The 51,633-nt window shown below is 42.4% G+C and overlaps 1 protein-coding gene across 1 annotated transcript; it reads left to right on the top strand.

The window, feature by feature from the left end:
* Nucleotides 1–8,878: 8,878 nt before the first annotated feature.
* On the top strand, nt 8,879–39,155 carry LOC308308501 (RAC-gamma serine/threonine-protein kinase-like; the record flags this gene model as incomplete). The annotated part of the gene is made up of 13 exons (XM_080753914.1): nt 8,879–8,924; nt 11,580–11,708; nt 13,567–13,678; nt 15,041–15,212; nt 16,703–16,834; nt 19,125–19,190; nt 21,304–21,372; nt 22,271–22,393; nt 23,771–23,899; nt 28,371–28,585; nt 32,711–32,798; nt 33,733–33,835; nt 39,073–39,155. The coding sequence occupies 13 exons, from the start codon at nt 8,879–8,881 to the stop codon at nt 39,153–39,155; spliced, it is 1,467 nt and encodes a 488-aa protein (XP_080610040.1).
* Nucleotides 39,156–51,633: the final 12,478 nt, after the last annotated feature.

Raw genomic sequence — 51,633 nt, 5'->3', positions numbered from 1 at the left:
CACAACCATAACATGATGCAAGCGGACACACAAACCGCAAAGCTACTATAGGTCTCAAAACAACGTGAAAGCAGGAGAAACCATTTTAGCTTTATAAGGGGTGAGTATATAATATAGGTAACCTCAATTATTTAAATTGTATCGCTCATTGGTTTTATTCCAGCAGTAATTTTAAGTTTTTAGACACAATAAACATAATAATAATAATTATTATTATTGGGGGAAAAAGAGTTTTAATCCAGACTTTTTGACTGGGGGGATATCCCCTCCACCCAAAAAAAGTGGAGGTGTTAATCCCCCCCGTCCCCTCCTATCTCCTGCGTGCATGCCTAGATGACTAAAGGCCCTTTCCCACTCGGCGTGACAACAGTAAAGATAACAATAAAAAAACATGGTTTTCAATTGAAGTGGATGGCAGCGTCCACACCACAACCATAAAGTTGATGTGAACACCGACATATCGTTATAGTTATGGTTATCGTTATCTTTATCGCGTCCAGTGGGAATTAAGCTTTTTTGTCTTTAATTCTTTCCAGAAAACCTAATGACGCTGTATGCAGTTATGTTTAATTAATTACACCTAATGATGTAGGCCAGGGTTCCCCAATTAGTTTTCCCCAAGGGCCGAATTATGTCTAGGGTACCAAGCCGAGGGCCACAACATTGAATCATGTCTAGGGTACCAAGCCGAGGGCCACAACATTGAATTATGTCTAGGGTACCAAGCCGAGGGCCACAACATTGAATTATGTCTAGGGTACCAAGCCGAGGGCCACAACATTGAATTATGTCTAGGGTACCAAGCCGAGGGCCACAACATTGAATTATGTCTAGGGTACCAAGCCGAGGGCCACAACATTGCAGGGGGCGACGGTGGCGTTCCTGCTACTCCAGCGACAGTTCAGATATCGTCGTTGTGGGGTGAAAATCTTGTATGTCCAAAACCGTTCGTTTTGAATTTCTCATTTTAAAAATTATTTTAACTAATGAAAACAGCCGATCTACAAGCACACAACGCCTCGCCGTGCGAGGCGTTGTGTGCTTGTAGATCTGCTGTTTTCACCACTTTTGTGCGACGGCCTTGTATGATTTGCGAAAGAACGTACATATTTGGAGATACGAGATTTCCACCCGACAACGACGATATACTAGTGTTAATGCTGCTCTTATACCAACATTATTACTGGGGTTGGTGTGGGCCAGACATTAGCCCCCCGCGGGCCGCCTATTGGGGAACCCTGACGTAGGCAATTGATGCAGTGAGGCTAACAATGAGGGTACAGTAATAATATGATACATGTACAGTAGGCCTATAGCTACTACTGGTATAGACACAGATATGATATTGATGTAGGCCAATGTTGCCTACGGTATGATACTGATGAATGTACACTTACAATAGAGGGAATGCATGTGACATCATCATCATACCTAGAAGTAATGCAGGAACGCATACTGAGTGGCAACAAACTACTTTCTGGTCTTGACAGCCCATACATCCAAACAGAAAAGTCCTGTCTGATAAACAACGTTAAATGACATTAAAGTAGTAGTTCACCCCCAAAATGACTTTTTTTCTATCGATTCCTCACGACATGGAGACTTGAGTTCAATAATATATATTTTTTTGTATTTGTCGCATTCCTAAGACAAACATGTCATGATGGTAAATTTACCCCCATTGATTCCGGAAGGGGACGCAAAACCATTCGGGTCCCCATCCGGAATCAATGGGGGCACATTTATTGTAATAATGTTAAAAATATAAACTAAAAATATCATTGAACTCAAGTCTCCATGGTGAGTAGTCAATAGAAAAAAAAGTCATTTTGGCAAACTCACTTTGCCACTCGATTGGCAATTCACTTTATGAATGTGCACTCTGTAGCGGAATAGCCCATATACGTGCCTGTAATGGATGACTCACCTTTTCATGAATAATAATTCTAATGTTTTCAGACCATGGACCCTGTTAAATAAATTATTAATAAGTTAAATATATATGGATAAATCCATAACCAAATTAAGACAGAGGAGCCAAAGGACTATCAATAAATTGCTGTATTTGAAGAGAGTCAGACAAGGAAGACAATACAGTGAGCATACCATCCTAGTGGCAGCCTGCTAATTCTCTCTCTTCCTAGATGGAAGTTAACATACAGTATGGAATACAGTATATGACATGTAAGATCGTGGGACTCACTGATTCGTTCTCAGATCATAACAAGAAGACAGACACGTAGAGTGTTGGTAATTTTCCACTAGTGACATACAGTATAACCAAAACCAAAACATGGTCTCCTATACTGTAAGTTCAGATAGGAGTTCATAATATAACCGTATATGGTCATATGAGCCTCATACACAAATCATACAATTATGTATCATAATTCATATCTATCAGACCCCTTAGTTGAGAGAGAGATGAAGCAGGGACCCCGCAACCTGTTCATAGATTCCATATAGTTTCATTGTTTGACAGCCTCAGTATATTTTGGATTCATGTCAGTTTGTGTTATCAGATTAAACACCATCAATACTTAATAATAATAAAGTTTATCTTTCACTATGTAGCCTTCTCTTTTTCCCCTCTACACCAAACCTCTTTGCCAAAAATAGCAGATCTACAAGCTCACAACACCTCGCATTGCAAGGCGCTGTGAGCTTGTAGATCGGCTATGTTTGGCTAAAGTTCTCAGAATAAGGACATAGGGTTCAAAAGGAGAAAGACGTTTCTATGATTTGGAGGACCCCCTATAGTAACTCTGAGGACCCCCCGTTGAAGACGCCTGTTCTAATGTTTATGAGACTTCAGAGCAGCCTGGAGCTTCAGAGCCAGTGGTGGAAAAAGTACTCGTATCGATACTGCAATATAGAAATACAAGTACAAGTCCAGAATTCTACTTTTACTTGATTAAAATTACAAACAATATCAAAATGTACTTAAAGTACCAAAAGTAAAAGTATTCATTAGGCAGAATGTCTGATCAAGTTTTCAAATGTATAAAGATCTTTTGAAAGTAGCAGATCTACAAGCTCACAGTCACAATGCGATCAGCTATTTTCAAATGGCCGAAATGATATAGGGCTTAAGTAGTTAAAGGGATATTTCACTTTAAAAAAAAAAATATTGGTCATTTTATCATCTAATCAGGCTTTTATGAACACCCTGAACAGTTTTAAATTTGCTTCATTCAATATTTAGATATTTAATGTAAATGTTACCAGGCCCTCTTCCTCCAGGGCTTCTCCCCCCACACACCCATTGTAACTTCAAACTAAACTTTAACCATGATAGATTCATTAACACCCATTATTTTCTCTGGTGACTCATAATACCATCCTAATGAGCAGGCCGTGTTTTTTTTTCCTCCCAATTATCTTTAATGTATATATATACTGTATATATATATATATATATATATATATATATATATATATACAGTATATATATATGTAACCTGACTTGCGTCAGATGGTGGCAGTAGTGCGTAGGCTACCGCTCTACTTTACCATCTGAGATCTCTCGGGCAGACTCGATGTAAGGGGCGGGCCATTTTTTGAAATTCTTTAGCAGGTGATTGGATGTGGCCGTCTCTCTGTCAGTCTGGGAGTGCCAACTCCAACCACTCATATTGGCCTGTCTGCATCCACGTGGTCTGCAATCAGACTCTATTGGCTCAGAGCCGCTCAGAGCCCGCCCGTAGCTGCCGCTGATTGGTCCGGCATACATATATATATATATATTTTTTTTTTATTATTATTATTTTATTATTGTAGCCTATTACATTTTTTCCATTTCCCCAAAAAAGTATTAAAAAAAAAAAAAAAAAAAAAAAAACGTTACTGAAAAAACACGGCATGCTCACATATTAGGAGGGTAGTATGAGTCACCAGAAAAAAAATATTGTGTGTTTTTAATGAATCTATCATGATTAAAATGGAGTTTGAAGTTACAATGGGTGTGTATGGGGAGGGGCCCTGAGCCTGTAGGGCCTGATAACATTTACATCAAATATCTAAATATTGAATCAAGCAAATTAAAAAGTGTTCAGGGTGTTCATAAAAGCCTGATTAGACGATAAAATGACCAAAAGTTTTTTTGAAAGTGGTTTTGTAATAATAATCAAGTAACTATACAGTGACTAAAGTTTTGATATAGGCTAATTGTAGTGAAGTAAATAAAAGTACAATATTATTTGGATCCGAGATGTAGTGGAGTAGATTAGAATTACTCCAGTAAAGTAAATAAAGTACTTAGAGTTAATGTACTTAATTACTTTACCCTTTACAGTACCCCACTGGTTCACAGGCCTGAGTGAGTGACGTCATGACGCTAATGACCGGGACCCGTTGGGAAAAGACAGACAGAGCGCAGAGAAAGCCAGGTAAATAAAGAGCATGTTTCTTGTTTTATCGTCACAATTAGTTGAATTAACGTCTGGAATTAACGTCATTCAAGTTGAATTAAGGTTTCTCACCGAAGACGGACGGTTTATCCGTCGAGCTGGACATGTTTAGTTGGTTTAATGTGATGTTTAGTGCGTAAAATGTGATGCTATCAATCAGAGCGAGGAGACGTTCCAGAGCGCACTGACGCTCTGACAGGCTGCTGTCTAAGCAGGATTTCTCTGCTTCTACGAGGGCTCTTCTTCAGTCAAAATAAACTAAACTACTTCACTATTCAACAAACCAAAGGTAGTTTTGTGTTGTTGAAAGTCTATTCTCCGCGGTGGCAAACCTGTCAGCACCAAACCCACTCTGTAAAATACTTTATTTTTGTCATGAAATAAAAACGCACGCAACTCGAGCCACCGCACACACAACGGTTCACAACCCGGAAAATAAGCGGCGGTCGAGGTGGACGCGTTTTTATTTTAAAAAAAAATAGTTTATTTTACACAGTGGGTTTGGTGCTGAGAGGTTTGCCACCGCGGAGAATAGACTTTCAACAACAAAAAACTACCTTTGGTTTGGTGAGTAGTGAAGTAGTTTAGTTTATTTGGACTGAAGTTGAGCCGTCGTAGAGGCAGAAAAATCCTGCTCTAGTCTTTTAGACAGCCGCCTGGCAGAGCGTCAGTGCGCTCTGAACCAGCGCTAACGTTTCCAGTATTTAGCATTGTTCATGTCGCAGCAGGTGGATATATAGCGTGCACGTGCACTTAATGGAGCTAATAAATAATACATGTAAGTTAATGTCAACTTACTGTTAATAATAATTAGTGTTGTTGTTGTCTGCCATGTCAGAGTTGTTGGGTCAGCAACGAGTCCATGCTGTCTCCAGCTGTCACGATTTAGCTTAATTAGTACAGTGGTTCTGGGGGTCCCCACATTATTTTGAGGGGTCCCCAGATTATTAACTTAATGTACAATCATTGTTTTCTCCCTAAACAGTAAACAAACCAACATAAAGTTTGAGTGTATAGACTATAGAGGGTATCTGCACATTTCTAAAGTGACAATAGGCTATAAGGACGTTTTAATACCTCTAAAATGACAAATTAAACATTGGACAAATTGTCAAATATTAGAGGCAGAAATTGTAAAAATAGTTGTTCTACGATCTTCTATTTTCACAACAGAACAGTGTTATACAAAATGTAATGCCAACTCTTAGTGCTCGTCAGGGTGGGAGGGTCCCCAGTTAAAATATGATTATTTTGGTGGTCCCTAGTTAAAATAAATATAGGTTGAGAACCACTGAATTAGTCAACATACTCTCCCTTCCATAGCTCCCATCATATGCTGTTGCCAAAAAGAAACAAGTGGTGGAAAAAGTACTCTAATTTTGTACTTAAATAAAAGTATCAATACTGCACTGTCAGGAAGTCAGTATAAGTACAAAAGTATTGATATAAACAGTTACTTAAAGTGTCAAAAGTAAAAGTACTATTTCACATTTATAAGTTTTCATCAAAGGTACAAAATGTTACAAAAATATTCCATTTCCTTGAGGAGGTTTATTACAGCCAGAGCTAAATGCCAACAGGGAATCAAGCTGACCGACTTAATGAATTGTAAAATAATAATAATAATAATAATCGATGTCGATGTGTTGCCGCGCGATGTGAGCTTGTAGATCGGCTATTTTTTTGGCAAAGAGATTTGGTAGAGAGTGAAAAAAAGACTGTATCAAGTACGTATATTATAAGTACATTTTACCAATAGAGGGTTTAAGTGGTACCGGATATGCAGCTCGGCAAATAAATGGTGAATTGATCCCAGTGCATGACGGAGGACGATATCACGATAAATTAAATCTCCACGATACGATTATCATGAGTGTTTTTTATCACGATCACGTCCCATCCCTAATTCGAGTCTAGAACCTCTGTGTCCTGAGGTCACAGTTTGTTCACAGTAACATTACCAGTAAGTACGTAAGTCCACCTGTTCTAACGTTTGTTGATGTAGGGCAGGGTTCCCCAATAGGCGGCCCACGGGCCATTTGCGGCACGCGGGGGGCTACTGTCTGGCCCACACCAACCCCAGTAATAATGGTGGTATAAGAGCAGCAACAACACAAGTAAATCGTCGTTGTCGGGTGGAAATCTCGTATCTCCAAATTTGTACGTTCTTTAGCAAATCATACAAGGCGTCGCAAAGTAGTGAAAACAGCAGATCTACAAGCACAAAACGCCTCGCACCGCAGATCGGCTGTTTTCACTAGTTTAAATCATTTTTAATATGATAAATTGAAAAACGAACGGTTTTGGACATACAAGATTTTCACCCGACAACAACGATATCTGAACTGTCGCTGGAGTAGTGGGAACGCCACCGTCGCCCCCTGCAATGTCGTGGCCCTCAGCTTGGTACCCTAGACAGAATTCAATGTTGTGGCCCTCGGCTTGGTACCCTAGACATAATTCAATGTTGTGGCCCTCGGCTTGGTACCCTAGACATAATTCAATGTTGTGGCCCTCGGCTTGGTACCCTAGACATAATTCAATGTTGTGGCCCTCGGCTTGGTACCCTAGACATAATTCAATGTCGTGGCCCTTGGCTTGGTACCCTAGACATAATTCAATGTCGTGGCCCTCGGCTTGGTACCCTAGACATAATTCAATGTCGTGGCCCTTGGCTTGGTACCCTAGACATAATTCAATGTCGTGGCCCTCGGCTTGGTACCCTAGACATAATTCAATGTCGTGGCCCTCGGCTTGGTACCCTAGACATAATTCAATGTCGTGGCCCTTGGCTTGGTACCCTAGACATAATTCAATGTCGTGGCCCTTGGCTTGGTACCCTAGACATAATTCAATGTCGTGGCCCTCGGCTTGGTACCCTAGACATAATTCAATGTCGTGGCCCTTGGCTTGGTACCCTAGACATAATTCAATGTCGTGGCCCTCGGCTTGGTACCCTAGACATAATTCGGCCCTTGGGGAAAACTAATCGGGGAACCCTGGTGTAGGGGAACACCAGAGAAGGGAGGGAGCAAAAAGAACGGTCCTTTGACTTTTTCTTCGTTTTTCTTTCTAACCCTGTCCCTCTTATTTCCTTCCAGAGACACTGCAGGACAACCCTGGACAGAGAAGAGAGAGAGAGAGAGAGAGAGAGAGAGAGAGAGGGAGGGAGAGAGGGGAAAAGTGGTTGTGAGAAAGAGAGTGAGTGAATGTGTAACATTCAGGTGTGTGCCCCGGGCGACGTGAGGTTAGGGTGGAACGCCGGACAGGGAGAGAGACAGAGTGGATTAGAGAGGAGAGCACAGCGAGGGTGACAGTGGGCGGGTGTCTAGGAGTTAGACGGAGGGACCCGCTGATCCCCCACCACCACTCCCCCTCCTCTTCCTCATCCGGGGTCACGGCATCAAGAGAGGTGATAATCAAGTCGCTTGTGTAATTTAGTTAAACTTTTCGGGGGATTATGAAAACTATATATTTTTGGAAACTTCAGAGTATAACAAATCAGAAAAGACATGATTCCATTTGTGAAATCCGTAGGGGAATCTTTGGCAGCTGCTGAGAGTTTGTCTCATTCACTTACTATATGTACTATATTCACTATGATCTATGTACTATAAAGGAAAAAAATACCCCCCAAAAAATCTGCTTTAAGTAGCATGTGAGGGGTCAAACTAGGGGTTTTTAATGATTCTGAATCCATTGCAAGCATTTGTTTTGCATGAAAAACATTCCTTGGGCTAAAAACAGCCCCCACGAAACAATGAAAAGTGATGACTAATCATCCGCTTTTAGACCAAGGAATGTTTTTCATGCATTGGATTCAGAATCATTAAAAACCCCTAGTTTCACCCCTCACATGCTACTTAAAGCAGATTTTCTTGGGGTATTTTTTTCCTTCATAGTATAGTGTATAGAAAGTGAATGAGACAAACTTTCAGCAGCTGTCAAAAATTCCCCTACGGATTTTGCAAATGGAATCATGAATCTTCTGATTTGTTATACTCTGAAGTTTTCATTATCCCCCGAAAATTTTATCCTTCATGTTTGAACATACCAGACTATGAGTTAAGCAAAAGCTATAAGGTATGGTAAAGATGGGTTTTGTCTCTTTTTCTACGGTTTATTTGGCTGGATATAGCAGCCACTGGGAACGGTTGTTCAAGTGCAGCTAAACTTGGCATGTTAGTAAACGCACCACAATTAACAATAATGCATTGCACCTGTACCATTTTGTCAAGATGGGGAGAATACAAGTGTGGAGAATATAATTATAATACCTTGTTAAAGTGACCATTTTGTTAAATTTGTAGTTATTTTACTGTAATTTAACAACATAATAACCAGCACAGATAGACAAAGATACATTCATGGATTTATATTTAAAAGTAACTTTTATTCCCCCCCCCCCCCTCTGGACCCAGGGTATGGCAGCTGCATACCCCTTGACGCCCCTGCGGGGAAAAGGCACCATGAGCGACCACAACGTTGTCAAGGAAGGATGGCTCCTGAAAAGAGGTGGGTGCATTTTGTGTGTCTCGTGTGTGAAGTATTGACGGTTCAAGTGGTTAAATATCTGCAAACACAAATTGACATGAATCCAAAATACACTGTTGATTGTGCTGTCAAACTATGAAACTATATGGAATCTATGAACAGGTTGTGGGGGTCCCTGCCTCATCTCTCTCTCAACTAAGGGGTCCTTGGCCTGAAAACGTTGAAGACGCCTGGTATACAGTATAAGCCTTTTCATTCTTTTGAACCGGCGACTGTAACCGTACTGTCTGTGTGCTTCGCTTATTAACCCATTTAGGCCTAGAATTATTGAATGCTTTAACTATTGAAAAATAGCAGATATACAAGCTCACAGCGCGGCACCGAGTGCCGCGCTGCGAGCTTGTAGATCTGCTATTTTTGAAAAAGTCGTGAAAATGTGTGCAAATCTTTGAATATATGTATTTTTAAAGCAAACGTTTGTAACTCAAATTTTGCTTCTGGGTGGTCCCTGGAACTAATATTTTGAGATGGGGGCCCGTGGACAGATTCATATCATTTTGGGGGTCCTTCACATGAAAACCACTGACATAGTAGTCTCTCAAGAACAGACTAACTGAGCTCCAGTTAAGTGAAAAGGGCCTTTTCTTTGATGATGGCTGGCCAGATTGCTGACATAGAAACATAGGTTTTTCAAAAAACCTTAGAAGGATTCAAAAGACACTTGTAGAATCGGGTCAAAATTAAAATTTTCACGATTTTTCTAAAATGGCAGATCAACAAGCTTGTATATCTGCTATTTTTCAGTATTAAAGCATAAAATAAAATAAATAAAATACACAATAATGTGTACCCGTTCAAAATGGGTTTTAAATGCCCTCAATGTTCAGGTGCTGTCTGTGTATCACTGTATGTAGGGCTGTCACCATTATAACGTTTTACATGACCATTAATTGTCACTCAAATAATTGCGATTAAGGATTTAATTGAGTTTTTGTCGTTGACAATTACATTTCTGTTTGGCTTTTAGGCTTTGAACTGAAGTTGCACATGGTAGATAATATGACACATAACTTATTATACTAAGACATTACTGACATATTTGACTTGACAACTTTATACTTAAAAAATAACATTGATAGTGGAAACGATCTACACGCTTGTAGATCTAATATTTCCACTATTTTTGCCTTTAAAAAAAATAAAATACATGAACATTTTTCAACATGGGAACGATTGACCGAATTCACGTTACGCAACTTCCTGGTGCTGACGTCACGGTTGAAGGGGAAAACCCTACTAAAAGCCCATGGAGTTAACACAGAAATCGCAAATGTAATGCAATTTCCGAATAGTGAAGTATAAAATACTGCTAGCATGATCAAGAACACAAGATAGTAAAAGGCACAAAGTGTTATAATTTACTTTACCGTTCAAAATAATGATTTGTTGGCTTTAAGTCCAGCAATTTCTGTGCTAGTCTACCCTTCAAAGCTGACGTCAGCACCAGGAAGTTGCTGAGAAATTGGCTGAGTGCGCCTGCGTGGGCAGGCCGTGAATAGGGTCTATTAAGGGTTCCCCAATAGGGGTGATACTGTCTGGCCCCCACCAACCCCAGTAATAATGGGGGTATTAAAGCAGCAACAACACTAGTATATCGTTGTTGTCGTGTGGAAACCTTGTATCTCCAAATTTGTATGTTCTTTCGCAAAGTAAAGCCCTGCTTCATCATACAAGGCCGTCACACAAAAGTAGTGAAAACAGGAGATCTACAAGCACACAACGCCTCGCATCGCGAGGTGTTGTGTGCTTGTAGATCGCAAGTTACTATGAAAACCTCCACCGGCTGGCTGTCTGTCCTGTCTGTCTGTCTCTCTGTCTGTCCATCACGTCACGTCACACTTTTGGCCTTACTCTTATCTCCGGCACCAAACTTTGCACACACACTCCTTTGGCTGGCAAACCACAACCTCCGCCCCCTGATTTCTCACATGCCCCTCTTCTAGCGCAGGGGTTTTCAAAGTGGGTGACGGGGCACCCTGGGGTGCCATGACGGCAGTCCAGGGGTGCCGCGAGATAAATTGATAATATTTGGAATTTATTTGGACACTTGAAAAAATATTTAGTATCATTTTAAACTTGAAGTACAAAGTTATTTTCAGTCAGTTCTAACAAATGTCTCAATGTTTTCCTCACAACATAATCACTAAAATGTTGTCACTGTCGGGCAGAAACCTCGTATCTCCAAGTTTCAAATGTGTACGTCTTTTGGTAAAGCAAAGCCGTGCTTCATCATGAACTGTCGCACAAAACTAGTGAAAACAGCCGATCTACAAGCAAACAACGTCTCGCATCGCGAGGCATTGTGTGCTTGTAGATCGTTTAGTACATTATCGAACGGTTTTGGACATCCAAGATTTCCACCCGACAAGACGATATGCTATAAATAAAAGGTGCTGGGAGTAAAAATTATAATGTAGGGTGCCTCGGATTAAAAATAATATTTATGGGGTGCCCTGAGACAAAAAAGTTTGGGAACCCCTGTTCTAGCGCCACCATGAGGTTGTTTTTTGCAGACAACATACATGTGACCTGATGGTCGCTTATCTCCCGCTTAGGGAGTGTTACTGTTTTTTTTTTGCTGAAGGAAATCTGTTTGTTTTTACTTCCTGTCGGCAGGCGAGTACATCAGGTACAACTGGCGCCGCCGCTACTTCCTGTTGAGGACGGACGGTTCGTTCGTGGGCTTCAAGGACAAGCCTCAGCACGCTGACCTGACCGCTCCGCTCACCAACCTCTGTGTAGCAAGTAAGGACACCCCGTGTATCTGGCCAGTGTTGTTTTTGACAGCAACATTTGATTTAGTTTTAGTCATAAGTGGCGTTTCCAAAAAGCCTCTTAATGCGCATTTGCGGCTTATTCGCAAAATCTTTTTATGGAAACACTTCAAAATGCGAATAAACTTTCATTATCCGCAAAAAAATGTATCCGCTCGGAGGAGGTGGATTTTGAGGCTTTATCGAATAAACTAAATGGGCATTTGTGAATGGAAACGGGTCAGACAATAAATGCGAATACATTATGACGTTCTGGGTCCATATCGTCCGCCAACTTAACACTTTCCCCTGCCACTTAACGTCCATTGTATAGCGTTTATAGCCCACAAAACAAACCGGTTGTTTGTTACACACGGAGTGACACGGACCGTGTGTAAATTCCTCCCGTTTTCAACTCCCGGAGTCAAGCTATCCGTGGCTAACCCTCCTCATCACGCAGTGATGCGTGCCAAACGTGGCCGATCTACAAGCTCACAGCAGCTCGCATCCGCGTCTCCGCGCCGCGTTGTGAGCTTGCAGATCGGCCACCTTCCAGAGGACGCTGAAACTTGCAGGATGAGCAGCACTCTGTCAACCATGCGACCGTTGCTAATTCGAATGACACCCGCAAATGGAAACGGGCTAAATTTGCTTTGTCTTAATACACATTTCTGATAATTCGCTTCCCTAATTCGAATACGTTTATGGAAACATGGCTACAGTCTTTTGAATAAAATGTCATTTAGTTTTAGTCATAATTTAATCACCTGAAAAGTTTTAGTTTTAGTCTAATTTTAGTCGACTAGATATCGTAGGTTTTTAGGCGACTACATTGACAGTTGATTTAGTCAACTGTAAGGCATCGTAATGACTGATTTTACACTTGGTTGCGTGCTGTGAGCTTGTACCGGTAGATCTGCTATTTTCAGCATGCAACACCTGAGAGCAACCAAACATAACATGACTCTCTTCTCCACTAGTCCCTCCCTCGCTAACGGTTTAGTCTAGTTTTTATTTTGTTGACGAAATTGTCAATATATTTAGTCTTAGTTTTAGTCATCACAGCTTAGTTTTTATTTAGATTTTAATGTAGTTTTCGTCAGTGAAAAAAACACAGACAAACATTTTTCGTCATAGTTTTAGTCGACGTAATCAACACTGTATCTAGCTGAGCTCAAGAGTGTCACACCAAATTCTGGGCCCTAGTAATTCAGTCCCACCCCCACCCCGGGCTGATGGTGGGCCTGATGGTGGCGCTATATGGGACAGATCCATGTTGATGACATGAGTGTGTAGACATACTGTGTACCGATTTGCGTGATTTTAGGGCAACATCTTTAGGAGCAGTGTCCAAAAAATGTGTTTTGCAAGATCCGATCGCTTTCTGTTTTCCCATGTATTTCCTGGCGTTCTCCATGTGCAACAACCCCATTGAGATAAACAGGCAGTGATCGGATAAAAAGGCTTCTTACTAAAGAACACGGAGGATACGGGTAATTATAGAATGCCGTACCGTATTTAGACAGGAGTGAGACTTTATTAAGCACTTTGTTTGTGAAATCTGAATGTTGGTGTAGTTGTAGGGGGATATATAAGTCGCTCTGCCCAAGCCCATGTAAACACGGGAACATGACGCTCGGGGCTCGGTCTCTACCACCATGCGTGAGCTACAATGGGCTAAAATCGTTTTGCGAAATGTCTGTTTAACCCTCACACAGTCTCTCTCTCTCTCTCTCTCTCGTTCTCTCTCGTTCTCTCTCTCTCTCTCTCTCTCTCTCTCGTTCTCTCTCGTTCTCTCTCGTTCTCTCTCTCTCTCTCTCTCTCTCTCTCTCTCTCTCTCTCTCTCTCAGAATGCCAACTGATGAAGACAGAGCGACCCAGGCCCAACACCTTCATCATTCGCTGTCGTCAATGGACCTCCGTCATAGAGAGGACCTTTCACCTAGACTCCGCACAGGAGAGGTACGCCTGCCCCCCAACCTGTGGGCCATGCGTACAAATCAAAATAGTTAAAATCACTAAAACGATAGAAAGAAGTAAATGAAAACATTTCAACGCTCATCTTTTCTTTCCTCCAATGCCTGGCTCAGCAACCTTTTTGAAATGAAGTGCCATGTTTTTATTTTCTAGAATCATACATGGGCAACTGGCGGCCCGTGGGCCACATGCGGCCCCCACCTTCACTTAATGCGGCCCTCAGGTTAATACCGGAATACTGATATATTATTGATTTCGGCTGTTACAATTCCAAACATGACCTGCTTTAATTCCGTCTGTCTATATTAGTAGCTTAATGACTAGTATTGTAGTATTAAAATTCATTTTTTGTAAGTTATCATGAGTATATATAACTAAATGCGTTTGAAATTAAATCAAAATGTTACATTTCAGGATTCCAATTAAAAAATAACAAAACAATAATTCAGGATTCCAATTCAAAAGAAGCAAAAATAGCTGATCTACAAGCTGCGATGCGTTTTGAGCTTGTAGATCTGCTATTATTGCTTCTTTTGTATGAGATACAGTACTAGAATGACAAAGTAGGACGTAGCAATATGCAATGTGGCCCTCTGGAGTGAAGGTGGAAATATAGTGGAATATATGTTGCCCACCCCTGTTCTAGATAGTCAGTGTGCCAGTGTTCATTGTAATGACACCCCATCAAAATGATTGGCAGGATCATTAGACGCACCTATCTCCCTGACTCCCTCCCCAGTCAGAGTTCAGAGTTTGAATGAATGTAGAATTATGTGCAGGATGTAATATGCTGCAAACTGGGTGACTTAAAGTTATACCATGTAACTTTTTTTATAAAACAAATCTTAAAATTGTCCTAACTGTTAAATCGCTAAAGTTTTAGAACCCCCACTCTGTTATTTTCAGCTTCTGAAGCCTTCTCTTTATATGTTTTCTATGAGTTGTGAGGGGGGGAGAATTTCCCGGCAAAATGATGTCATCTCCCACATGATACACTACCGGCCAATCACAGCGCCGATCATACACCACCGGCCAATCACAGCGAGTCTTGCTGTCTCTAAAGGAAGTAGCTTCCCTCAGCAACTGTGTTTACATTGGTGAAGGAATCTTGCCTGCTACTCCCTCAATCCTGGTCTAAAAATGATGGGAGACGGCTCTACGGAATCGTATCGGCGAGGCGGAGGTGCTCGCGACGGCCGCGGGGGTCCGCGGACCCTCGTTCCGGTGGTCCGCGGCGACTACGGCCGAAAAAATCTAAAGTCTAAAATATGAACCCTTGTTGTAAAAAAAAAACAAAGTTGTCCTTTTTTAATATTAAGAGGCTAACGGTGGTGTAATGGTCTGTAGGGATGAGTGGGCCGAGGCCATCCAGATGGTGTGTGACTCTCTGGCCAAGCAGGAGGAGGAGGACGGCGCCGCCCGCCGCCCCGCCGCCTCGCAGATCCAGAACGCCAACCAGGAGGAGATGGACGCGGCAAGCAGCCAACAAGACGGTGGCGCCAGTGCAGAAAAGGCTATGGTATGGCAGTGTTGATTGTGTCGACTAAAAAACTATGACGAAAAACGTTTGTCGACTGTGTTTTTTTCCACTGACGAAAACTAAACTAAAACAAAACAAAAACTAAGCTGTGCATATAGCGCCACCTTCAGGCCGATTTTTTAAAACACATTTTTGGACACTGCTCCTACAAATTTTGTCCTAAAATCACGCAAATCGCTACACAGTATGTCTACACTCATGTCATCAACATGGATCTGTCCCATATAGCGCCACCTTCAGGCCGATTTTTTAAAACACATTTTTGGACACTGCTCCTACAGATTTAGCCCTAAAATCACGCAAATCGGTACACAGTATGTCTACACTCATCTCATCAATATGGATGTCCCATATAGCGCCACCATCAGGCCGATTTTTTGAACCACATTTTTGGACACTGCTCCTACACATTTTGCCCTAAAATCACGCTGCGACCTGACGGTCGCTTATCTCCCGATTAGGGAGTCTTACTGGTGACTAAAACTAAGACTAAATATATTTACAATTTCGTCAAGAAAATTAAAAACTAGACTAAAACGTTACAGGAGGGACTAGTGGAGAAGAGAGTCATTTTATGTTTAGTTGCTCTCAGGTGTTGCGTGCTGAAAATAGCCGATCTACAAGCTCACAAAGCGTTGTGAGCTTGTAGATCTGCTATTTTCAGCACGCAACCAAGCGTTAAATCAGTCATTACGATGCCATCAAGGCCTGCCAAAATACATTTCAGTTGACTAAATCAACTGTAGATTTAGTCACCTAAAATCTTCTGATATTTAGTCGACTAAAATTAGACTAAAACTAAAACGTTTCAGGTGACTAAATTATGACTAAAACTAAATTAACATTTTATTGTCAAAAACCACACTGGGGTATGGCAAAGATGGGAGTCCTCATAAAAAAAAGAAAAAACAAGTTTTGTCAGTTTTCCCCCCCCGTTTCTACGGTTTCTTGGGCTGGATATGGCAGCCTGGAACGGTTGTTCAAGTGCAGCTAAACTTGGCATGTTATGTCTCACTTCTCTCTCAATTCAATTCAATTCAATTCAAAGGGCTTTATTGGCATGAGAAAACATACGTTCACATTGCCAAAGCAGAAGTGTACACAATACAATACAATCAGAACAAAATATGTACAGGTGAAAACAGTTTTCATGCATCACGGTTACGTGCAGGCAGAGCAGGGATATAGGCTACAATGGTTTTTAAGGTGGTTGGGTTCCATTTGATATCCTTCTCCTATCGCAGCAGCTCACAAATCTTGCTGCTGTGTTTGCACATTGTTTTACTTCACCCAGCAGGTATGGGAGTTTTTCATCATTGGTCATATTTTCAAACTCTCCTTTGGTGGCTATGATCTGTGGGAAGTATGTGTCTCTGATGTCTTGGTACATGTCTCTCTCTCTCTCTCTCTCTCTCTCTCTCTCTCTCTCTCTCTCTCTCTCTCTCTCTCTCTCTCTCTCTCTCTCCCAGACCATGGATGACTTTGACTACCTGACACTGCTGGGGAAGGGAACCTTTGGGAAGGTGATTCTGGTGAAAGAGAAGGCGAGTGGCCTCCATTACGCCATGAAGATCCTCAAGAAGGAAGTCATCGTTGACAAGGTTGTCCACTTCTTCATTGGTTTGGGTTTTCTGCAACCGTCAAGTCGCAGTTAGTATCAAACCCAGGTCTCATGCATGGGAGGCACATTTTGAACCACTGAGCCAAGGGGAGTTGTTGCACTTTAAGCTTCAGGTGTCAACCAGTCAGTGGTGAAAAAAAGTACTTAAATGTTTTACTTAAAGAGGCTATGTCACCTAAAGGGGTACTGTCACCTTAAGAAATCATTTTAAAAACAAGTTAATGTGTTTGTTGATGTCATTGTGGGGATGTGTGATAAGCCAATCAAATTAATGAATTGACTGTTACTTACTGTATGTCTGTACAATGTACATTTTCTTCCCATGGCCCGCAGGGACGCTCTCGCAGCCCTCAGAAAGCAATTAGCCCAGCTGCGGGCGATGGGAAATTTTGATTCAAAGTCTTTTATATCATACTATTATAATTTCGGGGCTGACAGCGGACCTTTAAGTAAAAGTATCGATACTGGAATGTAATGTAACGTTTCAAGTAAAAGTCGGGAAATCTAAATTTACTTGAGTAAAAGTACAAAAGTATTGGCATTAAATCCAGTAGAGAGAGCATGCATAGTGGTCAGAATAACGTTATTCACAAAGCTTCCAGGTTGCAGCTTAAAGAAATCTTTTAAAAAAACAACAGTACCAATGATTGTAGTTTACTCCAGTTTACAGTTTACAGTTTAGGCATTTAGCAGACGCTTTTAATCCAAAGCGACTTACAATCAGCAGATAACATCACAATAATAAACAAGATAATATGTCAGTACATCATCAACAATATAACAAATGCAAAAGGATATCTATCTAGAAAAACACCATATAATCAAAGTTCTAAAAAACATAAAAAACAAAACAAATGCTAACTAGCTTCATGTATTCATTGATTTTTCTGTAGTGCTAAGGGTTTAGGTGGAGTCTGAAAAGGTGAGTCTTCAGTCCAAACTTTTTTTTTGTCTCAGGGCACCCCATAAATATTGTTTGAATCCAAGGTACCCCTACATTATAATTTTCACTCCCAGCACCTTATATTTAGCATATTGTCGATGTCGGGTGGAAACCTTGTATGTCCAAAACTGTTTGTTTTCTATTTATCATCTATAAAATGTACTAAACCAGTGAAAACAGCAGATCTACAAGCTTGTAGATCGGCTGTTTTCACTAGTTTTGTGCGACAGTCTTGTATGATGAAGCAGGGCTTTGCTTTTCCAAAAGACGTTACACTTTGTTAATGTTAATCTCAGTGTCAGGGAAACCCAAAACGAGAGTAAATGCCAGCAGAACAGAATTGCAAGCCATTTTGGCAAGATTTGGGTCGGCGCTACCCACACGGTTGGCTGTGTACAGTAGCTCATGCCTCGAATGCCCGATGTTTACAAGCCGTACCTCGTTGTAAAGGTGACAAATCAACGATAACAATGATAAAAAACACAATACAAATTGATATTATTAAAGGGGAGATATAATGGGCTGAAGTCAAATTTCCTTTCTTTTTGTGCGTATTTAGACAGGTGTGCCCACAGTGTGGCATTGAGGATTGTGCAGTGCACTGGTGCAGTCTAGACTCATGTGCATTTGCGTGTACACACACACACACACACACACACACACACACACACACACACACACACACACACACACACACACACACACACACACACGCATATACAGTATGTGTAGTGTAATAATATTAATAATAATATTTGGCCTATGATACATGCAACAGTACTTGGTAAACTACAGACACATATTCATTCTTCTAAATCAGTCGGACCAAACTTAAGCTTACTGTTTGAAAAAAGAACACATTGCTCTGATTTCTGACACATGAAAGATGCTCTGACACAAACATCACATTCTAGGAGAGTTCTGTCCCACTTTTAGTGGGAGAAATATGTAACAACAATAGGCTAATGTGTTCACAAATTTGTACCTAGGGGTATTTTTGTGCTCTGATTTCAAGAATTTACGGAACCAAGCACTTTTCCCATGGGATCTGGTGGCTCTAATTCACTTACCATACAGGGAAAAAAAAAACCAAAAAATCTTCTTTAAGTAGCATGTGAGGGGTCTATCTAGGGTTTTTTAATTTTTCACGCTTTCTGCCGGAAGTGAACACCCTTTTCACATATTTCTCCACTATTTCTAAAACAACAGGATCTCTGCAAATGTTTGAAAAATGCAAGGCATAGCCTGTAGCAATATTGTTTTTGTGTACTGACCTGTCTCCCATCTTTGATTATCTTTGATGATCTACTGTCTCTTTGTATCACAGGGTGAAGTCGCTCACACGATCACAGAAAGCAGGGTTTTCAAAAACACCCGACATCCATTCTTAACTGTGAGTATGGCCCACCCAACACTCTAGCTGGATCTGTGACGTGTTAACAGAGAAGCCTTGTCATTAAATGTATCCACACGCAATTCACCCTTTGTCAAGTCCTGCCCATTGTCCTGCCCCTCTCCACACCCATTGGTTGCTGTGTCTTGGTGGGACATTCAGTGGGACATTCCATCCACTGCCATGTTAATTCAGTTGCTTCATATTGTTATTCTGTGGGCTCAATTCTAATTTCAAACTTTGTTTCAGTCAATTGGAGCTGCTCAGTGGCAGCATAGTGAATCAGCATGTTTTTAAATATTTGTATTTCTCCAAAAATTATGTTTTAGCTAATTCAACATTAAAAAAGGCGGAACCAGGGCGAGACAAGGCAGATAGAGCCTGCTGGTTGGTCAGTCAGGGACCAACCAGGAGGCTAACAAAGGGTGAATTCGCCTGAAAGCCTGTCATTAGCGTGTCCACCGTTGTGCGGATCGCGCGCATGCTCGGGTATGGAATAAATGAAGCGTCAGTTTATGCAGGACATGGGAGTCAAGTCGCTGCTCAGCTGTAGTCAGATGTCAGTCAGCTCTGTTCTCATACCTCATTATCATACCTGCTGGCCATTACGTCACATGACTGCCATACTCCAATCAAAGCTCTCAATCAGTAGGGAAGGCTCCTTTAAATAGGGCTTGCTTTCTCTTCCTATGCTTGGTTTCCGAAGCTTTGGAATCATTTGCTGCTTGCTGCCTCTTCCACCCCAGCCTCCACCTTTGCACCAGCAGCCTGGCTAAGCTCAAATACTTGTGATTGTCTGATTAAGTTACATGTCAATGTTGTTAAGTTCAATACTGTGATTTTGACTAAGTTATGTGTCAATGTTATGCTCAGATACTGTGATTTGACTAAGTTACATGTCAATGTATTGCTATTATTCTGCTATTGTATCCCTATGGGGGGCATTGCTTGCGTTCCCTGATTTTGCTTAGCATGCTCTGAAAATCTTGCACAAAATGTCAGGGAGCATCTCCTTTCGCGGAGCCCTTTAAACGCCAAGATTAACTGTATTCCATTTATGCAAATAAATGGTTAAATCTGCTTATCGTATATTCCATTTTGCAATAAATGGTAAATTACTTGATGTGAATGTTTCTGACTAAACTATGCAGAAGCAAGCACAGTTGCCAACCTCCTGCAAATCAATGAGGAGTTCAACTCCAAACGAACGCACCCAATGAGCACCCGTTACACAAATAGGCCTACAGTACATATTAACACCTACATAATCCCCATACTTCTATTCACATCATTTTGATGTAAAATTATTTTCATTCATCATAAATATACTATTGGTAGTGATGCTACTTTCATTTCAAAGTATGATGTATATCTATTGTTATTACTGATCGACTATATTCACAATCATAGCAAAGCAATCCTTCTACACCAGGGTTCCCCAATTAGTTTTGCCCAAGGGCCGAATTATGTCTAGGGTACCAAGCCGAGGGCCACAGCATTGCAGGGGGCGACGGTGGCGTTCCCGCTACTCCAGCGACAGTTTTCGTCGTTGTCAGGTGAAAATCGTGTATGTCCAAAACCGTTCGTTTTGAATTTATCATATTAAAAATGATTTAAACTAGTGAAAAGAGCCGATCAACGCCTCGCGGTGCGAGGCGTTGTGTGCTTCACTGCTTGTAGATCTGCTGTTTTCACTACTTTTGTGCGACGGCCTTGTGTGATTTGCGAAAGAACATACAAATTTGGAGATACGAGATTTCCACCCGACAACGACGATATACTAGTGTTGTTGCTGCTCTTATACCACCATTATTACTGGGGTTGGTATGGGCCAGACAGTAGGGGCCCGCGGGCCGCCTATTGGGGAACCCTGTTCTACACATTCATCAGCACTGTCTGTCTCAATACAATGCACTCCTCCATGGGCTGCTCTTTACATTATGATGCTCCTACATATATTCTCATGCACGCAACAGTTACAGTTACTTTCCCCATAACCCTCACTCTGCACATGTTTCAGAGCACATATCTTTGAACGGGTAAGGTCTAGTTTAAGCCTAAACTAATAACCTAAATACCTTCTGCAAGTCTTATGCCACTTTTTCTCTTCCAGTCTCTGAAGTATTCCTTCCAGAATAAGGATCGACTCTGCTTTGTCATGGAATACGTTAACGGGGGAGAGGTAAGAGTCTTGTCATTCAGGGACGTGCTGGCCATTGGGAAAAGCGGGACAACTCCCGAACGGCCGGTTCATTCCCGGCCGGTCCAGGCCGGCCATTAGGAAAAAAATAAAAATAAAATGTCGGCCTTCGTTCCATTTTGGGGGCTGGGTGGCCAACAAAGTAAATCGTCACTGTCAGTCAGAAACCTCGTATCTCCAAGTTTCAAATGTGTAAATTCTTTCGCAAAGCAAAGCCCTGTTTCATCACACAAGGCCGTCGCACAAATGTAGTGAAAACAGCAGATCTACAAGCACACAACGCCTCGCAGCGCCTCGCAGTGCGAGGCGTTGTGTGCTTGTAGATCGGCTGTTTTCACTAGTTTAATTCATTTTTTAAATGATAAATACAAAACAAACGGTTTTGGACATACAAGGTTTCCACCCGACAACGACAAAATATATCTCATGTAATTGGCCCACTGGCTTGTCACTTGTCATGATCTGAAATGGCAAATCTTTGAGTAGCAGCAGCAGCGCTATAGAGAGAGAGAGATCTCTCTCTATAGCGCGCAATGAGGGCCTCTCCAACTCTTTTTCCTGGGCTGAATCAGGGGCCCAGCACGTCCCTGTTGTCATTATTACCTTCATGGACATTAAACCTATGATTTAATCTCAGCAGGTGTAATGCCATCCCTGCCATAGGATTCTAGACCAGTTAAGCCCGTATCAGAGTCGGGTCTGCGGTGGAAGGCTATCCACCGCGGTGTAGTGCGGTGTAGTCTTTTTGAGTCATAAAACTACAACGTTAACGCTCAAAAAGACTACACCGCACTACACCGCGGTGGATAGCCTTCCACCGCAGACCCGACTCTGATACGGGCTTTAGTGTACTACTGATGTGCTTTTCTCTGTTCGCCAGCTGTTTTTCCACATCTCCAGAGATCGAGTGTTCTCTGAGGACCGGACCCGCTTCTACGCTGCTGAGATCGTCTCCGCTTTAGACTACCTGCACTCTGCGAAGATCGTCTACCGCGATCTGAAGGTAGATTATACACCGTCAACCACGTCTGTACGAGATAGGGCTGGCGCACAGCAGGGGTCTTCAACGTTTTCAGGCCAAGGACCTCTTAGTTGGGAGAGAGATGAAGCAGGGACCCCTCACAACCTGTTCATAGATTTCATGTAGTTTCATCGTTTGACAGCACAATCATCAGTGTATTTTGGATTCATGTCAATTTGTGTTTTCATATATTTAACCACTTGAACCGTCAATACTTAATAAACTTGACCTTTCACTCTGTACTTAGTCTGCTCTTTTCCGCCTCTACGCTAAACCTCTTTGCCGAAAATGCCGATCTACAAGCTCACAGCAGCGCGAGGCGTTGTGAGCTTGTAGATCTGCTATTGTTGGCTACAGTTCTCAGAATATGGATGCTAGGGTTCAAGTGGTTAATATAATAAAGGAGAAAAACAAGTTTCTATCACTCAAAGATTTGAAGGACCCCCTGTAGTAACTCTGGGGACCCCCTACTGTAGGTGTCCCGGACCCCCTGTTGAAGACCCTTGGCGTACAGTATTTGCTGATATCATGTCTATAACGTTACATGAAGAAACCCACACAAATCCTATTTCTTTTTGTTCTCTTTTTGCCATTAAACCTCTCTGTACTTTAGTGGGGAAATGATCCTAATGAAGAACTGGTTCAAAGGAATGCAGACATGAAATTATTATCTCGCCACTATTTCAAATTAGCCTTTGTCTAATTGTCAATCTTTTGGTATAATTTATTTTTTTTAATTCAATCCTCACATGCAGGACAGGCACGAACACAACTGTAACGTAATCTGCATAACATTCAATCTATTTGTAGATCTGCTATTTTTGAAAAAGTTGTGAAAATGTGTGCAAATCTTTGAATATATGTATTTTCAAAGCGAACGTTTGTAACTCAAATTTTGCTTCTGGGTGGTCCCTGGAACTAAATATTTTGAGATGGGGGTCTGTGGCCAAATACATATCATTTTGGGGGTCCTTCACATGAAAAGGTTTGAGAACCACTGACACTAGTAGTCTCTCAAGAACAGACTAACTGAGCTCCAGTTAAGTGAAAAGGACCTTTTCTTTGACGATGGCTGGCCAGATTGCTGACATAGAAACATTGGTTTTTAAAAAAAAACGTTAGAAGGATTCAAAAGACACTTATAGAATCGGGTCAAAATTCAAATTTTCACAATTTTTCAAAAATAGCAGATCTACAAGCTCGCAGCGCGGCACTCGGTGCCGCGCTGTGAGCTTGTATATCTGCTATTTTTCAATAGTTAAAGCATAAAATATTGCGTCATAATGTGTTCAGGCCTAAATGGGTTAAAGGTCTATGATAAGTCTTGATTGGTTCTGTCGTCATGTTCACCTCAACCAGCTGGAGAACCTGATGTTGGACAGAGACGGCCACATCAAGATCACAGACTTCGGCCTGTGCAAGGAGGGAATCAGCGACGCTGCTACCATGAAGACCTTCTGTGGAACTCCAGAGTACATCGCTCCTGAGGTCAGATGCCTTATCATGATCAGAGCCCCAGGCTCCAATGCCTGTCCTGATTTTGGAGAGACCTACTCTCAAACGTTCACATTTCAAGGTCTTCCCTTAACTCTGACAGTTTACACATGGAACCAAATGAACCCGTTATCATTTTTTTTTTTTTTATATATATTTTTTATCCCACGGTTTTTGTAACCCATTTTTCTCACCCAGTGACTACCTAACCTGTAGTCCTGGTTTCCGCTCTCCCCCTGCCGCGCCAGGGGACATTGGGGAGCACCCGGCTGGCTAGGGGGAGGTAGTATAGAAACCAGGACTACTGCATGTTTTTGTGTGAGGGCCTATGCCCAAGGAGACACAGGGAGAACATGCAAACTCACCACAGAGAGGCCCTATCGCCAACCCCACCTAGGGTGTGGGTGCTGATGACGCGGGTGGAGGAACACGCCCCCAGCACCCACAGCTTCCCCCGGCGGGAATCGAACCCAGGACCTTCTAACTGTGAGGCGAAGTGCTAACCACTGCACCACCGTGCCCCTAAACCCGTTATCATTTGGTTACATGTGTAAACTGTCAGAGTCCCCGGAACCACTGTCCTAGACCAATGTTTGACGATATATTTTGTAAAGTAGAAAGGGAAATTGCAAGTGTGGTTGCTGTTTTTTTTTTGTTTTTTTTGCGTAGAACTAAATATTCTACGCCAATTTAAACGCCAAGCAGAACACCTGTGTTGGTCCTCAACATGGCTGGTGTAGGACTACAAATGCAACCCATGAATAGACAAAATAAGACTTTATTTTATTCAACAACTTGCCGATACTGAAGTCATAAAGACAGTCAAACATATTGGTCATGTCGGTCGGACTCTGCTATAAGTGCTACGAGCTCACAACGGTTGCGTCTGCGACGCAATGTGATATATGTGTATGTCTGCTGTTCTCCCGAAGTGTCCCGCACATAATTCTACAGTAAACTCTCGCGGAAACAGGTGGATATGAACTAGTTTAAAGTTCTGTTCACACATTTTAAAATTAACTAGTTCAGTTCATAATTCAAAATGTTTATTTATGTTTTGGTCATAGTTATTGACACAGCCCATATATATACATTTCTGGTCCACGTCAAACTGATAAGAACCTAGAGGCGCACGCAGGTAGGTAGCAAATGAACCTCGCTGCCTATAGGATTTGAAAATGCATTCCATCAAAGGAGTGCAAATAATTCAGTTATTCCACACCCTCGAGTGTAATATTGCAATTATACAACCACCAACAAACAAAACGCATCAAAGTATAGGCTATTCACACTGTGGGGCAATTCACAATTTAAACAATCGCTAATCTGATTCCTTGGAAGAGTTTGACTGACTTTAAATAGTCCCTGTTGTTGATTAAAAAGAGCTGAGCTCTGAGCGCACTGCAGTCAACGAGGCAGCAATCACCACAGCTGAGCTGTCAGTTCCAATAGGCTATGCTCCGCCGTACGACTGTATCGCGCAGCGAAAATAGCCGATCTACAACAACGCGCCGTGTCGCGCCGCGTTGTTACTTGTAGATTGGCTATTTTCGCTGCACGATACCATTGTATGACAACAACAAGTCCCGGAAACATTTCACAGCCCAAGTAGTTGTCCTGGCTGTACTCTAACTTGTCAAGCTCTTCCTTTGACAAAGCACAATGTCTGGTTGGTTTCGTGTTCTCCTTATCATAACCATTCATCTAAAGTAAGTCCACCAAATATATCGAAATTAACAGTGAAATCCATTTCCAACGGGATAGTAGTGTAACAAGTTGTTATCTGGTCCGAGTGGCTAGTTGCACTGCAAGCTGCTACTGTGTGTTTCCCTCCAGAGGGCGCAGCTGTGCCATATGGGATAATCAGGTGCAGTGGCGGAGTGATACATTCTTCATGTGATTAGGCCCAGGTCTAGCAATGCATCTGTGCTCGTTTGATGCACGGTTGGAGAGCCTGTTTTCCATTGAGAGCCGGACTACTTGTATAATAATGCATTGTCAATGGAAGGTTGTTTGGTTTTTTGCCGTTGCCTTGTCTCAAGCTCAACCGCAGCCTGTCTTTTGGCCAAGAGACACGCCCATGACAAAACACCAAACAACCTTCCATTGACAATGCATTAGTATGGCGCTCCCAGTGGCCATTCTCAGCCGATACGGAGAAGATGTTTCACGCAGCTGTGTGTTGGACGCCTAAGTTTCTGTTGATTGTAAACAATAATAGCGATTCAAAACAGTTGCCCTTCAAACCCCGCCTCCATTCACCATCATCAGAACAGAGGGAGCTCCTCATGATCACCAGAGCGTCTACTGCTCGCTCAGCTGCAGTCCATGAAGCCTAATTGCGACCGTAGGTCGCATTTACTACCAAAACCTCCACGGGCTGTCTGTCTGTCTGTCTGTCTGTCTGTCTGTCAGTGAGTGAGTGAGTCCGTCACACTTTTGCCCTGCTCATATCTCCACAACCGTTGCCCCCATCCATGCCAAATTTTGCACACACACTCCTTGACTGCCAAACTACAACCTCCAAGGACCCCCAGATGAAAAAAATGACCAAATGTGCTCACACGTCACACTTTTTCCCTGCTTATATCTCCGCACCCGTTGACCCGATACATGCCACATTTTACACACACACTCCTTGCCTGCCAAACTACAACCTCCAAGGACCCCCGGAGCCCCAGGGACCCCCAGGTCCCTGGGGGACCCCCAGATGTAAAAAATGACCAAATGTGCAAAAATGCCCAAATGACCACCCCAACGGGGCTGCTCGTGGGGAATTCCCGGGGACCACCGACTCCTGGTGCTCCAGAACGTATGCAAAAGTGGTGGCGCCCCCAGTGGAGGACCCCCTGCCACTGCAGCGCACATAAAATGCTGTAACTCGGGCTAGGAGCGTCCGGGAGAGCCGGGGCCGGTACCTATTCGTCCGCCAAGGCAACGCGGAGACCCCACCCCTCATTTCTCACATGGCCCTATTCTAGCGCCACCTTCAGGCCGATTTTTACAACACATTTTTGGACACTGCTCCTACAGTTTTTGCCCTAAAATCACGAATATCACTACACAGCATGTCTACACTCATGTCATCAACATGGATGAGGAAGATTTGGGAAAAACATATTTTTGCCCTATTTGTGGAGATAAGCCACCTACGGTCGCTTATCTCCCGATTAGGGAGTCTTACTGATGTATGTTCTGTCCTGCGACGGTGTCACGCGCAGACCTCCAAGCTCAGAACGTTTGCATTGGTGACGCCATGTGAGCTTATATATCAGCTACTCTCGACGCACAATACCGTTGCGCAATGAAGTACCGTATATATGTCTCGTTATGGGCGGCGCACCCATGGGTGCACCTTACTAGCCAACACACGAGGAGCTTGAATAAACTGAAAGCAGCGCTCCACAAAAACAACAGGTTTGGGGATCTGTTGGGAATTGATTACATTCGCATTGTGCATTTAGTCTCAATGTTTGTAAACAAAAAATGGTCTATAGAACCACGCACAGAAATTATTTCATCCAATTTAACATTGAGGCACCCACTCCTGCACGCCTTTGCAATGTGAAATAGCACCGAAGCCGTAATCCTTTTCCCACGTTGCTTCTGTCTTGTCATAAAGCTCATAAGCTTTTATCTCGAAGGCAAACGTTTTCTAAACGTCCCACACATCCTGCAAGTCACTTGAATGACAGTGGTGGTCCTCCCTCCTAGGGCTGTCACGATATGACATTTTACATGACGATTACAGTATTTTCTGGACTATAAGGCGCACCTGACTATAAGGCGCACTGTCAATGAATGGTCTATTTTCAAACTGTTTTCATATATAAGGCGCACCTGACTATAAGGCGCACATGATAGACGCTACCGTTGCGTTATGCATCAAACAGATGGAGCTGTGCTAAAGGGAATGTCAATGTCAATGAATGATCCATATATAAGGCGCACTGGACTATAAGGCGCACTGTAGTTTTTTGAGAAAATTAAAGGCTTTTAAGTGCGCCTTATAGTCCGGAAAATACGGTACTTGTCACTCAAATAATTGGCAATTAACAATTTAATTGTGTTTTTGTCGTTGATAATTACATTTCTGTTTGGCTTTTAGGCTTTGAAGTTGTACATGGTAGATATGGCACATAAAATAAACAAAGAAATTACTGACATATTTGACAACTTACTACTTAAAAAATAACTTTGATAGTGGAAATAGCCGATCTACAAGCTCACAACGCATCGCGATGCGACGCGTTGTGAGCTTGTAGATCTGCTATTTCCACTATTTCTGACATTTTTCAACATTCACGATTATGACGATTATGGCAAAATAATTGAGATCATGTCAAATAATAACGATTAGACGATTATGTAATAATTGTGACAGCCCTAATCCCACACATCCTGCAAGTCACCTGAATGACAGTGGCGGTCCCTCCCTCCCCCCCCCCTCCCCCCCTGCGCACAGGTCCTGGAGGACAGCGACTACGGCCGTGCGGTGGACTGGTGGGGTCTGGGCGTGGTCTCCTACGAGATGATGTGCGGCCGCCTGCCCTTCTATAGCCTGGACCACCAGAAGATGTTTGAGCTGATCCTGGTGGAGGAGGTCCAGTTCCCTCTGAGGCTGTCGTCCGAAGCCCGGTCCCTGCTGTCTGGTCTGCTCGTCAAGGACCCCACCAAGCGGTACGAGGACACGCACGCGCACACACGCACGCACACACACACACTAGGGCAGGGGTCTTCAACAGGGGGTCCGGGACCCCTAGGGGGTCCTCGGAGTTACTACAGGGGGTCCTCCAAAATTTTTAGTGATAGAAAGTTTTTTTTTCTCCTTTTTTATATTAACCACTTGAACCCTAGTGTTCATATTCTGAGAACTTTAGCCAGAAATATATTTTTTGGCAAAGAGCTTTGGTGTAGAGGGGGAAAAGAGCAGAATAAGTACAGAGTGAAAGTTCAAGTTTATTAAGTATTGACGGTTCAAGTGGTTAAATATCTGAAAACACACATTGACATGAATCCAAAATACACTGATGATTGTGCTGTCAAACAATGAAACTATATGTAGTCTATGAACAGGTTGTGGGGGTCCCTGCTTCATCTCTCTCTCAACTAAGGGGTCCCTGGCCTGAAAACGTTGAAGACCCCTGCACTAGGGTATTCACCAAATATTTGAATATTCGAATATTACAGTCACTATTCAACGTTGTTCACCGAAGTTGAATATTTGTTTCTTTTTCTTTTTAATTCTTTTCTCTTTAAAAAAGATATAGTTTATAAAACTTGGCTAGTTAGGAAGTCATAAGAATGAGTTGTCAATGCCCCTGGTGGATGAATTTGTTAATGCTCTATACCAGGGCTTCTCAAACCTTTTTAGGTTGTGACCCCCAAACTAAACATAATTTGAACTGGGGACCCCCACCCTGACAAGCACTTGGAATTGTAGGTATTACATTTAATGTGACTCGGTTCCGCAGATAAATATTGTGAAAATAGCCGATCTACATGCTCACAACGAGCATGTAGATCGGCTATTTTCACAATGTTCGCCTCTTGCTTACTTAATATTTGACAGTTTGGCCAGTCCTGTTGAATATTCGACTATTCGAATACTTTGAGGTTGAATAATTCGAATACTAAAAATCACTATTCGTGAATACCCTAGCACACGCACACACACACACACACACAGCTTGTAAATCGGCTATTTTTGGTGTGCGACACAAAGAAACAAACAAAGAAATCAGGTTATGCTGCGTTCGGGTTTGAACTCAGCATGACAACAGTCAAACGACAGGTATTTGATTGGATTTGACATCTTTATTAACGGATGATCAATCATTGATCATACGCGTGCACAAAACACAGCACACAACTGTCGAAAGGACTGACATAAGAAAGCTTGAGAGCTCGTCTCCGTTGTGGTCCTATTCGGTGTGGTGCGTGTATGGAAACTGTGAGGGTTGTGGACCATTGGAGTTAATGTGATAAACCCAAAGCAATGACAATTATTTAATCAGATACATATGATCGATATTTAATTAGGCCTAGAATTATTGAATGCTTTAACCAGTGAAAAATAGCAGACATACAAGCTTGTAGATCTGCTGTTTTTGGAAAAGTCGTGAAAATGTGTGGAAATCTTTGAATATACGTATTTTCAAAGCTAACGTTTGTAACTAACATTTTGCTTCTGGGTGGTCCCTGGAACTAGATATTTTGAGATGTGGATCCGTGGCCAAATACATATCATTTTGGGGGTCCTTCACATGAAAAGGTTTGAGAACCACTGACATGGTAGTCTCTCAAGAACAGACTAACTGAGCTCCAGTTAAGTGAAAAGGACCTTTTCTTTGACGATGGCTGGCCAGATTGCTGACATAGAAACATAGGGTTTTTCAAAAAGATCTTGGATTCAAAAGACACTTATAGAATCGGGTCAAAATTATAATTTTCACGATTTTCCAAAAATAGCAGATCTACAAACTGAGTGCCGCGCTGTGAGCTTGTATATCTGCTATTTTTCACTGGTTAAAGCATTCAATAATTCTAGGCCCTAAATGGGTTGATCAAAAACAGTAAACGCTTTCCACAAACTCTACAGTAAAGGCATCTCCATACTTCGACAGAACCGAACTTTTCGGTTGAAAAATAAACTTTTTTATTTTTTATCTTTTCCGAAAAAAAAGCGTCGGATGTTCATACTTCGCTCCTGTTCGGAGGGTTGGCACGTTGGAAGTTGGAAGCGGTGGCACGTATTGTGGAGGTTATGGAGGAGGAGGAAGACGAGGAGGAAATGTTAGCGGAGGCAGAGGAGGAGGAGGATTTTGCCCTGCTATGTGCGGCTGAGGACGAGGCGAGCACATCTAGCCGTCGGTGGTATGTCCGCCCGCTAATACGGGCATGGCCTGTGACTCGTACAGGGGATGAGAGGGGCATGGACGAGGAGAAACATTTTGAAATAATGAGAATGTCTGCCAGTCGTTTTGACGACCTTCTCGTCATTCTGCGTCGTGTCGCGCCGCTCATTGAGCATGTACCGACACACAGTATAGTAGTTTTTGCGGGTCGCAAAGCAAAAATAAAAGCTAAAGTGTACAGTAGCCTCGCGTCACCAGCCTTTCCAATGTACAGTAGCTGGGGGGGGATCCAACCGACCAATCACGTTTGCCGTTTCACCGAACCTGATTTCGGCGAGTGACAACATCTCGTAGTGCAAATTTCAGAACTATTGTTCGGAGAAAAAGCATTACAGAACTTTCGAGGAATTACATTTTATAGTTGAAAAGGACCTTTTGACCGAAAACGGCGGTTTCAGTCAAAGTATGGACAGGCCTTTAGAGCATCCGGCTGGGAGTAAATCACCCACCGTGAGATGGACCTTAATTTTGTCTCAGTTCCAACAATAGATGGGAATAAAAAGTATGAAAGGAGGCTACAGCGCCTGATAGTCGGGGGATATCTTAAAAAGTCCTGGAATAAATTCCTTACCAAAACATTTCTTCACCAATGTGTTTGTAAAGGTGTCTAGTAACACATCCCACAAAGACTGAAATTCAGTTTCCCTAGGAGAAGCCGTTACAGCTGATGAAAGTTGGTGTCCCATTAAATTAACTATACAGGATAAAACACACCAAAATGAATATGCTTTAAGTAGCATGTGAAAAAAATCTAATACCTCAAATATTGAGTAAAGAGGTTTTGGCCAGACAGTGACCATATTCTTCGACATGAAAGATCCGTGCGTGATGTTTGGTTTCCATCATTAAAACGGGTACACAGTATTGTGTATTATTATTTTATGCTTTAACTTTTGAAAAATAGCAGATATACAACAAGCTCACATCGCGGCACCGAGTGCCGCGCTGCGAGCTTGTAGATCTGCTATTTTTGAAAAATCGTGAAAATTCGAATTTTGACCCGGTTCTAAGTGTCTTTTGAATCTTTCTAAGATTTTTTGAAAAACCTATGTTTCTATGTCAGCAATCTGGCCAGCCATCGTCAAATAAAAGGTCCTTTTCACTTAACTGAAGCTCAGTTAGTCTGTTCTTGAGAAGAAAAGTTTGAGTTAGGGGGCAAGGTGGCGCAGTGGTTAGCGCTTCGCCTCACAGCTAGAAGGTCCTGGGTTCGATTCCCGCCGGGGGACGCTGTGGGTGCTGGGGGCGTGTTTCTCCTCCGCGTCATCAGCGCCCACACTCTAGGTGGGGTCGGCGATAGGGCCTTTCTGTGTGGAGTTAGCATGTTCTCCCCGTGTCTCCTAGGGTTGATACCCTCACAAAAACATGCAGTAATCCTGGTCTCAATAATGCCTCCCCCTGGCCAGCCGGGGCACTTGATGGAGGGGAAAGGAACTGGTTGGAATAACGTGTTCCTTCCACGCGCTACGTCCATCCCGGGGAAATCCCCCCTGTCAGGTGAAAAGAAACAACTTGGACTACTCATGCATTGAAGGAAGCATGAGGTCAGTCCGTTGTCTCCCCAGGCGCGGCAGAGGGAGATTACATAGGCCAGGATTACATAGGCAATTGGCACTGGGTGAAAATGGGTTGCAAAATTGTGGGATAAAAAATATATAAAAAAAGAAAAGTTTGAGTTACAAACGTTCACTTTGAAAATACATATGTTCAAAGATTTGCACGACTTTAAAAAAATAGCAGATCTACAGGCTCGCGGCACTCAGTGCCGCGCTGCGAGATTGTATATCTGCTATTTTTCAATAGTTAAAGCATAAAATAATTATACACAATAATGTGTACCCGTTCTAAATGAGTTAAAGATCTGTGTGTGATGTTTGGTTTCCACCGTCAGGCTGGGTGGAGGTCCGGACGACGCCAAGGAGATCATGCGTCACAGTTACTTCGCCAGCGTTGACTGGCAGGACGTCTACGACAAGAAGGTATGTCCATATATGGTCGCTACACGTGGTGTTCTACTAGTAAGACTTCTCAGGGTGACATGCCTCGCCCGCCAATCTGGCCAGTGACGTATATCGGACCAATTACCCATATATGGAGTCTGGAGACCCCTGGTACCCATATTTGGAGATCAATGTACTGGTACATCCTTTTTATGCCCATACATGGAGATCCCTGTCCGAACCAGCTACACGGATATGGGCTGTCTTCCTCCATATATGGGCATTCCCATATGAAGTCCTGTTAGATATGGGCTTAATATTGATGACACCAGGGATCTCCATATGTGGGCATAAAAGGGATTCTGTTAGAGTGGTTCCCATGACATCACAATTCACAACAGAGATCCCTATCTGAACCAACCAGCCACACAGATATGGGCCATGTCTTGGCCATCTGGCCAGTTTAGGGGTCGAATTATTTGACCTCAAAGTATTCAAACTGTCAAATATTAAGTAAGCAAGAGGGGAATATTGTGAAAATAGCCGATCTACATGCTCACAACAACGCGAGGCGTTGTGAGCTATTTTCATATATTTATCTGCAGAACTGAGTCACATTAAATGTAATACCATTACCTACAATTCCAATATTTGAACTTGGTCCCCAGTTGAAATATGTTTATTTTGGGGGTCACGGCCTAAAAAGGTTTGAGAAGCCCTGGTATAGAGCATTAACAAATTCATCCACCAGGGGCATTGACAACTCATTCTTATGACTTCCTATCTAGCCACACTTTATAAACTATATATTTTTTAAAGAGAAAACAATAAAAAAATACAAATAAGCGAATATTCGACTTACGGTGAACAACGTCGGATAGTGACTTAGATATTTGAATATTCGAATATTTGGTGAATGCCCTAACGCGGACATGATGTGCCGGTTGTCATAGTAATCTTTGACCCTCCCCAGCTGGTCCCGCCCTTCCTGCCTCAGGTCTCCTCAGAGACGGACACGCGCTACTTTGAAGAGGAGTTCACGGCTCAGAGCGTCACCATCACTCCTCCAGAGAAATGTGAGTGCCGTTTGGCACAGTTTCCCAATCAACAGTTTACAGTTTACAGTTAAGGCATTTAGCAGACGCTTTTGGCCTAGAATTATTGAATGATTTAGCTATAGAAAAATGGTGCTATGGCATTGGTCCGACGGTTCTAAATTCCGAAGGTTCTATATTCCGAAAATGGGCTCCGTGGGCCCAGGGTTCGTTGTTCCGACAGCCCATTGGTCCGAACATTGAATTCCATTGCTCCGAAGGTTCTTTGTTCCGAAATCACCAGGGTTTCATTGGGCCAGCGATGTCAATCGGCGCTCTCCCATGGTGCCGGTGCCGCCGAAATGAGCACACAAAAAAAGAACCTCGGCAGTCACAATGACTGAAGGCGCTTTACCCTGTTTTAATCCATCCGATCCGATCGTGGGTATTGCGCCTTCGCCTCTGTTGCGCGGCACGCCTCGATCAGCCGATGCGCAAAATAAAAGAAAACATATCTGTAAAGTGGTCGACTCGACTCTCCTTAGCCCTAATGACCGCTATTGTGGTGATATCGCCAACATTCCCACTGGGCACGACTCTCTATGCATATACAATAGACATGGCAAGGTTCATAAGTTGACGCATTTGGAGCTGAATTATCAGTTAATATGCAGCTATTTGTTTAAAAAATGACACAATGCCCATTTTCTAAGGGTTTCATTTTATTTTGACAATTGCTTTGCCAATGTAAAGTATGTTTTCTCATACCCAATAAAGCTCCTTTGAATACCCCCTTCTGTTTGACGTTTCTTTAAGCGTGGCTGTGGTTCGCTATTAAAGGCTTAAAGGCTTCGGGTTTCATGCAAACTCCAAATAATGTAATGGCCCATTGACCACGCACAGTGTCCTTGCTATGATTTTAAATAAAACACGTTTTTACTTTACACTGAGCTACCTTGTATCCTTTAAAAGATCTCCTTCTTATTATTTCACTCTTTTGAAACGCACAGCACCGTAAATTAACTTGGAACCTTTGTCCTGTATTATACTAGCAGCGCTTTTTCATCTTATCACATAACGTCTTACTGAAGTGGCCTATGGATGAAATCTAGGCCTATAGTGTCTCCATATTAGCCAGTAAAGGTGAGTGAGCAATTGTTCAGTATAAGAGTTTATATGAAATCATTTATATATTCAATAATATAGCCTATATTTATTAGCCCCTGGTTGGTTGAATCTCATAATTTAACCTCTTATTTATACGTGCCCATTTATAACGCACAGTGGATCCATCGCGCACTCAGGCCACTATTATAATCTATATGCAGCAGATTGAATAATCATGGTTATATAAAGTGACAACGTACTTTGTCAAACCTATTATTAACCAAATGTTTTATTATACGTTTTATAGATCAGGATATAGAATAGGCCTATATAATATAATGTCTATATTATGAATAGCATCTTCAGGGGACGCCTCGCTGCCAGCTTGGGCACAGAATTTGGAAAGCTCCCTCATACACAGAAAAAACGTGTGAAATGTTAATAAAATATGTAGGCCTATAGGATATGCACATCCGTTTCTTGTTAGGCGGATTTGTGGACTAAATCTGCAGCATATAGATTATAATAGTAGCCTGTGCATGTTGGAAACATGCACGCATAGATAAAAACTAGTCGTATTTTGACATCCTTGCATTAGGCGTTAGGCCCTGTGACTTGAGCAGAGAGAAATACCATACAAATCTTTCGCAGAAGGCGCAACAAGTCTCACGTGACCTATATCATGTCATCACTCCTCAACAACGGGTCATGTACGCACTGCCTTGACAACTTGTAGATCAGCTTATTTTGGCAAGCAAGTCTCTCATGCGATGGATCCGCTGCGCGTTAGACTGGCCACATTCTCAAAATATAATTCAGTTTAGTCGTGCGAATGGGAGGTGGTGAAGTTGCCACATTCTTGCATATTTAATTGATACGTTTGCACTCACACACATTGTCATCCGAAACAAGGAATCACTGAGTCCACGTCTGTCCACGGGACATGTATGTATCCAAGCTGCATAATAATGCCTCCCCCATCTCCCTGTGTTTATTAATTCTTCAAGTTCAACTCACAATGTAACCGCAGGAGTGAGGTCGTATAAACGGGCGATCAAAAAATAAAACCATGCGGCGGCGGAACTCGCAAAATCTATCAGCAATTAACCAGACAGCAAATAGGCCTACTTTAGCAAGATATGAATATCTACGACAACGTCAAAGTGTTTCTCTCTCTCTCTCTCTCTCTCTCTCTCTCTCTCTCTCTCTCTCTCTCTCTCTCTCTCTCTCTCTCTGCTGGCTCCCTCTCTGCGCTCCGCTCCGCGTAAAGCGTCTCCATTTGGACATGATTTGGCACAGAGCAAGAGAGAGAGAGAGAGCCTATATATGATATACAAGTGACTCCAGTGGCACTTTCCTTTCATCTAACTGTGAGCAACTCCTCACAAATAATACACTATGTATGTGCGATCGAGGGAGCGGTGATCAGAAATGAAATCAATGAGGGGAGGAGGCGGCCAGAATGGTCAGAAATCTAATGAGAGCGGACGGTCTGGAGGGGGATTCAACCTTTTATAAATAACTATGGATTTAACCCGCACATGGCTCTATATATTGCCTGTATTTGAGATAGCCAACGGATGTGTCTTCACACATGTCCAAACGTTGTGTATTTTCCGACAATACGTTAGAGGATTCGTTTTAATCGCAATAAAACGTGCCCGTGTGAATGCCGCCATAAATGGGCACGTATAAATAAGAGGTTACATTATGAGATTCAACCTCGCAACCAGGGGCTAATAAATATATATTATTGAATATATAATGATATCATAATAAACCCTTATACTGAACAACTGCTCACTCACCTTTACTGGCTAATATGGAGACACTATAGGCCTAGATTTCATCCATAGGCCACTTCAGCCTCATCGGATGGTAAGACTACGTTATGTGATAAGATGAAAAAGCGCTGCTAGTTACAGGACAAAGGTTGCAAGTTAATTTACGGTGCTGTGCGTTTCAAAAGAGTGAAATAATAAGAAGATCTTTTAAAGGATACAAGGTAGCTCAGTGTAAAGTAGAAACGTGTTTTATTTAAAATCATAGCAAGGACACATGCGTGGTCAATGGGCCATTACATTATTTGGAGTTTGCATGAAACCCGAAGCCTTTAGTTTAAGCCTTTAATAGCGAACCACAGCCACGCTTAAAGAAACGTCAAACAGAAGGGGGTATTCAAAGGAGCTTTATTTGGGCATGAGAAAACATACATTGGTAAAGCGTATGAGAACTATGTCACATTGTGTAATTTTTTTAAACAAATAGTTGCATAGGCCTATTAACTGATAATTCAGCTCCAAATGCGTCAACTTATGAACCTTGTCATGTCTATACAGCTATATATGCATAGAGTCGTGCCCATGCAGTGGGAATGTTGGCGATATCGCCACAATAACGGTCATTATGGGCTAAGGAGAGTCGACCACTTATAGATCTTTTTTCTTTTATTTTGCGCATCGGCTGATCGAGGCGTGCCGCGCAACAGAGGCGAAGGCATAATACCCACGATCAGATCGGATGGATTAAAACAGGGTAAATCGCTTTCAGTCATTGCGCGACTGACTGCCAAGGTTCTTTTTTTTTTGTTTGTTTGTTTTTTTCTTGCTCATTTGGGCACCATGGAGAGCGCCCTTTGACATCGTTGGCCCAATGAAACCCCGGTGATTTCGGAATTGAGAACCTTCGGAACAATGGGATTCAGTTTTCGGAGTAAAGAGCCCATTTTCGGAATATAGAACCTTCGGAATTGAGAACCTTCGGACCAATGGACCTTCGGAATTGAGAACCTTCGGACCAATGGGAAGTCCCCTAGAAAAATAGCAGATCTACAAGCTTGTAGATCTGCTATTTTTGAAAAAGTCGTGAAAATGTGTGCAAATCTTTGAATATATGTATTTTTAAAGCGAACATTTGTAACTCAGATTTTGCCTCTGGTGGTGGTCCCTAGATATTTTGAGATGGGGGTCCGTGGCCAAATAAATATCATTTTGGGTGGGTCCTTCACATGAAAAGGTTTGAGAACCAATGACATAGTAGTCTCTCAAGAACAGACTAACTGAGCTCCAGTTAAGTGAAAAGGACCTTTTCTTTGACGATGGCCGGACAGATTGCTGACATAGAAACCTAGGTTTTTCAAAAAACCTTAGAAGGATTCAAAAGACGCTTATAGAATCGGGTCAAAATTCTTCAAAAATAGCAGATCTACATTCTACAAGCTTGCAGCGCGGCACTCGGTGCCGTGCTGTGAGCTTGTATATCTGCTATTTTTCAATAGTTAAAGCATAAAATAATGATACACAATAATGTGTACCCGTTCTAATCCAAAGAGACTTACAATATGCAGGTAATACATCACTATAATAAGCAAGGTAATGTGTCAGTACATCAACAACAATATAACAAATGCATAGGAATATCAATCTAGAAAAACAATAATATAGGTTGACCCATGCACCTACCTAATCAGTAAAACACTTTTCTAGCCAACTAGCTTCATGTATGGTCATTGAGTGTTACTACAGTACTGCTAGTAGTGAGGGAAAGTTAGCCGATTGCTACATCAATCTGGGAACTAAATCTAAATCAGTAGCTTTCTTCACAAATGTGTTCATAAAGGTGTCTACTATCACATCTGAACTTTGTCAAACACAACTCCCTTGACATACTGTACTTTGGGGAGCCAATCAAAGTTGGGGGTATCCCAAGGGCCTGGGATCAATATGAACGTATGAGGTGTGTAATTAGGGTATTTTTGGTCTGCTCAATCCATTCCAACCTCATGTGCTAAGTGTTCCGATTCTCCTTTTGAGCATTTTTTTTTTTGCTGAAGCCCCAAAATCCACCTCCTCCGAGCACAAAATGTTTTTGCGAAAAATTAAAGTATTTATTTTCTTGAAATTTGAGGTGTTTCCATTAAAAGATTTATGCGCAAAAGCCTTAATGTGCAAAAAAAATGGAAACGCCACTACTGTCCTCTCACATCATATGAGTTCTTGATTTCACAATCTTGCGTGCGCAGATTGCCTCTGTGTCTTGTTTTATCCACATGAACCCTAGCGTCACATTGTGTTGCGAGTTTGTAGATCTGCTATTTTAACTATTTTAGGTACAACAAAGCTTGTTTTTAAAGTGATTAACACTAATACCACTCCGTCTTTCTTCCTCCTCAGTTGATGAAGAGGGGACGGACGCGGCCGACAGCGAGCGAAGGCCCCATTTCCCACATTTCTCGTACTCGGCCAGCTGGGCCTAAGTGAGCGCTCCCACCCAGCCGGACAGCCAGACAGTATTGCCTTCATTCGTGGCCATTTTGAGGAAAACGTGAAGCCATTTTAGGAATCTCCTTCTCTGCTGCCAGGCAGACGTGGAGAAGTCTTTCTAGGGACTTTAAAAGAGGTTTTGCACAGTGGGATGGACTCAACCCGGTCTCCCCACACACAAAAAAAAGTCTCCTACATTTTCAGTGTTATTTACTGCAGAAGGCAATGTTTTTGTATAGTTTTTGTGCCAGGGACACCACAAGAGAACTTTTTGTCAAGTCAATTTTATTTGTAAAGACGTTTAAAAACAACTATCGTTGACCAAAATACCTGTTTGCAGTATTGCCCCATTCGTGGCCATTTTTAGGAAAACACATAGCCGTTTTAGGAAAAAGAAGACTCCCCTCTTTTTCCCCTTCTCTGCTGCCAGGCAGACGTGGAGAAGTCTTTCTAGGGACTTTAAAAGAGGTTTTGCACAGTGGGATGGACTCAACCCTGTCTCCCCACACAAAATAAAAGTCTCCTACATTTTCAGTGTTATTTACTGCAGAAGGCAATGTTTTTTGAATAGTTTTTGTGCCAGGGACACCACAAGAGAACTGTTTTCAAGTCAGTTTTATTTGTAAAGACATTTAAAAACAACTAATGTTCACCAAAATACCTGTTTCCAGTATTGCCTTCATTTGTGGCCATTTTGAAGAAAATGCGTAGCCGTTTTAGAAAAAAAGAAAGTCTCCCATCTTTTTCCCCTTCTCTGCTGCCACGCAGACTTGGAGACGACTTTCAAGGGACTTTAAAAGATGTTTTGCACGGTGGGATGGACTCGATCTCCCCACACTAAAAAGGGGGAAAAAAGCGTCCTACATTTTCAGCACTATTTTACTGCAGAAGGCAATGTTTTTGTTATTTATTTCTTTCTCTGTCAGTTTTAGGTTGTCAACCCAGGCATTACATTTGTATACCACGGTTCTATTGTGAAAATAGCAGATTCTATATTCTACATTCTAAAATAGCAGATTCTGTGAGCTTGTAGCTCGGCTATTTTCACAATTTCTGCCTTCATATTTGACAATATCGCCAATGCTCAATTTGTCATTTCAGAGGTATTAAAAAGTCCTTAAATTGCAATGTGTTGATATACAAGTGTGATTGATTGAATCTGTATTTTATTGACTCCATCCAGATACAATTATAGCATGTAATCCTTATGAATATGACATTGACAATAGTTCTTGGTTGCTTTTTTTTATAAGAAAAAAATAAGTTGCCTTATATGTGCAGATGTTTGGCATCATACCGACAGGGGGTCGGTAGTTTTTTGGCAGGTTGGGGGTCATTCTTAGCTGAGAATAATCCTGCCTTCAAGTCATGTTGGAGATAACGTAATTACGAAAAGTATGCGCGGATGTGCCGTAAAACTCTGCGCCGTACTGTTTCAATAAAGAGAGTAATGGCGTTCAAATTATGGTGGTGAGAGTTACTGGTTATTGTTGGTCTTGTGACAACAATGTGTTTTCTGTGTTCATTGACGTGTCATACTGTTGTGAGATTCATGTCAAGCACCCCCAAACTGATACATATTTGGCCACGGACCACTTTTGAATAGTCATTGTGCAATTGTGCCAGGGACACACCACGAGATAACTTTTTTGTAGAAACGTTTAAAAACAACTAATGTTGGCCAAAATGCTGTACCTCGAACCACACCAGCATTGGACCCCGGGAAACCCCTCAAGGACCCCCTCTTCAGCTTTTCACGGCAATCTGACGCTGCATGCATGATTTGAGGCATTTTGTTCCAAAATGTGTATGGCAAAAGTCGACCTGCTGGTGGAGCTATAACAGGCCTTTTTTCCAAGATTGGTTTTGGGGCTCTTATTATATTATATGAAATGGGGAGTGACACGCAGCAAAGGTCGTCAGAATCGGGACTCGAACCCTCCACATCAGAGCGTGTGGTATGCACCTGGACCGCTAGTCCAGCAGGTGCTATGACCAACGTTTTCGGCCATTAATTGGTAAGCAACCCGGCCTGGCGGTGACCTGTGCCACGAGGGGTAACCTTTTCAAATTCTGTATTTAATTATTCAACCCATGTAAATGTTTAAATTTGAGAATAACATTATATAAAAAAAAAATGTATGTATTTAAAATACGGAAAGTAGTATTTTGATACAAATTACATCTTTTTTTTCCATGCCAGCCAAATACAAATGACAAAATACAAAACAAGTATTTCAAATACATATTATTTTAAATACTGCCCATCTCTGTTCTCAACCTGTGGGTCGGGACCCCCAGGGGGGTCCCCACATTATTTTGGGGGGTCCCCAGATGATTAACTTAATGTGCAACAGTGTTTTCTCGCTCAACAGTAAACAAACCAACATAAAGTTTAAGTGTATAGACTTTTTAATACCTCTAAAGCAGGGGTTTTCAAAGTGGGTGACGGGGCACCCTGGGGTGCCGTGACTGCAGTCCAGGGGTGCCGCGAGATCTTTTGATAATATTTGGAATCTATTTGGACACTTGAAAAAATATTTAGTGTCATTTTTAAACTTCAAGTACAAAGTCATTTTCAGTCAGTTCTAACCAAAATCACTATTGTCTCAATGTTTTCCTCGCAACATGATCACTAAAATATCGCCACTGTCGGGCAGATGCCATTTCAAATGTGTACGTCTTTTGGTTAAGGAAAGCCCTGCTTCATCATACAAAACTGTCGCACAAAAATATAGTGAAAACAGCAAATCTACAAGTGCTTGAAGATCTGCTGTTTTCACTAGTACATTTTATATATGATAAATACAAAACAAACGGTTTTGGACATACAAGGTTTCCACCCGACAGCGACGATATATGCTATAAATATAAGGTGCTGGGAGTGAAAATTATAATGTAGGGGTGCCTCGGATTAAAAAATATATATATTTATGGGGTGCCCTGAGACAAAAACGTTTGGGAACCCCTGCTCTAAATGAATGATGAGTACAAATGGGGTCCACTTGGTTCCATGTGAACACTGTGGTTAATAAGTGTTCACACTTACAGACTTTAGCACGTAATGACATCACTGAATAGGCTATTCTACTTAGGCCTATTTATTTTTAATTTGTATATGTTTTAGAGCAGGGGTCTTCAACAGGGGGTCCGGGACCCCTAGGGGGTCCTCAGAGTTACTACAGGGGTTCCTCCAAATCTCTGAGTGATAGAAACTTTTTTCTCCTTTTTTATCCTAACAACTTGAACACTTGCGTTTAGAGCACATTAGAGCAGGGGTCTTCAACGTTTTCAGGCCAAGGACCCCTTAGTTGAGAGAGAGATGAAGCAGGGACCCCCACAACCTGTTCATAGATTCCATATAGCTAGTTTGACAGCAAAATCATCAGTGTATTTTGGATTCATGTAAATTTGTGTTTTCAGATATTTAACCACTTGAACCGTCAATAATTAAAAAAAAAAAAAACTTGACCTTTCACTCTGTACTTAGTCTGCTCTTTTTCCCCCTCTACGCCAAAGCTCTTTGCCAAAAATAGCAGATCTACAAGCTCACAACTTGTGAGCTTGTAGATCTGCTATTTTTGGCTAAAGTTCTCAGAATATGGACACTATACAGGTTTAAGTGGTTCATATAAAAAAAGAGAAAAAAAAGTTTCTAGCCTATCACACAAAGATTTGGAGGACCCCGGTAGTAACTCTGAGGACAGAGGCCTAGGGGTCCCGGCCGGACCCCCTGTTGAAAACCCCTGGATTAGACCACTGTCCAGAGACATATGGGCAATAGTGCTTAGATGGTGTAATTATACATTACTTGCACCTGGTGAGAGAAAAATGTTTGTGCAGTTCATCTCAGCTACGAACGGCAGCATTTAATTTCCTGCAGCCATTAAAAGGTAAGCATGCAGGCAGCATAAATGTAGCTCTGGTCCATCGCGTCGCTCTGACAGACCCGTCGGGAAATGGCTGGACCCGAGTATCTCAGCCCCTCCGAGCGCTCAACTTCAGTCAAAATAAACAAAACTGTTTCACTACTCACCAAACCAAAGGTAGTTTTGCGTTGTTGAAAGTATATTCTCCGCGGTGGTGAACCCCTCAGCACCCCACCTGCTCTGTAAAATACACTATTTTTGGCATGAAATAAAGTGCATCCAACTCGACCGCCGCTTATTTCCGGGTTGTGAACCACTAGAAATTCGCGGGCGCTGCGCGGCCGCTCCATTCCTAGGACTTCGCGCCCTCCGGGCGCTCAGGCAGGACTGCTCTATATTTGATCAACATAAGGGTTTAGGTTTTAAGTCAGATTAAAATGTTTTCAAAAATCCATTTTTAGATTAACACACACAAACAATTACAGCATGTGGATGGCGGCCATTTTGGCAGGCATCTTGAAGAAGGTGTGCAGAAAGCTGATTACATGAATTATTTTTTTATAATTTTTTATCAGCATCACAGGCTGCCCAGAGAGCAGTGAACACATTGCTGTCTCATATATTAGTGAACAGTGCCCCCCAGTGGCGACAGGGGGCGAATCAGGCTTCAGACATGTCCGTTTTGTGGAGGCTTCATGTCCGTTTTGTGGAGGCTTCATGTCCGTTGTGTGGAGTGTGGGCGTGGCTCTTAAAGGAATGTATATATAAGATTGTATATGCGGTGGCCGCTAGGTGGCTCGAGGTGGGTGCGTTTTATTTCATGACATCAAACATATAATTTTCCGTATGTCTGTCTGAGTGAGTGTCTGTCTGTCTGTCTGTCTGTCTGTCTGTCTGTCTGTCTGTCTGTCTGTCTGTCTGTCTGTCTGTCTGTCTGAGTGTCTGTCACAGCGTTTCTCCTCAGTGGCTGGAGCAATTGATCTGAAATCACCATTAGCATATGAATACACCTGACATAACTGTGAAGCCTGTTTGTCACTTTCACAAATCATATGCTGTATATTAGCATTATATTGTTATGGTGTATCTATATCTATATTCTGCATCTAGCTTGAGGCATGTCTATTCTGCATCTAGCATGAGGCAACATGTTTAACCAGCTGTGTGTGTGTGTGTGTGTGTGTGTGTGTGTGTGTGTGTGTGTGTGTGTGTGTGTGTGTGTGTGTGTGTGTGTGTGTGTGTGTGTGTGTGTGTGTGTGCGCGTGCGCGTGCAGGCGGGTGGCGGGCTGGGGGTCGGTTGTCTGGCCCTGTTACAGATTTTGTCCAAAAATCATGCAGATCGGTACACAGTATCTCTGTAGCCATTAAACGAAACGGGTATTTCTTACATTGATGCTCCTACATATTATCATGCAAGCACCAGTTAAAGTTACTTTCCATCCCTCATATACTGTGTGTAGAATAACCGAATTTTATTTACAAACCGAATAGTGGGATCAGCTCAGTTTAGTCGGATAACGAATAATCGCTCACATCAAACACTTTTCCGAATGTCTATCTGTCTGTCTGTCTGTCTGTCTGTCTGTCACAGCGTTTCTCCTCAGTGGCTGGAGCAATTTATCTGAAATCGCATCACCATTAGCATATGAACACACCTGACATAACTGTGAAGCCTGTTTGTCACTTTCACAAATCATAATGCTGTATATTTAAAATAGCATTTTTATGGAGTAGCTACTATCTATTCTGCATCTAGCATGAGGCATATCTATTCTGCATCTAGCATGAGTTTACAGTTTACAGTTTAGGGATTTAGCAGACGCTTTTAATCCAAAGCGACTTACAATCAGCAGATAACATCACAATAATAAACAAGATAATATGTCAGTACATCATCAACAATATAACAAATGCAAAAGGATATCTATCTAGAAAAACACCATATAATCAAAGTTCTAAAAAACAAAACAAATGCTAACTAGCTTCATGTATTCATTGATTTTTCTGTAGTGCTAAGGGTTTAGGTGGAGTCTGAAAAGGTGAGTCTTCAGTCCACGGCGAAAGCTAGCGAGTGAGTCCGTTGTTCTAAGTGCGACAGGGAGTTTATTCCACAACTTGGGGGCCAGGAGGGCAAACTGTCTCGGACGAGTGGATTTTTGCCCTGGAGTTTTTAGCGAGGGTTCTGTCAGCATCCCTGTGTTGGCTGATCTAAGTGACCGGGTGGGGGTGTAGGGGTTGATCAGCTTCTGGAGGTATGGAGGAGCCATACCTTTGGCTGCTTTGAAGGTCAGCATCAGTGTTTTGTATTCAGTGCGGGCCGCAACCGGGAGCCAGTGGAGGCTGCGGAGAAGGGGAGAGACATGTGAGAACTTAGGCTGGTTGAAGACCAGTCGTGCCGCGGCATTTTGGATCAGTTGGAGAGGTTTAAGTGCACATGCCGGGAGACCAGTGAGGAGAGAGTTACAATAGTCAAGCTTTGATATGACAGATGTCTGAATGAGGAGCTGGGCTGCCTCCTGGGTGAGGAAGGGTCTGATTTTACGGATGTTATAGAGTGTGAACCTACATGACCAGGTGACTGATGCAATGTGTGCCTTGAATGATAGCTGGCTGTCCAGGACCACACCAAGGTTTCTAGCAGTAGGAACTGAAGTCACAAATGCATTATCTATGGAAATAGTGAGATCTTGCATGGGGCAAGACTTAGCTGGGAAGAAGAGTAGCTCCGTCTTGTCCAGGTTCACCATGAGGCAACATGTACCAGCTGTGTGTGTGTGTGTGTGTGTGTGTGTGTGTGTGTGTGTGTGTGTGTGTGTGTGTGTGTGTGTGTGTGTGTGCGCGCGCGCGCGCGCGTGTGTGTGGGGGGGGGGGGGGGGGGGGTTGTCTGGCCCTGTTACAGATGTTGTCCAAAAATCATGCAGATTAAACGAAACGGGTATTTCTTACATTGATGCTCCTACATATTATCATGCAAGCACCAGTTAAAGTTACTTTCCATCCCTCATATACTGTGTGCACAGTGCAAATCCTATAACCCACACACTGCACATCATTTCGGAGCTCATATCTTTGAACGGGTAAGGGCTAGTCCCTACTAATTTTCCAGAGGTAATTTGTTTTTATGAGCAAGTTTACGGGTAGGTGTAATTAATAATATTATATTTCACCCTACCAGCAGAGTCGGCTTTGTTTCATCGCTGCCTGGCAGTTTGTTTGTGATTTAATTTCTGCTATTGAAGTCATTGGTTCAAGGCAAGCAACTCTGTTACTATCTGAATCAGAACAGACTCTGATTAACACTTTCTTTCATTTGAGAGGGCAGCACAGCGACTGTTGCATGAGGCATTGACCAATTTCACCAGGGTGTGGGTCTCAAATGAGTGAGAGGAAAAACATGATTGTACACATGTTCTTGGAGAGAGTGAGTGAGTGTTTCCTCCAAGTAATTGTTTTTATTACATTTTTCTTTTGTGGAAAGCCTTCTGTAACAACTAAAAGAATACTCAGAATTTGGCAAGTAAGCTTAAATTCAACTTACTGTTGTATGAACAGATTTCTCGATGCATGACTCCATTATGCGGCTAATTATCAAACTATACAATAGGGGAAAAAAGAACGATGAACCTTCCTTTAACAAGCTGTCAGTGGTAGGCTCAAATATAATTTACAGAAAATGTGTATTTACTATTTGCCAATGCACACACCTGTGTATTCTTTTTGTGACTTGTCTGTGACACTAACACTCCACTGACACCCTTTGTCACACTAGTGTGTGTGTGTGTGTGTGTGTGTGTGTGTGTGTGTGTGTGTGTGTGCGCGCGCGCGCGTGTGTGTGTGTGTGTGTGTGTGCATACAGGCAACCTTTCACCCTTTTCATCTCCATTTATCACTATTTCTGCATTTTGTTTTTAGGATATCAATGTCCCATACGTGAAGACAGACGGCGTCCAGGAATTTGAGGACTCTGTTCAGTTTGAGACGGTCTTTGTCCTCCCAGACTTCGACTCTCCTGACTACAGCGTCCTCTACAAACTAGACAAGCACATCATTGGACCTCCTGTGCTGCTAAACTGTGCTGCCAAAGAGGAGGTGGGTCCTGGATTGAATGGTCTGAGAGGGGTCTTTTGAAGGCTGAAAAGACAAACGTTGCACTAAGTAAAGCAGGCATGCTTTTGAGACTAGACAATCAATATAAATACACAAATTGCTATAGTATTAAATAATACATTTGAAATGATTTCCATAAAATGTCAATGGAGTGTAGTAACACTACCAATGTGTAGTAATAGCAAATACAAAAACATATTTACACTTAGTCAACCTACAGGGCTCTCCAGTTCATGATAGCCAGCACCGTACCAATACAGGTGTGCATTCCCTAACACCCTGCCAAGGCTGCTACTGTACCAAGACATGGCCTTGGCAAAAGGCCCACTGACCACTCCAGCCATCTCTTTAAGGAGGCATAGATAGATAGATAGATACCTTTATTATCCCAAGGGGGAAATTCAGTTGTCCAGTAGTAGCACAGCAGTATACAGTTATTTACAAAGTTACAGAGACGTAAGAAAAAATAGATAAGAGGGAAAGAAACAAGAGAACAAAAAAAAGAGCAGTACAGTACCAATAAAGAGAAGGTGCATCAATAGAGGGGGCGAATAATATATAAGTATACATAAAGTGTCTTGCAAAAAAGACCATAGCAGTCAATGCTAGTTAGTGCAAACAAGTATCTCACTGTCATTGTTAAACAAAGCAAAAATACTCAGAAACTACCAACACAAACTAATAGTGCAAAGTCAAAAAAAAAAAATCAGTGCGAAAAAAGAAGAAACTAGGAAGCGTGTCACCGCAAGACGCACATGAGCACTCTTCCTGGACGGTCCTTTTGGGTCAAAGTCAATACAGCAATAGTTCCTTAGAGGTCAATGTCAATACAGCAAAGGTTCCGTCAGTCTAAGTTAGGAAGGGAGACCTTTTCAAGCGTCCGTTATGTGTCTCGTTGTACAGCTTAAGGGCAGCCGGTACAAAAGATTTTCCTAATCTCTCACATCTCCGTCCTGGGTAGGTAAAGCGGTCGTTTCCTCTCTTACTCCAGTAACTGGTGATCTCTAGATGGAGGGGGTGGAGGGAGTTCTCCAAGATGGAATCCAGCTTCCTCGCTGTGCGCACACTGGTTACTTCCTCCACCCCCTGCAGAGAGGACCCGACGACAGAGCCTGCTTTCTTCACCAGTCTGTTTAGGTTAAACGTGTCACCTGCTCTGTTGTTGCCACCGGCAACAACAGGCAGAGAGTGCTCCAAATACAAATATTGTATACAACCACCTTGTCTCCATTAAACTGCATCTAATGAATCTGAGTGGAAGACTATCCCTCTGAATTTTGTTATCACCACTTTAAACAACATGGTCGTAAACTATATCGGGAGTGACATTTGCTAAATAGATTCTCTTTCAAATAGCATAGTATAGGCCAGGGGTCTCAAACTCAATTTACCTTGGGGCCGCTGGAGGCAGAGTTTGGCTGAGGCTGGGCAGCAGCCTTAGCTTACATGCGCATACGTGTGCACATGCACATGCACTAATAAAACAAATTAGCGCATGTGCATTAATTTGTTTGATTATTATACTGTAGTTTCATACCAGTCTGAGAACTACTGTATCTATCTCCCCATCAGTCTTCTCAAATGTCTTTGATTTTTTAACACAAAATAAGATGAACAAGGACCCTGGTGTAGACAAGTTGTGTTTAACTTATGGAACATGTACTGTACTGTTAACTGTACTGTATTATTTACAGTTTTGAGGTTCATATAAAACTTGCGGCCGCACTAACATTAAACTTTCATATTAAGGTGGGGGCCACAAAATATCGTCTCGCGGGCCGCAAATGGCCCCCGGACCATCAGTTTGAGACCCCTGGTATAGGCTATGAGATAATTTATATAGGCAGCCTTCATTGCAGTTCTGTGTGTTTGAATAATCAGATTATTCACATGAATACAATGTGTTCAGTGTTTTTTTTTTTTTGAGCGGTTGTTACACCGTCTCCTATACGTGGCCTTTGTGTATGCGTGCGTGCGTGCATGTCTGTCTGTCTGTATGTAGCCTGCAGTACCTTTTCTGACCACACATGTTAAGGGAGGGGCGCTGTTGTTCAGGCCAGGCCAGGCACACTCACACACACACACACGCGCACAGCCTCCACCGCTCAGTTCACACGACACAAGTGTGATTTTTAATGCACTGTTTACCTTCGTTTCAGACTGAGAAGATCCCAGCATTTTGTCCGATAATCGACTGCCAAGCCAAAAAACATCTGAAATCAAAAATGCTGGAATGACAGATTACCCAGTCATTCCAGTAAAGATGCTTTATGATGAGGAGGTCCCCTCAACCTCCACGACTCCTCCTCCTCCTCATAAGGATTACAAGGCCCTCTATGAGGAGCTCTTAGAGAAATATCAAGTAGAGGTCTGTATTATGTTCATCTGTCTGTCTGTCTGTCTGTCTGTCTGTCTGTCTGTCTGTCTTTTGTCTGATTGTCTTTTATATTCTTGCCCTCAGCAACAGAGGATAAGTCAGATGAGAGAGATGACCCATGAAGCCAGCCAGGGGACATCTAATCAGGCCAGCTCTCAGGTATTTCAATACAGTATCCGTGTGTGTGTGTGTGTGTGTGTGTGTGTGTGTGTGTGTGTGTGTGTGTGTGTGTGTGTGTGTGTGTGTGTGTGTGTGTGTGTGTGTGCTTGCGTGTGCATACAGGCAACCTTTCACCCTTTTCATCTCCATTTATCACTATTTCTGCATTTTGTTTTTAGGATATCAATGTCCCATACGTGAAGACAGACGGCGTCCAGGAATTTGAGGACTCTGTTCAGTTTGAGACGGTCTTTGTCCTCCCAGACTTCGACTCTCCTGACTACAGCGTCCTCTACAAACTAGACAAGCGCATCATTGGACCTCCTGTGCTGCTAAACTGTGCTGCCAAAGAGGAGGTGGGTCCTGGATTGAATGGTCTGAGAGGGGTCTTTTGAAGGCTGAAAAGACAAACGTTGCACTAAGTAAAGCAGGCATGCTTTTGAGACTAGACACTCAATACAAATACACAAATTGCTATAGTATTAAATAATGCATTTGAAATGATTTCCATAAAATGCTAATGGAGTGTAGTAACATTACTAATGTGTAGTAATAGCAAATACAAAAACATATTTACACTTAGTCAACCTACAGGGCTCTCACTGTTGTTCCAGTTCATGATAGCCAGCACCGTACCAATACAGGTGTGCATTCCCTAACACCCTGCCAAGGCTGCTACTGTACCAAGACATGGCCTTGGCAAAAGGCCCACTGACCACTCCAGCCATCTTTTTAAGGAGGCAGAGAGTGCTCCAAATACAAATATTGTATACAACCACCTTGTCTCCATTAAACTGCATCTAATGAATCTGAGTGGAAGACTATCCCTCGGAATTTTGTTATCACCACTTTAAACAACATGGTCGTAAACTATATCGGGAGTGACATTTGCTAAATAGATTCTTTCAAATAGCATAGTATAGGCTATGAGATAATTTATATAGGCAGCCTTCATTGCAGTTCTGTGTGTTTGAATAATCAGATTATTCACATGAATACAATCTGCATATGTGTGAATGGATTTCTAACAAATTAAACACATATTTATTTAGGAAATGTGTCATTAATTCCACCGCTCAGTTCACACAAGTGTGATTTTTAATGCACTGTTTACCTTCGTTTCAGACTAAGAATATCCCAGCATTTTGTCCGATAATCGACTGCCAAGCCAAAAAACATCCGAAATCAAAAATGCTGGAATGACAGGTTGCCCAGTCATTCCAGTAAAGATGCTTTATGATGAGGAGGTCCCCTCAACCTCCACGGCTCCTACTCCTCCTCCTCCTCCTCCCCCTCATACGGATTACAAGGCCCTCTATGAGGAACTCTTAGAGAAATATCAAGTAGAGGTCTGTATTATGTTCATCTGTCTGTCTGTCTGTCTGTCTGTCTGTCTGTCTGTCTGTCTGTCTGTCTGTTTTTTGTCTGATTGTCTTTTATATTCATGCTGGCCTATGTCTTTTATAGGCCAGCTCTCAGGTATTTCAATACATTATCCCTCTCCATCTCTGTGTGTGTGTGTGTGTGTGTGTGTGTGTGTGTGTGTGTGTGTGTGTGTGTGTGTGTGTGTGTGTGTGTGTGTGTGTGTGTGTGTGAGTGAGGCCTACTGTGTGGTGTCATTGCTGTAACTTGGTATCTGGAATGTGATGATGTTGCTGCAGGGTGAACTATGGGGTAGCAATATCATTTTAGTACAGGGGTTCTCAAACTTGTTTAGGCTGTGACCCCCAAAATAAACATATATGAATTGGGGACCCAACTATTGTAGGCCTAATGTTCCCTTTTTGTTCATAGGCTGGGCGGCCCGAGGAGGAGGTGGAGCTGCTGGACCAACTGTTGGTGGTCTACCAACAGCTGCACCAACAGGTGGTCGTCCAGCAGTTGCAGGTGCCCCCTGCTTGGCCCAAGAAGGTGCTGGTTTCAAGGATGCCATTACTAGGTTACTGTGTTGACCAACTG

This window comes from Nannobrachium achirus (assembly GCF_963921795.1).
Source record: "Nannobrachium achirus genome assembly, chromosome: 23".
Taxonomy (NCBI): Eukaryota; Metazoa; Chordata; class Actinopteri; order Myctophiformes; family Myctophidae; genus Nannobrachium; species Nannobrachium achirus.
This window is presented reverse-complemented; position numbering and strand designations above follow the sequence as displayed.